The sequence below is a fragment of the Panicum virgatum genome, chromosome 5K (genome assembly GCF_016808335.1).
Source record: "Panicum virgatum strain AP13 chromosome 5K, P.virgatum_v5, whole genome shotgun sequence".
In the NCBI taxonomy this organism is placed as follows: domain Eukaryota; kingdom Viridiplantae; phylum Streptophyta; class Magnoliopsida; order Poales; family Poaceae; genus Panicum; species Panicum virgatum.
In genome coordinates, this window is record NC_053140.1 from 47,960,113 (window position 1) to 48,028,323 (window position 68,211).

Consider the following 68,211-nt stretch of genomic DNA (forward strand, 5'->3'; position numbering starts at 1 on the left):
GTAGAACTTTCTGTCTTTAAGTGCACATCTAGCGCCATAGATAAACCTCTGGAGAGGAGTTTTGGTTCCCTATATAAGTGGCTGCAGCGTGGGTTCCGTGTTGATCCGGAGACACATGTGATGACCGTCCAGTCTCTTGTTAATTGGGAAGCAGAAAGTGATTTATGAGAATTGATAATGATACACAGCACTGATGACTGACAGAAGTACATGCAACCAGCTCTAGAGCGTGGGTGGCCTCTGGCCATTCTTGTTCAAACCCGGGAGAAGACACAAAATGAAATCCAACATGGTGCAGATCAAGCAACTCCGAGTATTCGAAGAGAGACCAACTATATTGAGCAAGATGAGTCAGAAGAGATAGAGAACCAAAACATCGGACCAGAGGGCCTTGCTGATGAGGGAGAGAGAGGATACATAGCATTGTGGACGAGATGGAGGCAGAAGACCAAACCGCAATGGAGATGGAAGAATATGAGGGCTCATCTGACGACGAGCAGTACTCATTGCCAAAAGAATGGAAGGAGTATGGTTTTCGCAATCATGTCGCAGAAGACGTACGAAATCAGGAGTGAGAGTACAGAGGGAATGAGGTAGTGCAAGGTGCAACATATCCAAACATTGAAGCCGTAAAAGATGCTGTGAGACTATGGGCAATATCATTGAAACGAGAATTTAGAGTCGTAAAGTCTGGCAGTAAAGAATATGAGGTGAAGTGTGTGAATGATGGATGTCCATGGCGAGTACATGCATTCAAGGGAAAATGGGAGTCGAACTGGAAATGTTCCATTATGACAGAGCACACTTGTTTGCTGTCAGAAGTTCTTCTCTCGCATCGCAATATATCATGCGACTTTGTTGCAAAGCAAATATATGGGTTGATTATGGACAACCTAAATTATGAGCCAAAAATGATTGTTCGACACATTGAACAGACTTACCAGTACACCATTAGTTATTTGAATGCATGGCGGGCTAAACAAAGGGTGTTCGAGATGCGGTTCGGCACATACGAGGCATCATATGATAACCTACCTCGTATGTTATCCCAAGTTGCTGCTAGAAATCCTGGAAGCTTTTATGACACATACCTCGTACCAGCCGTGACTAAAGGGCAAAGCATTCTGCAACGAGCCTTCTTTTGCCTAGGTGCCTGTGTTAGGGCATTTCAGTGTTGTCATCCGGTGATTTGCATTGATGGCACATTTCTGACTGTAAGGTATAAATGTCAGATACTCACCGCAATCGGGGTTGTCGGTACCCTGCAACTGGGGTACCCACTCCTACTGTGCCAAGACTCGCGTAGTTATCCGTAACTACGCCCTAAGGAGCTGAGCAGCCGGACCCCTGGGGTCCGACTCCATCTCACCGGACCAACGGTCCCGGACCCGCTTCCCGCTCGGGGACGGGTCCGGTGTCACCACGTGTCCTAGAGGTGGAAATACTCAGTACCTGTGGCCGCGGACCCGGACCCCCGCAGGTGGGTCCGGGACCTCCACGTGCCATCCGGACCCCCGCAGGTGGGTCCGGGACCTCCACGTGCCATCCGGACTCCCGTAGATGGGTCCTGGACCTTCACGTGCCTATCCGGACCCCCGTGAGCTCTCGGCTCAGCTAGCTGCTCGGGAGGGGTCCGGAGCCACCACGTGTCACGCGGGCGCGGCCGCAAGCCTTCCGCTGGAAGCTCCCTCACCCACCCGCATTAAGTGCGAGTGGTTGAGGTGGGCTCTGCTGCCTCTGGGCACGGGGCAGCTTTTGTCAGTCCACACTATGGATCGCCAATTACCGACGCGGCTCGTCATTTACCAAGACAAGCATTAAAGACTCAGCGCCGTGCGCATGCGCACGGCGAGTCATGATGAACAGCTACTGACTGGAGCAATAGTGCACACTGCTACAGTGGACTGAGTCAGTAGTTCGGCGCTTCATCATGACCTCGACGCGCGGCTGCAGAGGCTAGACTCTACTCTGACAGGACAGCTCAAGACCATCCCTGGTCAGAAGCTACGCACGGAAGCCGACGACAAGATCTCCGGATCTGAGGCATTGAAGGCCAAAGTGTAGTTTATAATACATCGCCGGGTCCACATGTCGGGGCCCCGCTCAGTGTACGTGCTCCCCTTGAACATATAAAAGGGAGAGCACACCCACAGATCTAGACAGATCCGGACAGACTCAAGCTCTCGCACCTTCTCACTCTCGTGGGAAGGCAATACAACACACAGTGGACGTAGGGTATTACACTCCGGCGGCCCGAACCACTCTAAATCCTGTTGTGTTCCTCGTGTTCTTGAGTGAGATCGATCTAAGACTAGCTACCCCCTGAGTACACACCCTCTGGGCTAGGGCGGGTGCCTTCCGCCACCCGGCCGTGGTTTGCAGCACCACGACAGGGGTAGATTGCAACAACCAAATAGTTCCGCTCGCATTTGCATTTGTTGAGAATGAGAACTTAGACAGTTGGTATTGGTTCCTTGAACGAGTGAAAGTTCATGTTGTTGCTGCACGTCCAGATGTGTGACTTATAAGTGATAGGCATGCAGGTCTGCTACAATCAATACCAAAACAGGTGGTGCATTAGGCATATGGGTGCAAACTTCTATGACCACTTCAAGAACAAGGATCTTAAGAACATGTTTAAAAGGTTGTGCACCCAAAATCAACAGAGAAAATTCAATGCATTATGACAGATGCTTGATCAGTTGACTGCAGAGCTATTGAAGGTAAGGGCATCAGGAACTAGCACGAGTCAGGCTGCAGAGGCTAGGGATTCAATTGAGAAGCCATTTTCACACTGGATTCGAGGTGCACATAAGGAGAAATGGTCATTCCTTTATGATACCAACGGAAAACGGTATGATATTCAGACAACGAACCATGCATAGTATTTCAATATGGTTATGCGCTCTTGTCGTGCCTTTCCTCTTGTGGGAATTGTTGAGTTCGTCATGTATGAGTGCATGAAGTATTTCAGAGAGCGTTACATGGCTGCAAGCATAAACATCAGCAACCCCCAAATTTAGTTTTGCACAAAAGTGACACAATATATGCAACAGAAGATTGAAAAGGTCAAACTGCACCGCGTCATATCGACAGGTACAATGGAGCATAGATTTGAGGTTCTATGCAAGGATAGAACTGGTCGTGATATCCGTAGAAATAGGGTGGTACATGAGAGTTTGATTACAGTAGATGGCAAAGCCTTCTGCTCCTGCATGAAGCCTACGTTATTGCATTTGCCATGCTCGTATCTCATTGCGGCATGTGCAGAGTCTGGGTTGCAGCTAAGAGTATTTGTTTCACCTTACTTCAGGAAGGAAGCAGCTGTATCCACCTGGGGACATGAGGTATATATGATTGGAATAGTGAGACCTTTCATTCAGGATAAGATGTTTATTCCTGATCCAGCCACTAAGAAAGGCAAAGGCCGTCGTCAGACACGTCGTATTCGGAATGGTATGGACGAGTCCGAAGTAAGAAAGGCACAAAAGCATTGCAGCCAATGTGGAGCATTTGGTCACAACTACAAGAAGTGGGAGGGGCTGTCGCCCGTGCGCGGGGTGGGGGGCGACAGCGCCCCACCCGGCCAGGGACCTCTTTGCAAATTTAAAAAAATTACATTGAGGTCCTGTCGCCCCTGGGCCGGGCGACCGGGGGTCAGTTTCGAAATTTTTCAAAACAGACATATATTTTTATTTTTATTTTAAATATAAAAAAGAAAAAGTCGCCTGAACTCACGGATGACGAGCGGCCCGGAAACCGGCCGAGCACGCCGCGGAGACGGCTCGACTAAACCGGATCGCCACAAAGCCGGACCGCACAAGCGCGGCACTGCCCGAACTGCCCCAAGAAACTGCGAGATCGGACGGCCAAGCGCAACGGACCGGCCGTGAATTCCCCGAAATGGCCCCGCTTTTCCCTCTGCCAACCTCAGCGCCGCCGGTTTGGCGCAGAGTATTGGCCTGCGGGATATTTCTTGCCCAGTGCGCCAACTCCGCCGCTATAAATATCCTCACTGGGCGGCGGCTAGGGTTTTTAGTCATCTCTCCCGGCGGCGCCTCCACATCTCGTCTCTCGGATCGGGAGGCGAAACCAAGGTACCTCAACCCCCTTTTCGGCTCCATCCCACTCTGGTTGCTCGAGCTAGTTCATCCATGCGCCGTGCTTCTACCTGATTAGTATTTCTAGTGGAGAGTTCGAGTCGTTTTGGTTCCATTAAGCAGTGTCGTGTGTTGATTGGATTGAATCGTAGGCCTCGAAGTGGTGTGTTCTGATCGAATCTGATGTTTTGTCGGGGTAATCTCGATGTATTTTATGTTAATTCGTTGAGGTTACCTGTAGGTTCTCTCTGTGACTCATCTCTACGATCTGTAGAAATGCGGTGCCATCCTGGTTCACTAAAAACGTTTTAAATTATTCGGTTCTTCTTTCAATCCTGTCGATTAGTTAGTTTTTTCACGTTAGTGTCTATGAAGTGGATATGGTGGGATCCTTTGGTGGAACTGATTTGTTGACTCAGATATGCTGTTTCGACATGAATAATTGTGGCCGCCACACTATGATCTTATTCAACGATTTGTGGTCTGCTGGTAGTTCTTAGGTTCAGCGTAGTTATGTATATGATTTCGTTTTGTCTGTGCGATTGCTGATTTCTAGTCCATTTTTGTGATGTTCCGTACATTCGAACACTATTGATGTGCTTCTCCATACTTCAGTGCTTGAATTGTTTTGTAAGCTATGCATTCCTTTTGGCCTGTTAGATTTCTGAAGGTTAGAATCTTCAGCTACTTTAAATGTTTGTGTAAATTAATCTTCTGGCGCTTCCATGTAATCCACTCCTGATAATCTTTCTGTATAAGAGTTTTTTGTTTGAGGTGGCAACCCTGGAGATGTGCATGTCTAATATTGTATCTACTTGTTTGTTGTGCTTCTGTATTAAGTTGGATTAGGTTTGCTCACTGCAGTTTCCATTACGTGTAGTATGCTTTGTAATCTCGTTGAGCCAGAGGCAATGCAAAAAAAAATCCTACTATGTGATCATTGTCTGCATGCACCCAGTGCTCAATTAAATATTAGTTTAATGAGGATGCACCCTATGTGTTTAATTAAGATAATCTTCTGTTTATTTTTTCATAACTGTTATGTGCATCCAATACCATTAGTTGTTGCAAATGTTAGAATAGTTTATCCATTTTTAATAACTTTCTGTATCGGATCTCAATTATTTTTCACATATCACATATCAGATTTTTTTTGCGTCTCCTATTATCCTGACAATTACAGTGCGTATTACTTTAGTCATTCTTTTATTCTCAAAGATTCTGGTTTAGTTATTTGCTCATGATTTGGTTAGATTCTTACTATTTTCTTACACCTTTGAACAGCAGTAACATATATATTAGTAGTGTGATCTTCAAAAGAAGTCAAGATGGTGAAGTTCACAGCGGAAGAGCTCCGTGCCATCATGGACAAAAAGAACAACATCCGTAATATGTCTGTTATTGCTCATGTGGACCACGGTATGTTAAGAATTGTGTTTTATTAGATGCCGTACCTATGAGTTGTTTAGCATTTTCAGGCCTTTTGATTTTAGCACTTGTTTTGTTTTCGATATTTATGCTCTGTATTGTGCTTCGGGATTTGCAGTTTATTTTATTCCTGCTGTATTATCTATTTCAGGCCTTATGTGTTAAGATAGTCATCCACGTATGAAATAGGCTTATTGATTATTTTAATTGTTGCGGTCTATGTCTGTTAACTATGTGTTTTATATTATACTGTACCATCTTTGTTATATTATGTGTTAAGATAGTCATCCCATGTAGGAGATAGGCATACTGATTCTTGTAATTATTTTGGTCGATACAATATCTGTTAGTGATGTGTTTTCTATGTTATTGTATTGTTGTGTTTGTTATCTTGTGATAGGTTAATCTGTCCCTAACGCTGTACTATTCTATGATGCCTGCCGAGTTTGATGTTAAGTTCCACAGTGTTCTTACATGTCATTAATTCGATGCAGGCAAGTCTACCCTTACAGACTCCCTTGTGGCAGCTGCTGGGATTATTGCCCAGGAAGTTGCTGGTGATGTCCGCATGACTGATACTCGCGCTGATGAAGCAGAGCGTGGTATTACAATCAAATCCACTGGTATCTCTCTCTACTATGAGATGACTCCTGAGTCACTGAAGAATTACAAGGGTGAGAGAGATGGCAACCAGTATTTGATCAACCTTATCGACTCACCTGGGCACGTCGATTTTTCTTCGGAAGTGACAGCTGCCCTTCGTATCACCGATGGTGCTCTGGTGGTGGTTGACTGTATTGAAGGTGTCTGCGTGCAAACTGAGACTGTGCTCCGTCAGGCTCTTGGTGAGAGGATTAGGCCAGTCCTTACTGTGAACAAGATGGACAGGTGCTTCCTTGAGCTTCAGGTTGAGGGTGAGGAAGCCTACCAGACTTTCTCCCGTGTGATTGAGAATGCCAACGTCATTATGGCAACATATGAAGATAAGCTCCTTGGTGATGTCCAAGTCTACCCGGAGAAGGGAACTGTTGCTTTCTCTGCTGGTCTGCACGGCTGGGCCTTCACCCTCACCAACTTTGCCAAGATGTATGCATCTAAGTTTGGAGTTGATGAAACTAAGATGATGGAGAGGCTCTGGGGTGAGAACTTCTTTGACCCAGCCACGAAGAAGTGGACCACCAAGAACACAGGCTCAGCTACCTGCAAGAGAGGATTTGTTCAGTTCTGCTATGAGCCCATCAAGCAGATCATCAACACCTGCATGAACGACCAGAAGGATAAGTTGTGGCCAATGCTTCAAAAGCTCAATGTTACCATGAAGGCTGATGAGAAGGAATTGGTTGGCAAGGCTTTGATGAAGCGTGTTATGCAAACCTGGCTGCCAGCTAGTACTGCACTGCTTGAGATGATGATATTCCACCTTCCTTCCCCAGCAAAGGCACAGAAGTATCGTGTGGAGAACCTGTACGAGGGACCCCTTGATGATATCTATGCTACTGCCATCAGGAACTGTGATCCGGAGGGTCCTCTCATGCTGTATGTTTCAAAGATGATTCCAGCTTCTGACAAAGGGCGGTTCTTTGCCTTCGGTCGTGTCTTCTCCGGGAAGGTTGCTACCGGTATGAAGGTTCGGATCATGGGCCCCAACTATGTGCCTGGACAGAAGAAGGATCTGTACGTGAAGAGTGTCCAGCGTACTGTTATCTGGATGGGAAAGAAACAAGAGTCTGTTGAGGATGTTCCCTGTGGTAACACCGTTGCTATGGTGGGTCTGGATCAGTTCATCACGAAGAATGCCACACTCACCAATGAGAAGGAAGTCGATGCATGCCCAATCAGAGCAATGAAGTTCTCAGTGTCTCCTGTTGTGCGTGTTGCTGTTCAGTGCAAGGTTGCCTCTGACCTACCGAAGCTAGTTGAAGGTTTGAAACGTCTGGCCAAGTCTGATCCTATGGTCCTCTGTACCATGGAAGAATCTGGTGAGCATATTATTGCTGGAGCTGGTGAGCTTCACCTTGAGATCTGCCTGAAGGATCTGCAGGAAGACTTCATGGGTGGTGCTGAAATTATTGTTTCCCCTCCTGTTGTCTCTTTCCGTGAAACTGTTCTTGAGAAGTCCTGCAGAACAGTCATGAGCAAGTCTCCCAACAAGCACAACCGTCTTTACATGGAAGCCCGGCCGTTGGAAGAGGGTCTTCCTGAGGCTATTGATGAGGGACGCATTGGCCCACGTGATGATCCCAAGGTGCGCTCCAAGATCCTCTCGGAGGAGTTTGGGTGGGACAAGGATCTGGCCAAGAAGATTTGGTGCTTTGGACCTGAGACCACAGGCCCAAACATGGTCGTCGATATGTGTAAGGGAGTACAGTATCTCAATGAAATCAAGGATTCGGTTGTGGCTGGTTTCCAGTGGGCCTCAAAGGAGGGAGCACTTGCTGAGGAGAACATGCGTGGCATTTGCTTTGAGGTCTGTGATGTTGTTCTTCATGCTGATGCCATTCACAGGGGTGGTGGCCAGGTCATTCCAACTGCCAGGAGGGTCATCTATGCTTCTCAGCTCACTGCCAAGCCAAGGCTGCTGGAGCCAGTGTACCTTGTGGAGATCCAGGCTCCTGAGAATGCTCTTGGTGGTATCTACGGTGTTCTGAACCAGAAGAGAGGGCACGTGTTTGAGGAGATGCAGAGGCCGGGTACCCCGCTCTACAACATCAAGGCTTACCTCCCTGTCATCGAGTCCTTTGGGTTCTCCAGCCAACTGAGGGCCGCAACCTCTGGTCAGGCGTTCCCTCAGTGTGTGTTTGACCACTGGGACATGATGGGCTCTGATCCTTTGGAGGCTGGCTCCCAGGCTGCTCAGCTGGTGTTGGACATCCGCAAGAGGAAGGGTCTCAAGGAACAGATGACCCCGCTTTCTGAGTTCGAGGACAAGCTCTAAATTTTTTGGCCTTCTGTGGTACTGATACCCCCTGCTGGTTTAATGGTCCATCTGTCTACTGTAATGGGAACTACTTTCGAATTTCATTTTGTTTAGTGGTCATATGCTTCTGTTTCCAAACATGATTAGTCAAATGGTAGTGTCGTGCCAAAGACTATTTTGGTATCCGTCTTGATGGAACAGATGAAACAGTTGGTATCTGTGTTTTAAGTGGTGATATTTGCGGTACGACGCTTATTTCTACTGTCCTGTGAATGCTTTCCTTGCAATCAGGTAGAATTTCACTGTGTTTGTCTGCATGCCATCTGTTTGAGGTCTAGTTGGCTTCCGCCCCAGATTGGTCGAAGTTTACTCTTATCATTGTTCATACCGTTGCAGCATGACTATCCGTGTGCATGTAGCCGAGCTAACAATGCAAGGAAATCCTGTATGAGTGAATTCATTTGTTGTAGACCTACAACTCTATAATTTTCTACTGGTGTAGCAACGAAGTAGCTCTGTATTTGCACGGGAGCACTTCACCCTTTGTCGAGATTGAAACCTGCTGAATCGAACTTGGCTAGGCCACACAAGAAACTGGAAGTAAAAGGTGTGGCTTCATTCAGACATCCGCTTCCATCTCCCCGCCGTCCCTAACGCTTGTTCCAAGTGCTATATTAAAGTCATTGGCGCCACACTAGCTAAATCCCGCAGCCCACGTTGGAGTGGTGCCACGACCTGGCCGACGGGGTCCATTTATGCACTTGATCCATAATTCCATATAGCCATCTATTTTTGTAATTTGTTTCTCTCTCAAAAAACTCATATTGTTTGAAGAAACATCAACATTTCCAAAACCTAAAGTCGAAACACTTCTATATCCAATCTCAAAATTTCGTTGTGATGCCATTCTAATTCGGAACTTCAAATATATAGTTGAATCCATAGTCCAAACTTTTGCTTGAGCGTTCAACTATGCAAGTAACGTAATCCAAGTTAACTTTAATCTTGTTTAGCATGTCTACTATTTTCCTCCATCCCGAAATATAAGATGTGCACGTGTTTCAAGATTCAAACATTCAAATCTTTTTTACCTACAATTAATCTTATGCGATGAAACCTTGATCTTATAAAAATAATATCACTGGAGTTGTGTTTAAAAGTACTTTACATGACTATAGCTTCGTTGATACAAACATTATGATATGGAAGGTACATAGAGTCCAAACGTTAATGCTGGAGACCTTGCAATTTGACCACGGCTTGTCGCCTCCGTGTTTGACGGGATCACTGTTCTCCAATGCGTTCAGTCTCCGGCGGTGACCGTTCAGAAGGGAGATTTGGAAAGTGACGGTGAGACCCGACCCCGAATTTCGTTGTTAGGCTCGTGCAGTCAAGAACAGAACCTGCAGTTGAAAATAACCTCTCTGTAAATGCTGCTCGCAGTTTGAACATCAACCATCAAGACCTGTAAAGCCAAGACCCTGAGGTCGGTCTCTCCCGTCCGAATCCCGCCTAATCCAACGAAAAAACCCGCCCTAATCCTGGCCTTCGGAAGCTTCGCAGCATGCAAACCGGCCACCCCAAACTCACGCAGCAAATGGAAAGCCTGCTCGTGCTAATCACGGTCGTGTAGCGTACAAAGAAAAATAAACATGCTAGTCGCCTAGTCCCGTTCCGTGACCATTTCATTTGATCACCCGAGCAGATCGCACCCCCTGCTTCAGAACCAACACCTCGCCACGAAGACCAACCGGGCGAGGCATGGAGGCGCCGCGCCGCCGCGCGCTCCTCGGCCTCCTCCTGCTCGCGCTGCTCCCCTGCCGCCGCCTCCCGCCCCGCGCGGCCGCGCAGGCCCAGCCTGCGGCGGACGAGGCGCGGCTGCTGCTCCGGATCAAGCGCGCGTGGGGCGACCCGCCCGTGCTCGCGGGGTGGGAGTGGGACGCCTCGTCCTCGGGCGCGCACCACTGCGCGTGGCCGCACGTGGGGTGCGACGCGGCCGGGCGCGTCGCGAGCCTCACCCTCGCGAGCGCCAACGTCGCGGGGCCCTTCCCGGACGCCGTCGGCGGCCTCGCCGGGCTCACGCACCTCGACGTCTCCAACAACAGCCTCACCGGCGCGTTCCCGGCCGCGCTCTACCGCTGCTCCGCCCTTCAGCACCTCGACCTGTCCCAGAACTACCTCGGCGGCGAGCTCCCCGCGGACATCGGCTTCCGGCTGGGGGCGAACCTGACGGCGCTGGTCCTCAGCGGCAATGAATTCAACGGCACCATCCCGGCGTCGCTCTCCGGCCTCGGGAATCTCCAGCATCTCAAGCTGAATAACAACAGACTCGCCGGCGTCATCCCAACGGAGATCGGCAGGATGACGAGGCTGCAGACGCTGTGGTTGGCGTACAACCGGTTCGACGCGGGCGAGCTGCCGGCCTCGTTTAAGAACCTGACCAACCTGACCAGCCTCTGGGCAACGAAGTGTAACCTCGTCGGCGACTTTCCAAGGTATGTGGTGGACATGCCGGAGTTGGAGATGCTGGACCTGTCCATCAACAAGCTGACCGGAAGCATACCTCCGGGGGTTTGGAACCTGAAGAAATTGCAAGCACTGACAGCATTCAGGAACAACCTCACCGGCGACTTGGTGGTTGATGATGACTTCGCCGCGATGGGCTTGACAGTGATCGACTTGTCGGAGAACAACCTTACCGGAGTCATCCCGGAAGTCTTCGGGCACCTGGAGAACCTCACGTATTTGTACCTCTTCGGCAACAACTTCTCCGGCGAGATACCGGCGAGCATCGGCCGGTTGCCGTCGCTGTCAATATTGAGGCTCTACGGCAACAGGTTCACCGGTGCGCTGCCGCCGGAACTCGGGAAGCACTCGGCCTTGGTTTACGTCGAGGCTGACGACAACGAGCTCACCGGCACGATCCCGGAAGGGCTATGCGCCGGAGGCCAGTTCTGGACGCTCACTGCTACGGGCAACCGTCTCAGCGGGTCCATCCCGGAAGGCCTGGCCAACTGCGCCACCCTGCGCAGCCTGCACCTGGAAAGCAACCAGCTCTCCGGCGAGGTGCCCCAGGCTCTGTGGACGGCGACTCAGATCAGCATCGTGCTGCTACGGAACAACAGGCTCTCCGGAAGACTCCCCGCCACGATGTACAGCAACCTTACGACACTAAACATTGAGAGCAACCAGTTCTTCGGCAGCATCCCGGCGACGGCTGCCGCGCTCCAGGTGTTCACCGCCGGGAACAACCGTTTCTCCGGCGAGATACCGGCGGGTCTCGGCGACGGCATGCCGCTGCTGCAGAGGCTGAACCTGTCCGGCAACCAGCTCTCCGGCGGAATCCCAGCGAGCGTTGCTAAGCTAACGCAGCTCACCCAGATGGACATGAGCAGGAACCAGCTCGCGGGGGCGATACCGGCGGAAATGGGCGCCATGCCGGTGCTCAACGCCCTCGACCTCTCGTCGAACAAGCTCTCCGGTTCCATCCCGCCGGCGCTCGTGAAGCTGAAGCTCAACTCACTCAACCTGTCGTCCAACCAGCTCGGCGGCCAGGTCCCGGCCGGGCTCGCCACCGCGGCCTACGACAGCAGCTTCCTCGACAACCCCGGCCTCTGCACCGCCTCTCTGGGACTCGCCGGCGTGCGCTCCTGCGCCGGGGAGGCACAAGACGGCGGCGCCTCCGGAGGCGTCTCGCATGATCTCCGAACCGGCCTCCTCGTTGCCGGATCCGCTTTCCTCCTCCTCGCCGCGGCCGCCTCCGTCTTCGCCGTCCGCGAGCTGAGGAAACGGCGCCGCGTCGCGGAGCAAGACGAAGGGAAGATGACGCCTTTCGTCAAAGATCTCGGCTTCGGTGCGGCGTCCATACTCCGGGGCCTGGTGGATGAGAACCTCATCGGCCGCGGCGGGTCGGGCCTCGTGTACCGCGTCGCCTACACCAACCGGCTCGACGGCAGCGCGGGTGCGGTGGCCGTGAAGCGCGTAGGGGTCTCCGGAGAGCTGGACGAGGAGCTGGAACGCGAGTTCGAGTCGGAGGCGAGCATCCTCGGCAGCCTCCGGCACAACAACATCGTCAGGCTGCTGTGCTGCTTCTCCGGCGCCGAGGCGAGGCTCCTCGTCTACGACTACATGGACAACGGCAGCCTGGATGAGTGGCTCCACGGCGGCGACGGCCTCGGCGGGCGCCTCACGGCGAGGGTCCGGCGCCCGGCGCTGGACTGGGCGACGAGGCTCAGGGTGGCCGTCGGCGCCGCGCAGGGGCTGTGCTACATGCACCACGAGTGCTCGCCGCCCATCGTCCACCGCGACGTCAAGTCGAGCAACATCCTGCTGGACTCGGAGTTCCGGGCCAAGGTCGCCGACTTCGGCCTGGCCAGGATGCTGGCGCGGACAGGGGCGCCCGAGACGATGTCCGCCGTGGCCGGGTCGTTCGGCTGCATGGCTCCCGGTAAGGATCTCTGCTTGCTGTTTCCAGTGGGTGTTGATCACGTACTCCCTCGGTCCAAAAAGAAAATGCAACTCTCGAAAAGTCAAATAATTTCAAAATTAATCAAATTTATTATTAACATATATATCTTCAAATACATTTAGCATGGAAATATATTATATGATTAATTTAATGATACTTATTTTTTATTTTAAATATTAATACTATTTTCTATAAATTTGGTTAAACTTGAATTTGTTTGACTTCTTGGGAAGCGAGGGTAGTATATATTTTTTTATTTGGATGGAGGGAGTTCATGTTGCCGGATTCTGTACAGTAGCCGTCGTCGCCGCTGCAGTGTCTCATGTTCCCGTGTTCCTGGATTCGTGCTTCTTCGCAGAGTGTGCCTACACCAAGAAAGTGAGCGAGAAGGTAGACGTCTACAGCTTCGGCGTGGTGCTCCTGGAGCTCACCACCGGCAAGGAGGCCGGCGACGGCGGCGAGCACGGCAGCCTGGCGGAGTGGGCGCGGCACCACTACCGATCGGGAGGGAGCATCCCCGATGCCACGGACAGGAGCATCAGGCACTCAGGGTACTCTGACGAGGTCGAGGAGGTCTTCAGGCTAGGCGTGCTGTGCACCGGAGACTTGCCGTCGTCGCGGCCAGCCATGAAGGACGTGCTGAAGATCTTGCTCAACTGCAGCGAGCAGACGCACCAGAAGAGCAAAACGGGGCGTGGACTGGAGTACGAAGAGGCTCCACTGCTGCTGCCGCAGCGAGGCAGCCGCCGGAAACAGCTCTCGAACGGCACAAGAATTGGTATCGAAGAGAGGAGTGATTTCGGCAGCGTTGTCTGAAGATGCCTAAATTAGTAGGAGCTCCGTGGGTACATTTTAGCACAGTATGCCAAAATTCACAACTTGTCGCCATGACTCTACTAGTACCAGGTACCATTTTAGGGTCTCACACTGTAAATTCTTAACAAACCACACACATGTTGTATAGAAATAAAACAGAAGAACAAGCACAAACTGTTGTAGCTTTCTGAAATAAAGGCAGGACCTCTGCGCATTCATTCAAAAATGAGTACGATTGAATAATTTTATACCCCTCTTTATTTTGAAATACAAGATTACACAGATAAGCACTAGTCAGTTTGCGATATCTCGCATCATAATACAAAGTTAAAGGTGTAGGGAAAAAAGAATTGCAGGAAAGGAACCGCTTCACTCAGACGTCCGCTTCCACTTCCCTGCAGTTGCTAATGCTTGTTCGAAGTGATATACTGCAAACTCATTGGCGACATACTAGCTATATCCCGCTGCAGAGGCAAAAAGAGATGCGAATCGCAGAGGGGAGCTTTGACAGAAGGGGCAAAATGCGGAAAACAAAAATGTTACACTAGGAGCCGAGCTCCTAGGACTATGCAGCATACTGGGAGTGTGAGGCTGCAAGAAGCGCAGCGCCAATTCCTGAGCCGTCGTTGGCCAACTTGACAACAACCGATGAGGCAGCCTCCTCACCGAGAAGATCTGAAAGTGTTGCTTCTAGGCAGGAACTGAACTTCTTGTAATGCTCATATAACCCACCATCCATAGCAACCACAGTCCTTTGTTGGCTGAAGTCATTTAGCAATTTGTCCTTGCCCAGCTTCTTCAGAATGCCATATGTATCTTGCCCAGTCATTTAGCAGCAGCCAAGCGTGCACCCCTCTCCGCGACAAGGTCACATACATGAAGAGTAATGTATCTTGCTTCGAGGGAAGTATCTGGAACCTGAAATAAGTAGAAGCATAACACATAAGGACTCAATTGTTCTTGAAGACTATATCTAACAATATACTTTTTGAACATGTGCACCATCATACCCCCAGAATATCCTTCAGCTTAGCTCCCAGGTGTTTGAGATCATGTGAGGTGTCATGATGCATGGCTGACATATCCGGTGTTCTGCAATATCACAATTACAATTTTCAATGGGAAAAGCTTATATTTGCTACACAAGAATTACAGTTCTGCTTCACAAGTTTCTTGGATAAACTTTGCAGTACCCTACTACATATGGTTAAGAGTCCAAAACGTGGAAAATGTGCTCCTACAACACGATTAGCAATCATGGTTCCCCTATCTTCTATAAGCTTATCTACAATTAGATATTACAAACAAAAACACAATCAAAATTTTCCCTTCTTCAGTTTCTTCTAAAGATTAGCCTATGGGTACGATTTTAGTGGTGGAGATGGGCATTGGAAGGAGAATTCGGATTCATTTTTTCATTACTCTGGTAGTGGTCAGTGTAGAATTTTACAGGTTGGGGCTACAAGGCTCAGTAATACCAAATCAGTTTAATCATCCTAACATCATCCCAAATAGGTGGATTTGCAAAGTTGTTGATAAGATTCTAGGTTGGAGACCTATGTCCTTACATGGGTGCCTTCATTATATCACTTGTAAATAATTGTTTCAAACAAAGTGAGAAAAGATTTATGATTTTCATCAGAAGTTCAAACAATATCAAAGCCCAAAGTCTTACCACTTCACTTCAGTTTCTGATCTAGAACTCTTTTGGGGGGTGCAGTTTTTAATTTTGAGCATGAAATGTACAGTAGAATTTATAGTAAAAACTGACGAAGGATATCCAGAATCTATCAAAATATTTGGACTTTACACTGTGCAAATATGTGTGCAACATTATCTAAGTTGATTTGGATCTTTTTTGTGTCTCTGTTGTGCATGGAACAAGAAAGTGCACCTCAGTATAAATAATTGTTCCAATTTTGGTGGAACAACATCCCCAAACAAAGAGGCGTCATGTGCCAGTTTCAACAGGATCCTCCGAACAATTTCTCCAAGATACATTCCAGAAATCATCTTTTCATATATCTGAGAAAAAGAGTACAAAAGTTATGTTCAAGTTCAACACCCAAATAGTCAGAACAGTAGATTAATGGTCTCACATTCATGAGTCGCCTTTCCCCCCTTGAATATGAGTTAACCTTTTGTGGCAATTGGATCTGACTGGAGTTGATCCAGTGTTTTAAAACATGTGACTTATGGTTAGGAAAAAATCTGACGTATTAATAAACAGCCGCATAGATTAAGTCCACATACCTGCTCGCCAGGGTTCAAACTTTCAAAGTCCAAGGCTTTATCATACTCCGATCTTGGAAGCTTATCTGACCTGAAGTTTCCCCATTCCATGTTGATCACCTGTAGCATTCCAATAGAACCAAATGTTATGCTAATTGTTTATTTGTTTTTAATTTTTTTTAAAAATGTTATGCCATTAACTGGTTTGAATATCATAAAACACAGAACGCCAGAAGACCATTTAAAATAAAAACTCAACCAGCATAGGAGGAACTAGGTGGCATTTTAAAAGAAGAAGAAGAAATAGGCACCCAATGACCCAAATTCAAGTCCAAGAGGAATTGAAACTGACTGGTGAGTGTGTACAACCACACCTCTGACCAACTGAGCTGGGCTCAGTTCCATTAACTACCATTAAAATTGCAAGGAGGGCGTTGGACACTAACCATATTCCCTGATCTAGGCAGTCGCCCGTTCCATTTAGGAATCACATTTGCATGTTCCACATAAGCTGCATTTGTGCCGGTGCCCAATATTACAGCAGCAACAACATCATTATCCACATATCTCCCGCCAGCCAATGTGCCTACAGTATCATTAACCTGTACAAAAATGTTAGCAATCACTTTACATGACGTTGTATTTACCTGTAAGTGTCCAAGTGACCTTTGCTAGACATAAATATAAAGCATCTCAAGAAAGCCAACCCAGCATTAGAGAATGTGTACAGAAATGGCAAATTCTATTGTATACGCATAAAACAAAGGGCATGTGGATACTTGAGATGATAAATAATCTACAAATTAATTTACTTACCAGGGCTGTAACTTTCATATCAAGACCCTGCCTCTCCATGGCCCTAGTCAATTCACCCACAACATCTTCTCCAACCTTCTCAGAATCAATAAAATCAATACTGTGTTTAATGTAGGATACATCACAGTTGACCTGAACATCATGAATCTTGAGAAAATGCAGATCATTTTTATCAATTAAGGAATAGGGTTTCTAAGCATGCTCAGAACAGGGCAAAACAGCAGGTGGCCAGTTATTTGGACAGGAATTTCCACAAGTGAAAGAAAAAATAGCTTGAATAACTGAAAGCGATTCCATTGTCCATTTAATAAGTTGTTTTCTGTGAAAATGAAATAGACAAGCTACACTGCCACATTTGATGGTCAGAAAAAACGCACAGCAATTAGAGATAAATCTATATCTTGGTATCCTACTCAGATTCTGGTCAAGGGCTCAAGGCACTGGTTGAATAAATAAATAGTCAACAAACTATGAACAAAGGTCTTGCTTTTACCGTGCCATTGATGGAAAAGCCCTTGGTCCACTTAATTAGAGTACCGGATGATATTGATGTTTGGTGCACTGGGAAAGAAAAGGTGAAACCGAGGTCTCTCTGCCTTCCATCTGGTAGGTGGAAATCCTCTCCTTCAATCCCCACAAATTTTTCCAACTCAGCAGCAATGAAATCAAACAGCTCCTGTACTCGTATTTTGAGAAATATCAGTAAAGCATGCAACAAATTTGTGTTGATGCGGGAAACTTGAAAAGAGTCACTGGAAGCACTCACCGTGGAAGTCCCAACCATGAGATGAGGCGGAATGGAGACCTCCTCGTATTGTTGCTTCACGACACGCTTCTCCCTTCCTCCAAGTTGAACCCGAATGACCCGAAAGTTGGTCCCGCCAAGATCCAGTGCATAAAACAGTCCATGCTCATCCCTGAAGGATGACATACATCATTAAACAAGATAATAAAGGCAGTGAAGAAGACTTGACGACACACACGATTTACACCGAATTATAAATTTAACTGACTGCAATTGTTTATAGCAACATATATATCCCTTAAAAGAAATGTATCATCATCACTAATTATATTTTTCAAAAGATCCAACACTACAGTTTTTTTTAAAAAAGATTTAAGAACTAAATAGAAAAATACCATGTAGAAAAATACAATGGATCCACGGTTACAAAGGTGGACTATATGTACATCTTTCAATAGTGCCGAACATTGGATGAGAGAGGCTGTACCGAAAAGGTGTGGTAATATTAAATGTTTCTTTGGACATTAGCCATGACGACGTAGAAAGGACGATACAAGCATGTAGGTATCCCAGGTACACTAAAGTTTCATTTATTAAAAGCAGACACTGTAATTTGGAATGATCTGTGAAGCTGCGACAAACATCACAACTGAACCGTTCATTGCCTATGTTCTGTCCGACTCGGTTTACCTCGTCAACCCAACATGTAAAAGGAATTTACATTCAACCGAAAATTGAAGACCGAACAAACGCAAAGTGGAGTAAACCAGAAAGAAAATAAAAATCACACACCATCATCCCAACAACGATGTGTGATGTTCAAGACAACAAGAACTGCCAAGGTACCCATGAACAGAACTCCACAGATGAGAAACAATGTCTCGTCCTCCTACCGGAATCAACAAAATCCGTAACAGGATCAAACGCACTCTAGCGTCCTACCTGATTCCCCTGGGAACCACGTCAGAACACGGTATCCAATCTGGAACAACCCCACATTTCCACCGAATCAAAACCTGGCTAACCCAACGGAAGACCCCCGAATTGCCAGCCAATTCATTCGCCCAAGACGCGCACACGAATCGAGAACAGGCAATTCTCTGGCCACATCCATGCGGGGGGGGGGGGGGGGGAGCCCTTACCCGGTGGGGAGGTTGTCGACGTAGCTGATGAGCATCTTGAGCGGGGCGTGCGGGTCGGCTCGCAGGCAGCGCTCCATCTCCACCACCATGGCGTCCGCGATGCCGCGCAGCAGCGCGGTGGGCGTGGAGAACGCCTGCTCCACCTCCTCGATCACCGCCGCCGCCTTCCTCTTCCTCTCGTCCTCCGCCTCCCGCCGGCGCCGCCGCCTCCGCGACACGACCACCGCCACCCCAACCGCGGTGGCGGCCGCGGCGCACACCACCACCGCCGTCCCGACGACCGCGCCCTTCGCCATCGCGCCCCGCGCGCCGGGCGAACCCTAAGCCTCCCCGATAGAGCCGCGCGACCGATCCCAAGGCCGGAACAGCTCGGCGTCCGGATCGCGAGCTAGGCCGCTGCAGAGCCCACCGCTTCTCTCTCCTCTCTCGCCCCCTCCCTCCCTCACTTGTCTGCCTCCAGCTCTCTCTCTCTCTCTTTCTCCGCTTGCGGAAGCGAGGGAGTGGGACGAGAGCCACGAGTGGGGCGTTTTCCCCGCGAATAAATCTCCCTCGCCCTCGGGGTTATTTACGGACGTACCCTCGTGTGTGAACGGCCGCGATCCGGTTGTCCCCGAACGGACGGTCGCGGTCCCCTTCCCGGGTTAAGGGATGGTGCGGGTCGTGAAAACAGTTGTTGCCGAGGTTCTATGTGTCAAAAGTCGGAAGAGGTTAACGGTCGAGCGCACGAGAGGCGAGTGAGAGATTCCAGCCAGGGGTGTGTCCGTAAAAGTTACCAGCTAGTACGCGCTAAAAATAATCAGCTGCAACTGATTACCCTGTCAGGACCGAGGCCCACAGGTCAGCGTAACGTAGCGATTGGTTCCCGAAAGCGACAGAAGAACGGGGGGGGCGTCTATGCGTCGCGTTCTGCAATTTGAAAATGAGCCATCGCAGAAGCAGCCTGCCGCGCGCCAGGCTGGCGGGCGCAGGCGCGACGCGCGCGCGCCGGCTCAGCGAATGAACCGGAGGCCGGCCCATTAAGCTTATGCGCAAACATTTCAGGGAACGACGGGCTGGAACGTTTCATTTTTTTTCTTTTGACTTATTCTTGTTCAAAATTGTTGTGGAACATTTTTTCCATTTCGTTCATGCGCTTCTCTCCCAGACTTTCGTTTCATGGGATTTAATTTTCTAAACGTTAATTCGTTCCGGAACATTTGTTCAGAGACAATTTCAAAAAAATTGTTCTCGAACATTTCAAAAGTGTTCTAGAACAATTCAAAATAGTATTCCGGAACATTTCAAAAGTGTTTTGTAATAATAAAAAAAGTGTTCAGGAACAATTTAAAAAAGTGTTCTCTAACATTTCAAAAGTGTTTCGGAACATTTCAAAAATTTTCCGGGAACATCTCAAAAGTGTTCTGGAACGTTTTTCAAAAGTGTCCGAAACATTTTCAAAAGTGTTCTGGAACAATTCGAAAAAGTGTTTCGAAACATTTCAAAAGTGCTTTGGAAAATTCAAAAAGTGTTCTGGAACATGTCAAAAGTATTCCGAAACATTTCCAAAAAGTATTCCGAAGCATTTTAAAAGTGTTCAGGAACATTTTCAAAAGTGTTATGGAACAATTCAAAAAAGTGTTCCGGAACATTTCAAAAATGTACTGGAATAATCAAAAAGTGTTCATTAACAATTTTAAAAAGTGTTCCCTAACATTTCAAAAGTGTTTCAGAATATTTTCAAAAGTGTTCCGAAACATTTCAAAAGTTTTCCGGGAACATCTCAAAAGTGTTATGGAACATTTTTCAAAAGTGTTACAGAACATTTTCAAAAGTGTTCTAGAACAATTCAAAAAAGTGTTCCGGAACATTTCAATTCAAAAAAGTGTTCCGGAACATTTCAAAAATGTACTGGAACAACTTAAAAAAGTGTTCAGGAACAACTTAAAAAAGTGTTCCCTAACATTTCAGAAGTGTTTCGGAATATTTTCAAAAGTGTTACGGAACATTTCAAAAAGTTTTCCGGGAACATCTCATAAGTGTTCGGGGACATTTTTCAAAATTGTTCCGGAACATTTTAAAAAGTGTTTTGGAACAGTTCAAAAAAGTGTCCACGAACAATTTAAAAAAGTGTTCTCGAGAATTTGAAAAGTGTTTTGGTATATTTTCAAGTGTTATGGAACATTTATATAGTGTTCTAGAACATTGTTAAGACGGTTCTCAAAAGTTTCCAGAACATTTTATAAATATTTTGGAATGTTTTTGAAAAGTGTTCTAGAATATTTCAAAAAGTGTTCCGGAACATTAAGATGTTGTCATAAAAGTGTTGTAGAACTTTTAGTTCCGGAATGTTCATCAAGGACATTTCAGAACATTTCAGAATGTTTCAGAATGTTGGAACATTTCAGAATGTTCCGAAAAGTGTTGGAACATTTTGTTCTATCAAAAAGCATTTCAAAACGCCATACAATTCAGAGTGTTCTCAACCAACTGTAGAATGAAACAAGTAAATTCAACTTGTACAAACTAAAGGTAGAAAAATTTACAAATAAAAAATGTCTGAAAATCTAAAAAGATAGATTCCATGTTGATAATAAGCTACACTATATTTGTACTGGCTAGAAAGTTTGAAACATAACAGCTGCATTGATGGAACAGTTGTTCAGTCTTCCACAAAATGGCCTCTTACTAATACTCTCCTACATTCTGCAGAAACAAATTTCACAATTGGTTAATGAATAAGAAAAATCCACAAAAAAAGATAACTTTGAATTGAAGAAAGAATTAACTTACATATTGTTTCTTGAAGTTTGAAACTACTTGAGCCCTTGCTTTGTTTTCCTTACTGAATATTAACTGAAATAGTTTCTTCTCTCGTATGGCTTGGATGTCAGACTGGTACATTGTCAACAAAAAAAAATGAGGGTGCCTTGAATAAAGAGTAAGAAGAAATGTCTGTTTGAAAAAGAATTCTATTTACCTTTGTGAACCAGGTGATGTTCGTTCCATCAAAAGATTCCATGAAACAAGTAACAAATATGCCAGAGTCCGATCTATATTAGAGCTGAAGAAAATTATTACTGAAGTTTTTATGCTCCTTAGGAAAAAGGAAGATGTAGAGAATGAAATTGAATAACTTACATGGATTGTTGTTTTGGAACGTAAATATAGCATACAGTGAAGTCACGGATGTTGAAAATTTGGAAAGATGGAAAGCCCAATATAAAGAAAAGTCTAAAGTTGTATACCACAGAATTAATCACTTTCATTGTTTTATCTGCACCATATTCTGGAGATAATATATCAAACCTTCTTTTGTTAAAGTTGACAACAATTATGACCCATTGTTTGTCAATAAAACAAGGAATATGAACCTGGAAATAAAATATAGAACAAACCATTAGTGAAAAAGTATTTCTGAACTAATATGATTTGTTCAAACAGTTACTTTAAAAAGTTTTAGAAACAATCTATTTTGTTGAAAAAGATAATTCAGTCCATTTAGGAAATATTTCCAGGTTGTATTTGAACTTGAAGCATTTTAAAACTTACCAGACAATCTTTTTCAGGTTGCACGCCAATAATTGAGGTTAATAAAATTCTAAGTGGAAGGGCAAATAACAGTAGAAAGAGCAACAAACATGAACATCCTCATAAAAGATTCCTCATCATGGTCAGCAAGAAGTCTATCAATAGCTTCAGGAATTGGAAGTTTAGAACCATGCATAAAGAGAGAATTATGCTGAGTAGCTTGGTCACAGATCTTGGGGACTGGATTATGAAGATCAATTGGAATATCTCCGGATGGAATTCCAAGAATTTGCTGAACCATGTATCTGGAGAGCTTGAAAGACTTGGTTCTATGCTTAAACTCACAAAGATCTACAACAACCTGACCCATCACCCATTCCAGTAAAGGGATAGGTACACTGAACTTCTGAACACCCAAAAGATTCTGAAAGCCATGCTTAACAACAAAGCCTTTTTGATCTTCAGAGAGAGAATCAGCTACTTTTTTAAAACACTTGCTGGAAAAGCGAACCTTCAAACGATCCATGTTCGTAACCATAGCTAACAAAAGTAAAAAACAAAATCAGAAAAAGGATACATAAAACTTGTTAAAAAAATAGTACCTAATTAATTCAGTACAAAACACTTTAAGTAAAATAGGTCTTTATGTAATACAAAAGTTTGGTAACAGACTAGATCCATCAACAAATTTGATGAGCAAAAAAAACTGCCTAATCATTCAGTACAAAATGAATCTGAGAACTAAACTACAACACAAGATACAAGATTGTAGCAGAAATCACACTCCGGAGCATATTAGTAAATATGTGTTAACAAACAAAACCATCTAATAGTAGTAAACAAGATTAGTATGAATAATCAAAAAGATGGGAAGCCTAGGAGAAAGTTGACTGTTCCAGACGAACAAACAAAAAGAAGACATGGAGGGAATGATAATATCGACAACGTGATCCAGATGAATATGATCATGAACTAAATTGTGTTACCAAATTATAGCGAGAGATTGATGAGAAGAACAGAACCTACTCATGAGCTCTCTAGGTTACGAATGTGCAAAATTAGTTCACAGATTAGAAGAAAACAGAGGAGCATAAAAGAGAGATCAGAAAGGAAATGCACCTTGGACTGCGCAGAAATGGAATCGCCTAACAGCATCAAGTACGCCAGCGAATCGAAAGCGCAGCCGCCGCCGAAGCGAATCGAAACCCTAAGCAGCTGATCGGGAAATGAAGCAGAAGAAAAGACGCTGGTTTATATGGGCCGAAATAACTTAATGGGCCTGGTGAAACGCAGAAAGAAGAAACGAGGGCGGTCAACGGAACGTGCGCGCGCGACGGAACCCCTTCTACGATAGGTCGGACTGCACTCGCGCGCGCGAGGAATAGCCTCCGCGGAAGAACGGGGGCACCTGCGGCGCAAATCCAAAACAACAATCGCGTGTCGTATCGCTTCGTGGCGCGCGATGCTATAGCTGGCGACGCGGCTGACCGGCTGGCCGTGCCTTGACGTGACTGCTCAGGTATTAATCTGATTTCGCTTGGGCAGCAGCTAGCATTTATCATTCTTTCTTTTTAGTTTGAATTTTCCTTTCTACAGTGTGTGTTTCTCTAGAGAAATTCTGTTGATAAAAATTTTAAAAATATTGTACTAAAATATTGTATCAAGTATTGTGCTTAGAAGTTGTATGATGAACTTATACGTAAAAGTTTGTCCGAGAAGTCTTTCTGGTTACATATTCATAGGATTTGTGTTGAAAATTTATCTCGACAAGTTGTATTTTTACAATTTGTATTTTTACTAGCTGTTGACAAACTTATGCATCAAAGTTGTGTGCGAAAATTTTGTGAAATTTATATTCAAATTCTGATTTAGTAAGCAGATTGGAAAAAAGTTATGCATAAAATTTGTACGTATTAAAAAATTATCTATAATTGGTTGGAAAAGTTTATGCGTAAAAATTACCGTAAAACCTATGGTTATTTTGAAAAATAGTACCCGATGAAAAAAAGGTATCCATACATATGTTGTAAGAAACTTTCTAAAAGTAGAAAATTTTGGAGAGATAAATTTTCCTTAAAAAGAAAAAACACACGCTGTCCGAGATCGAGCATAGCACGCGCTAACTAGCTTTGCCCGCGGCCGTGCCGGTGGCAATGGCCCCCGCCCGGAGATGCGTGCTGGGCCAGGAGGAGGAGCCCATCTCGCGTGGCGTGGGGTCGACGGCGGCCGGGAACGGCGCCACCAACCGCCACAGGACTGAGGACAGAGCAGCGCCTCGGCAGTCGCTCCCGACGCCGCCGACAGGTGCTGGGAGGATTCTGTGCAGTAGCCCTCTGCAGTTGAGTTCCTAACACGTGGGTCCAGCCTCACATATCAGTGAGGGAGCAGTAGTATTACAGAGGAGTTGCTTTCGACAGGTGGGTCCCCTCCTAAGTCCTTTGTCTTGTTCGGCTGGCTGGCTGGCTGATTTCGTGTGAGAGGAAAATACTGTTGGCTGGCTGGTTAGCTGGTGGCTGGGCTGATTTTGTGTGAGAGAAAAATATTGTTGTGGCTGGCTGAATCCGGCTGAATCCGCCAGCCGAACAAGGCGCTTCTTCCCCGCCGGGTGGGTGGGCGCTGCGGCATGGACGGATGCGTGACGCGCCCCCGCCCGTAAGCCAAGAGCTGAGAAATGTTGACGGCATCCTCAAAGCTCTGGGGACGAGGGTTGGTTGGGTATGGCTCCGTGCTTCCATGATTGGCAGTTTGGCGCCATGTCAAGCAGCTTTTGGACGCAGCGTGCAGCGTGCAGCGTGATACAGGGGTGTTTAGAAACAGGGACTTCAAAAAAGTCCCAGGGACTTTTTAGTATTTAGAAGTATTAAATAAATATTAATTATAAAACTAACTGCAGAACCCTGGGGCTAAACTGCGAGACGAATCTAATGATATATCTTAATCTATGATTAGCGAATGGTTACTGTAGCATCACTGTAGCCAATCATCGATTAATTAGGCTCATTAGATTCGTCTCGCGAAAAAGCACTCAGCTGTCAAAAAACATTTATAAACAAATTTTATTTAATAATATAAAATAGTAAGATTCCTTTTAATGTGATAGGGACTTTTGGAAAAAGTACTGGAGCCAAACAGGCCCACAGTCAGAGACGTGAGGAAGATGCTCTAACCAACTGTGCCCTTTACTCCTCTGAAGGACGAAGCTCCTGTTCCTACAAACAATGGACATTGCACTTGTGTAAAAGCAAGCGATTTGAGTGATATAAACAATACCGTTTTCCCCCATCTACAGTGAAGAGGGCGGAACGGGCGACTTCGAGGAGCCTGCCGATTCCGGCGGCGATTCCGGCAGCCTTCTTCCTCTCCGATGGCCGCTTCGGCGTCGGAGAGGGGGATGGGCCACGGAATCGCCGTGCGGATGTATATAGCTTAGGTTGTTCTTCTCCTAGGGCTAGGTTTTGCTCGTCGCCGGTAGTTGGCGGCGGAGATAGAGTTTGCTCGCCGGCTATCGACGGCGGAGCCAGGTTGGCCGGGAGTGGCGGAGCCATTCGTCGGCGAAAAAGGGTCCTCTCTGGAGGCACCGATGGCTGCTGGATCTTTTCCGGCAGCGTCGCCATGAGGTATGTGCGCCTCTCTTTTGCTGCGAAAGGGAATCGAATATTTCTTTTCCCTGCGATGCTTTCTTCTCCCGGGTTGCTGGTGCGGCTAGCGACAGCGGGCTCCTTTTCCGACCGGTGGTCTGATGGTCGCCGGGGCGGATTCCTTTCCTCTTCCGTCCGTGCTGCGAGGATGGCTATATGCGTTCACCGGATTCAAGGCGCCGGGGATGGTCCTAGGTGTTGGCTCCTGCAGCTATTACCAAGCTCTTGGGGTCCTGCAGCATGGCGGAAGGAGGACCTTGCCGGACTTCCGTCTGAGGGAGTTGCCGAAGATGACGATGGAGACATTACCGGGTGTGTGCGTCAATACTCTTTGTACCGGGGTGTTTCCTACAAAAAAGCAGGGATGTATTGTATGCTTGTTTAATACAGTTTCCCTTTCGCAAAAAAAAAACAATACAGAGACTGTACTTGCAGAGCGAGTGGCTTAAAAGTCGAGACAGGAAAAATGTAACGGCAATTGGTAGCTGACTGGCAGATCATGGAGCATAGACTAGGCGCGTTGCAAGAGTTACACCAGCCGGGGCAGCCAGCGCTGGCTTGAGGAACTGTTATGTAGCTACAGTACTTATGTGTCATAACGTTCACCAGCCCCAGCCGAACCAGCGAGCAAACCGCACCGGACGAGATTTGAGTTCCAGACAATCTGTTGCGTTGCAGAAGCTTTGGAAAAAGAGGTACCGGTGATCAGAGGGTACAAGATGCAATACTAGAATAAACATGAAAGGGTATGAGAATAAAATGATTAAGATCCATATGTGCATTCCTTAAGGGGGGGCGTGTGGAGTGATACCAGGGACCGAAAAAATTCCCACTAGAAAAAAGGAAAAGTAACACACTAACAGATGCTTGCCACGACGCGGAGCTTTTTCACCACTAGACCTGTATTGCATGCTGCAGGCAAATGGTTTCCTTTTTGCCGCTGTCGAGATCTTACAAGTTGGGAATATGGACAAACAGCACCTCCAGCTGGGTGCCTGGGTATTACTGAAGTATGGGCTGACAATAACTTGTTATCTTTAGATGAACTGTCAGCACCTAAGTATGCGGTATCTGGTCACACTCTGAAAGGAAGTTGCAAAAATTAGCAGTACCGCCCCATTCAGTATTCACAACCTCACGAATTGCCATTCTTGTTCATTTCGTCCCAATCTGATCAAATGTGTCGTTGCTTCGGATAACAGGAACAAGGTAATTCCCAAAGATGGAATCAAAACTTCTATAGCTTCCAAGGCATCCCTCATGTTGTGCTTGAAGGATAGCACGTCTCTTTGCCTCTCTAACTTTGTTGAGATCAACTCTCACTGGCAGCACACCCGAAACCTGCAAAAATGGAGTTCACATCAAGAAAGGATGTTAGCGAATATCAAGAAACAGCCAAACAGGAAATGAGGCATCCAAAGCCACTTCACATCTCAGGGCATACAGATGAGTTGGAAGATGACGCCGACTTGTCCTTATCTAGGGTAACCTGAGAAGTCTTGGTCCTGTGTTTCAGAGAACAAGATAAATTATGCAGTAGACATCGCAAGTTAAAATAGTTCGACAGTAAAATTGCAACTCGCAAGTTTGTTGCTGTTAAATGTTAGGTCACAAAATGGAACAGCAGGCAAAACTCAAAATCCGAGGTTTTACTAGATTTTGCTGCGTTTATCACAGGATGCAATTATCAACTAAATGATTGGTGCCTTTCACAATTCAGGCAAGTTGGGATGCTGTGCCCTTCCAGCCCACTCGAGTTGCTAATGTCATGAACCGTAACGGCCCGTGGGACATTTTTTTTTGTTTTTTTGAACTTACATGGGGCATTTGAGTGGACTTGCCATTTTGGCCCAACAAATTCAAGTGAATGCTCGTGGGGCATTTCCAACTTCAGAGATAATCTTGATCAGGGAATGCGTCGGAAATTTTATTTTATTTTCCAAAATCATGTACTCATCGTGCCATTACGCCCGAAGCAAGGAATTACGAGCGTCCCGTGTGGACGACGTTTCATCAGTGTCGGTGCCCTGCAGCTGGGTACGCATTTTTACTGTGCCAAGACTCGCGTAGTTATCCGTAACTACGTCTTAAGGAGCTGAGCAGCCGGACCCCTGGGGTCCGACTCCATCTCACCGGACTAACAGTCCCGGACCCGCTTCCCGCTCGGAGACGGGTCCGGTGTCACCACGTGCCCTAGAGGTGGAAATGCTCAGTACCTGTGACCGCGGACCGGGACCCCCACGTGCCGTCCGGACTCCCGCAGATGGGTCTGGGCCCTCCACATGCCTATCCGGACCCCCGTGAGCTCTCGGCTCAGCTAGCTGCTCGGGAGGGGTCCGGAGCCGCCACGTGTCACGCAGACGCGGGCGCAGGCGCAAGCCTTCCGCTGGAATCTCCCTCACCCACCCGCATTAAGTGCGAGTGGTTGAGGCAGGCTCTACTGCCTCTGGGCATGGGGCAGCTTTTGTCAGTCCACACTGTGGATCGCCAGTTACCGAGGCGGCTCGTCAGTTACCAAGACAAGCATTAAAGACTCAGCGCCGCGCGCATGGGCGACGAGTCATGATGACCAGCTACTGACTGAATCAACGGTGCACGCTGCTACAGTGACTGAGCCAGTAGTTCGGCGCTTCATCATGACCTAAACGCGCGGCTGCAGAGGCTAGACTCTACTCTGACAGGACAGCTCAAAACCATCCATGGTCAGAAGCTACGCACGGAAGCCGACGACAAGATCTCCGGATCTGAGGCATTGAAGGCCAAAGTGTAGTTTATAATACATCGCCGGGTCCACATGTTGGGGCCCCGCTCAGTGTATGTGCTCCCCTTGGATATATAAAAGGGAGAGCACGCCCGCGAGAACACAGATTCTCAGACTCACGCTGGGCTCGAGCACACACACACAGACCAAGCTCTCTCCGAGCTCACCCAGACTCAAGCAATACACCACACAGTGGACGTAGGGTATTACGCTCCGGCGGCCTGAACCACTCTAAACTGACTGTGTTCATCGTGTTCTTCCAGGAGATCGAACTAGTCCTAGCTAACCCCCGAGTAATCATCCTCTGGACTTAGGCGGGTGCATTCCGCTACCCGACTGTGGTTTGCCACACCACGACAATCAGCATCTCTAGTTTTAGGGGCGGTCGTTCTCTACGCATCGTGCGCAGCTGCTCTCGACGACGTCCATGCCTTTGCCGTCAGGTGTCCGCGTTACACCTCGTCGTTTCGAAATCAGATGACCCGTCGCCTTTCAGGACACTGATAACTGCCCCCCCCCCCCCCCCCCTCGACTTGTCATAGTAATGGTTCGCACTTAAGCCGCCGCTGATGGGTTCGCTTCAACCAGCCTCGGTCGATGCTCCAATCAGAAGAGCGCCGGATGCCATTACTAAGAACTAGCGACGTCGCGCCAGCGGCCGCGTAATGCAACGTCTCGTCCGCTTCCAGCCTCCGATTCGATGTCCGCCTGATCGCGTGCTTTCTGAATTCTGACGACGACGCGTCCTGCGCATACCCAATGCAACCCTTTTTTGACCGCAAGCCCGCCCGTCGTTTCAGATTTCAGAAAGAAGCGCCACTCCAGCTGCCATGGCTACCGGCCTGCGCGCGCGGCCGCGGCGGCGCCAAGCGGCGCCGGGCAGGGCGTGGCCGCCGCGAGCACGTCGCCTGCTGGACGACTACCCGCTGCCTCTCCTGCTCGCATGCAGTGCAGCAGGCAGCTAGCGAGCAGCCTAGCTCCGGTCCGGGGCGGCCCGGCCCCGATTGATTGCGGCTTTCCAGTCAAGGTACTGTGGCCGCTTCCGTTCCTGTCTCCTCCTGTCCTTCCTCTGCTCGTGCAGGCGTGCTGCGTGCAGCCTCGCCAGGATGAGCAGCGTGGAGGGAGTGGCGCCCGGTGGACTCTGGACTGGATCAGAGTTCAGATATCTCCGCCGTGGCGCGCATCGTACTGGTAAGGGTTCTCCGCACTCGTCACTCTCTAAATTCATTTTTTAAAAAGAATATTTCTGTTTGGTCATCGAAATTCTCCTCTCTATATTCAGTTTTACTGCATCCGTTCACTCTCTATATCTCCACTCTATACCAACTACCAGCAGACGGGCCCACAGGTCAGATATTTTTTTACCCCGTCGGCGTCCACTCTCTCTCTCTCCCCGCTCTCTCTCTCTCGTTCTCCTCCCCTGCTCCTCCCGCTGGCACGCCGCGCCCTCTCTTGCGCCCTCCCGCCGGCGCGCAGCCCCCTCCTGCTCCCTTCTCTTCCCTCCCTCCCTCCCACTCGACTCCGCGCCCCTCTCCGCGCGGCAAGAGCCTGTGCCGGCCAGATCCCACGGCGGGGCGGGGTGAAGGCCTCCGGCCTCCCCTGCGCGGCGGCGTCCCACGTGCTGCGGCGTCCCCGCGCGCCACGGTGTCCATGGTGAGCTCGAGCAGGGGCGGCGGCGGGGCGGCCTACGCGCGGCCCGGCGTGGCCCCACCCCCGGCGACACGGACCGAGCGCGGGGGGCAGGCACACGCCACGACGGGTGGCCGGTGCATGCCACGGCTCCGCGGCGCGCGGCCCCGGCTCCGCGGCGGGGCGGCCGCGGTTGGGCCCCTGCTCGAGCTCCGCGCCCCCGCAGTGGGGGAGCATGCGCGGTGGGGCTCTTCCTCTGCTCCCCTCCACGCAGCTCGTCGCGGCGTCGGCGCGGACTCAGTGACGGCGAGGCGCGCGAGCGGCGGCCTCGCCTCCCTCGCTGGCCGCGGCCGTCCTCCCCGGCCTCCTTTCCTGCTAGGCGCCGCCCCTCCCCTGTCCTCCTCCCCTCCTCCTCTGAGCGCGCGGAGGCCAGGCACCTGGAGCTCGCCGCGCGGCACCACCTCCCGGGGATCCATGGCGGGCCAAGGAGTGGATCTGGGTGGGGCGGAGGCCGCGACAGCGTGAGTCCATGGCGCCGCCCCCCGGGGTCTCTCTCTGCCGGCGTGGAGGGTGGGGAGGCAGCGCGTGGCCGGCGCCCATGGAGCTCGCGACGCGCGGCGAGGCGGGCCGCGTGGCCGGCGAGCCGTCCTCCTCCCTCGGTGGCGCGCGGCGGCAGTGTTCGGCAAGCCGTCCTCCCTCCCTCGGCAGCGCGGGCGGACGCGGCGCTGCAGGGAGCTACGGTGGGATGCGCGCGGGGTGGTTGGCTGCGGCCGACGTGGAGCATAGCGCACGTCCACAAGCTTCTCTGGGAATTGCGGACGAAAGGCGCTACGGTACAATAGTGCAACGCTTACATAGCCGCGCTGCGGGTTTTTGTTTCCTATAAGCGGCTCTGTAAGCTCCGTTGCGTTTCTTTTACAGGGCCGCTGCGGACAGCCTGAAGCGGCCAGCGGGCGTGTTCAATGCCGGCCGAGAGGGCCCACGCCAACAGTGTGGGGGACGAGGAATCTTCTGCCGAGCTCAACAGGGCGCGCCACGGCGATCCATGAATTTCAACGGCGCTGATCGTGGCAGGCGCAAGCAGCTCCGTCCAGGCGTCCAGCGTCGTGCGACCATGGTGCAGCTCACCGTGGAGCACGTACTATACCATACTATTGCACTGAACACGGTCGCGTCGCCCAGCTAGCTACTGGCGATGCGTGCCCGGTCAGGCACGGGGACTTTTGCCGGCGCTGCACGGCATGTCGAGGTCACATCTCCGCTTGCGGAATCGGCTGGAGCTGCCTCTAGCCGCAACGGTACGATGCGACTGATTGGCTTCAGCGTCTGTCCATCTACCTTTTTCTCCTCCTTGACAGGCCCATGGCGCGGGGCCAGCAGGCAGTATCATTAGCAGTTCCTGTTCGCGATGACAGTAGATGCACCATGCACGGTTCCTGTTCCCGTGTGGTGTGGAGTGTGGACTGGACCTGGGACGGGTCAATTCCTGCTCCGTCGGAGCCGGACTCGCACGGTTGCCGCCTACTTCCGGCTCCCCTCCCGGCTGGCTGGATTTCCCTCGGGTCTCGGCCACAGGAAACACGTACAGAATCTCCAACACCGCGGATTATTTGTACTGGAGTTCCAGCCCTGCAGCGGCCACAGAAATTGGAACGAAGAGCGGTCGGCGGTGGACCGGCGGGCGCTGGCATCCACGAAAACGTCGCCCGCAAGGTTCCCGCCATGCTCGGACCGTGCCGATTCCAAGCCTTCGCCGTTCTAGTTCTAGTATGGATACACTCTTGTGGACCAGCTGTATACGTCGTCGTGGCTGGTGGTGGGGGTGCTTATCCGAAGCCCATACGGCACGAGCGACGACGGGCCGGCAGCTGATGATTTTCTTAATCCAGAGAGCAGCGACAAGAAGCTCAACGTGACAGCGCGCCCGTTTCTCACTTTCTCCTAGCCCGTTTTTCCTAGTTAGCGAAAGGGAGAGAGAACCGAAAACGAGGGGTGACAGCAAGTCAACACGGACCACCGCGGCGGGTCCGTGCTCTTGGTGGTTGCTGGTAACGTCTCTCACCAGCAGGCAGGCGGCCGGGGGGCCGACCCGGGCGAAAATTCCTGCTGGAGACCACACATAAAAGACGCATGCGGTTTTAGGTAGCGGGCTGATGGAGTCACGAGCCTTTGTCCGATCAACGGCCGGCCTACGCCTGCTAGCAAGGACCAAGGAATCCACGCACAGCCGATGAGCCGACGCCCGACGGAGTGGCTGTGTCGCGGCAGCTCGCCGTCGTTTTCCGGGCGGACAACAGGCGAAATGCGTGCATGTTGCGTTGGCACATGCGCTGTTGCACCTAAAGCCAAAACCAGGCAGGGGAAACTGATACCAGGTCGTTATCTTATCCTGGCCACACGAGTCCGTGGAGTACTACACATGGAGCCATGAAAATCCATCCATCCACATGGTGCGGTCGTGTTGTGGTGGCGTAGAAAACGGAGCCACATTTGATTTGACCATGCACAGCAGCGCGCGGTGCAGGGCAAAAGGCTCCTTCGGCGGTCGCGGAACTGGGGAGCGTCCACCGATCCAAGAAACGGTTCTGTGGACTGGCGTCGTGCTCGTGCACTGACGGCGCTGACACGAACTGTAGTTCCGTCGCCTCTAGTAGGTGCCCATGCCCATGCGTGCATATGCATATGGACCTGCCGCGCGCAGCGAAACAGAGCAGCCGCACGAGAGGTACACCCCCATCATGAACACCGGCGCACGGAGGACCAACGGTCAACGGATTACTGTGCCCTAGTGCAAGCGATCCTCTTCCAGCGCGCATGCCGCATGGCACCTGGCAGCGCCCCTACCTGTCTACATGCCAGTAAGCCAGCAGTACCTTTCGAGGGTTGACCATTCAGGCTCGGAGCGGATGAGCTAGCCGGCCGGGACGGCTGACTAGCCCGTGAGCAGCTGCCCGCCTCGTGGCGCAACCGCGCGAAGGAAGCCAAATTTATTGGGCCGGCCGGATCGGACCGGACCAGACGTACTGCCTCGCAGCAGCATGACCGAACCTGCAAACTTTTTCCTTTTTTACTTGTTCAGGCGGGCAGAGATGCAGGGGACGCGCCGGCCACCGCGCACGGTATAGATAGAAGGGGGGCTCTGGCCCCTGGCCGGCGCGGCCAGCAGCCACGTCCACGACCACGGGCAGGCGGCGAGCGCGTCCGGAGCCCGGAACAAGTGGGCGGCGTGCCAGGCCCAGGAGAGCGGATCCGCTCGCCGTTGCGCGTGTACTTCCAAGGGACGACACGTTCCCAGTGGTGGGGCGCGGCTGGCGCCCGCGAAGCCAGGACCGGCGGATCTTGGCGCCATCGAACCGCCCAGCCGATCTGATCTCCCGGTCCCGGCCCGCCCGCCTGGCCGTTCTAGGTGCGTGTCACTGTTACCCATACCCATGGCGCCTTCGCTTCGCTCTGTTACCGGGCTGCTCGGCCCCCTCGTTCCCCGGCGCCGTTTTTACTCGTGCACGCAGAGCCGGGGGGACGGACGGGTCGCGGGCACGTGTGCCTTGGCAGCACGGGCGAGGACTTGCAACGCGACGGCGCGCGCCGCCTGAGCTGGTCGTCTGGAGCTTGGCTTGCACCGTTGTTGGCTTGCGCTCGGAGCCTTGGGCCGGGAGCAAGCGAGGCGGCGGGGAAGCTCTCGTGAGCTTGGAGTGCCTGCCCAAGATTTTAAATAGCCGGTTATAGCTTCCGCTATAAACGGCTATAGTTTCTAAGAAGGCCAAACGCTATGACATTTAGTCCGCTAAAGCCGGCTATAGCTCGCTAAATACCGGCTATAGCCCGCTAAACGCCGTAGCGGCAGCTCTGCTGCTAAACATCTTAGCCGGCGATTTAAAACCTTGTGCCTGTCCGGCCGCGGCTGCTGACCGTGCGGTGCCGAGTCGTGGAGGCCCACGCGTCAGTTCCGGCGCCCCGTCCCCTGCTACTAATCCGCTCGCCCGCTGCCGCTGCCCGCTGGGATCCCTGCTGTTTTTTTACGGTTCCAGGCTGATCCGCGCGCGTGGTTTTCAGCGAAAGCTCAGCCGCTTTCCTCTTCGGGGGCTGCACGACGCCTGCGCGTAAACCTCGCCGGCTTTCTCTCTACGGGGCCCGGTAATTCCCTGCTTGATTCCCCGGCTGCCTCTTTTGCCGCTGCTTGCCCTGCAACTTCGAAGCTTCTTCCTTTCATCTCGCGAGCATCTCTACCAGTTGTGCTTGGTTTTTGCTATCCCACCGTACAATTCGCCTTGTTCTGGCCTTGCGGCTTTCGCCTACGGAACGAAAAGGTTGTGAGGTGTTTCTTGCTCCAGGCCTCTCCTTTGGCTGTTCCAAAGGCTCCTTTTCTCTCAAGCTGGAGGCACAGATCGTTTGCCGCTTCCTTCGCCTTCTGAGATTTCTCATCTGAGTGTATTTTATCTTTCCCCCCAAAAAAAAGTGCATTTGCAACGGTTGGTTTCTTCTCTGATTGGGCTCCTCAGACTGAGGAGCTCGTCGCCTGTTTGCCTCCCTTTGCTGTAACACTTGCCCCCATTCCTTTCATTTACCGAGTTATTCTGTTCCTCGCATTCTTGCGCGCAGAGAATTGCAGCAGCATGAAGCGCGTCGTGAGATGGCTCAAGCATCTACTGGCGGGCAGGAAGGAGGACCACGTAGGACTCCAGGTGAACCATGCTGCTACCGATTGGAGCGGCGGGTCGGGGAGGGAGAAGAAGAGGTGGAGCTTCGCGAAGCAGAGGAGGAGCGGAGCTGACGGCGGCGCGCGGTCGTGGGGTCAGCCCGCCGCCGCCACTGCCGCGGCAGAGTCGCCGCAGGCGAGGCCAAAGGAGGATGCGAGGGCTCGAGAGGAGAAGGCCGCCGTCGTGATCCAGAAAACCTTCAGAGGCTACCTGGTATGATCGTTCTCAGTATCCATTTGTTCTTCCCATTCTGATCTCTTCCCATTTTTTTTGTTCACTCACGCAGTAATCCCAGTAGAGTAGTAGAGCTTTTATATTTTTTAAAGAATATAATTAAAAACATGCAGTATGGAAGTTTCTTTCTTTGCAACGATGCAGAATCTTCTCGCAGTGTAGAGTATTTTTGCTATATTCTTCAGCCTCTTTGTTTGTTACTGCTTGGCTAGGTGGACTAGATTGTTGTTGCATCTGATGTCACTTCTGCTCATGCATCCTTTTTCTTTTCGACGATGCACAGTCGTTTGTTAGCACTTGTACTGTTGGTACTATACAAAATCTGCATGTTGTTCAGTCGTGCAATTCTTTGCCCTGTTGCTCTGCGCCGGCGATGACTTCTGCGTCCTATCAAGTTTCTGTTTGACGGCAGAGTAGTTGATTATTACGTAGCCTGACATAAGCCCCGCTACCTAATCCGGAGTTGTTCAACCATAACATTTTTTTTTCCTGGAGGGAAGTCTGACATTGGGTTTCTGAATCCATCGTGTCAGGCTAGGAGAGCGCTTCGAGCTCTCAGGTCGCTCGTCAAGATCCAGGCCCTGGTGCGGGGCTACCTGGTGAGGAGGCAGGCGGCCATGACGCTGCACCGACTGCAGACGCTCATGCGGCTGCAGTCCGACTCCATCGCCGTCAAGAATGCTTCGCACCGGAAATCCATGGAACAAGAAGTAATCCAGACGTTTTGCTTTGTTTTTGCGCAAATCTCATATAATTAACGATGTTCGTGTCGATGAAGTTGCATTGCATGGCTTGGAACCTGGATTTTTTTAATGACTTTATGTGGTCCGTTTCCGCATGCAGGAGAGGATCTACGGTCAGGAAGTCCGGATGAAGACGCCGGCGACGCCGGCGCACCGGCGGAGGCTGTCCGACAGCACGGACTCCAACTACGAGCGCAGCCCGCGGATCGTGGAGATGGACACGTGCCACCTCCGCTCCCGGTCGTCCCGTATGAGCAGCCGCTACAACCCGGACCACTCGTCGGAGTACCACCGCGTCGCGGCGCCGACGCCGTCGTGCTCGCCGCTGCCCGGCGGCAAGCAGCATCAGCCCCCGCGGCTCTCGTTCCGGCGGAGCACCCCCGAGCGCGACCCCCGGGGCTCCAAGACCGCGCACACCACGACCCGGTTCGCGCCGTCCCACGACTCCTCGCCTGCCAAGAGCGTCGAGCACAGCCTGGCAAGCAGCACGCCGCGGCGCGCCGCGCCGCGGGACCGGGACGCGCTCGTCAGCCCGCGGTACATGGCCGGCACCGCGTCCTCCGCCGCCAGGACGCGGTGCCACAGCGCGCCGAGGCAGCGGCTGACGGCGCCGCCGGCCGAGGCGGCGCCGCGGTCGAGCGTCACGTCGCGGGCGGGGGCGTCGAGGCGGTCGTGCTCGCACGCGCGCGGCGGCGGGTTCTGCGTCCAGTGCTCGGACACGGCCCGGACGGCCGGCTGCTCCGGGATCGGCGCCAGCGACGAGGTGGCCAGAGACTACTACCTGAACAGCTTCTGGTGACCACACGCGCGAAGTGATGCAAAAGCTGCTGTTTGTGCTCAGATTGTAGACTAGATTTGTCCATAGTTGTAGATGCTAAAACATAGTAACATCAGGTCACGGCATGGGTGAAAGGTAAAACGGAGCAGTAAACAGGTATGCAAATTCTACTTGCGCAATTTTTTTTTCGAGTCTCCTGAAGCAGATTAGAACGCGAGACATGAACTGTATAGTGGGCTAGTGGCTAATACTAGTTGCCAGCTGTTGTCGGTCAAAACCCACCGGCGAGTAGCGACAAGTAACACGAAGAGCCGGGAGGTCGCCGGGGCGCTGGCAGGCACTGCTCCCTCGTCAACGGCCCGCAATTCCAGCACACGCCGCGGCTTATGAAGACGCAGGGCGTGCCACCTGACCAATACCCGATCAGGAAGGTGCGAACGTGCTTGCAACGATTTGCATGCATACACAAACACGTGGAAACGTAAGTCCGAGCCGTGGTCGGATCCCCGGGACAACTCTTGCATCGGCTTTAAAGAGTCGATCGAGTCCCGGTGTCAGATTGGATCTGCATGTATCCGGATATTGATAAATAAACAAATAACTGTAAAGCTGCTTCAATTAAATCTAGCTAATCTAATCCATGACGGTAAAAGCTTCACTGTTAGATCGGAACATCCTACACGTGATTGGGCCTAATGAACGTAATAAATAACTAAACCTTAACCAGAATAGAGGCCTAAGAACAAGCTAAAGCCGATTCCCGGATCAATTCCCTGTTAAGACTAAGACAAAGCATCTAATACGCCACCGGATCATCCAATCCGTTTGCAAGGCCTAACCTAGCAGATATTACGCCAACTCTTATGTATAAGAGCAAACCATAACAGACTAGATCTACTAAATATAAAAGAAGCAGAGTGTTGTCTCCGTACAACTAATTCTATGCAACAAGAATTAGTATAGGATTGAAACGTGACTGCACAGAAACAACATGATATTCGTAGATGATAGGCAATAAAAGCACGATGAATCTACTAAAAACCATGCTACGAACATCAGGATAACTAGCACTACTCGCCATCAAAAACACTTCAGTACGAGTAATACCAAGGTAAAAGCAAGAACAACGCTGCCCTGATCGCAAAAAGCGATCAGGGCAGCATGGCGCTTACTTGGATGAAACCCTAAGATTAGGGGTGGCGATGCGGCGAGAGTTGTTGATTGCAAACGTGATGACGTCCTCCTTTACAAATACCATAGGGTACATATTTATAGTCCGGAGACTTGGGAAACAATCTAAGCTAATGTGTCCATATCGGACTCTATCTCTAACTCAATCTGAACTAAATCTAATGATACACGGCCCATAGGACCCAAATGCTCACACAGGAGCCGATTTACAAGCCTTCTTAAACCTTTGCTTTAAGCCCAACTCGCTTACGGCCCATTAAAACCCTGTTAATTTATGGCGATAACACATGCCCCCTGGTTTTGGCAATGATAATTCCAAAACCACTCCGTCGCTTCATCTTCCCGTTAATGCTCATTAAAAACCGCTACAACCACCAAGGAAGACGCAACGTCTCTGCAACTGGCTCCTCGTAGAATGTGAAAATGCCGATCCGTCTTCCATCTTTTACTATTTAATCTCACCCCGAATCGGCTCTCTTCACGACAAACTCATCTTCCTCCCAAAGCCAAGTAGCACAGAAAAAACCCCAACCTTCATCAGCCAGTAGCCATGGCGATCTCCTCATCCTCTGGCTCCAACTCCATCGGCCACTCTTCTTCTCCCCCTCCTTCTTCCCCTTCTTCTTCAGACCTTTCTGCCTCCTCCCTCGACTCCATTCCAGAGAGTCGGGAGCCGACGCCGGAGTACAACCCAGCGGCGGCATATGAGGCGCTCGCTCCTCTGCATTAGGATGCAGAGGAGTTCGACTTCGGGATCGCCTCCGAAGACGACGAGCCCCAGACCGAAGGCGAAGACCTCCAACTCCTGTTCCAGGAGGAGTTGGAGAGCAGCAGCGAAGAAGACTCCACTTCGGATGGAGCCGATTCCTCCCCAGAAGAGGAGATCGGCTCCCCCTCCAGCGACGACGAGCCGATGGGCGGAAAGTCCTTCCGGTTCCTCGGGTCTTTCGAGGAGGACAGCGAGGAAGAGAGCGGCGACGACGGCGGCTGGAGCGACAACGTCGAGACGGACGGTGGCAGCAGCGCCTTCGACAGCGCCAGCGATGACGACGACGGCGACGACAGCGCCGGCCCGAAGCCCCAAGCGCCGTAGGTACTATGTACCTACGAGCAGTAGGTGTAGGTGGTAGAGTAGAAGTAGGGTTATAAAGCCGAAGGAATTATCCTTTGTCAAATCGGCTTCTCGCTTGTAAAAATCCAATCTTTAATGAAGTCCTTTTCTTCATCTCGTTTGTTCGGATCTCACCCAAAAAGCCGATGGCATCGCATCAGGCTTTACTAATGCCCAAGAGCTGACGGAATTCAAAATTGGAAGCAATCCGCATAAGAACAGAACACCACCTCCACTCTGAATCCGACTCGTAATAGACACTTCAAGTCCGAGCGTAATTCGAGAACCCCGCTCCATAAATTCGAGCAAAGACTTGCAAGCATCCAGAATTCGAACCAGAACCCGCAGAATTAACCAAACCCTAAGTCAGCAGATCTGAACCATGGCAGACTCTGCAGCTCAGACAACAAATTCTGCAACCAATGATGCGGCAATCTGCGGCCTGAAGGTAATATTGAGCCTACCCTTTTGACCCTTTTTTTAGCTTGTTGAGCCTCCAACAAATTAAACTCTGAAATATAACACCACATGTAAATTTCTGAATCTCTGAACTTCAGGTGTCCGACATTCTTCTGCCGCATCCTTCCAACCCCAAATCATTTTGTCTTGGCACACGAGCTTATGAAAATCCCATAGATGTAATCCCTTGTGAAGCAAATAGGATCCCTTTCGTGAGTCAAAACATTGATTTAAACCTTTGGGCCGACTGCTTAAGAGCCTGACCTAACCCTCCTGAGAGCTGGACTATATGGTATAGCAGAGTAGCAAAAACTTATATGTCCTTGTGGCAAGAATTGAACATAGCCGATGCACTTAGCTTATCATTATCACCCCTTGACAAAGATGAGAATCTTCTGAAAACCATCGGCTATTTTTGGTCTGATGCCCTGACCTGTTTCCTCTTTGGCCACAGTCCCATGACCCCTACTCTACTAGATGTCACCATGATCACTGGCCTAAACATTGGATCCCCTAATCCTGCTGCCCACAAAATGGCAGAAGTTCCCTTTAAACTTTCATCCAAGGCAAACTGCACAAACTGGGGCACTTACATGAACCAGCACATGAAAACAAAAGGTCCAGTGACTGAAAAGGAACACACAACCTTTTTAAATCTTTGGTTAGAACATTTCATCTTCTGTGGTCCTTCTTTAGCTCCAACTAAGAATTACCTTCATTTGGCCTACCACCTGGCCCATGGCAACCGCACTGGCCTAGGCAAACTTTTCCTTGGAGAAACATACAGATGTCTCCACCTGATGACGATCAACTTGCTTAATCAAAAGAAACTCAAAACTGGAGGCCCTTGGTGGTTTATTCAGTTATGGGCACAACTTTACTTTCAGCATCAGATCTCAAACTTTCAAAGCCTAACCAAGAACTCATTTCCCAACGAAAACGGCAAGCTAATCAGATGCACTAGCTATGGCCAAGCCTTATTCAGCCTCCCTGACAGCAAACTGAATCCAACAGATGCAGCAAATTGGTTCAGAGTTTTGTACAAAGGACTAGACAATCCACTCTATTTTCCATTCACTGAATCTGAATCCTTTGAGAACCCAACTACCTTTAGACTGGATAGTTTTGCCGATGACGACAGCACTCGGCATCTATATTCTCTAATGATTCGACCTGGTTTCCTCCCTGTTGGCATGAGTACTTCCAATAGAATTATCAAACCAGGCTACGAAACCTATCAACCAGTCATATCAGCTCGGCAATTTGGCTTAGGACAAGTCCCTCCCCACTTCCATATTCACCACTTGGTGGAGAGTAGAGCCGATCTGCCTGATGGCCTCACCAGCTCAAGATGCGATAGCATGTTTGACAATCTCCACATTCCAATACCAGCCGATCTGTCCTTCACTTCCTCATCAATCGGCTTTAACACTTGGTGGGAAATGTGGAAAACTCACGTTTTCAGAAGAGCTTTAGACCCTCTACTGCAGCAAATTGATCTTGAATACATAATCCCCGAAGAAGAGGTACTGAATCTGTGCACTTACTCTTTCTAAATCATCTATCCCTTTCTCTTGGCTAATCCTTACTCACTTTGCTTACAGCAACAAGATAGTCCAGAACCTGTAGCCAATAACGGGGAACCATCCCACTTTCTTCCAACTGCTCCTGATGTCCTTTTTTGCAAGGGATCTCCATCAATGAAGAAAATAATAATGGCTGCTCAGCCAGACTTACTCCAGTCGGCTTCTAAACGAAGACAAACCTCTGCAAGTGCTGCCCCCCGAGTCCCAACTAAGAAAAGGAAGATGATCACAAGACGAGTCATCAAGAAATCAGCACAAGCTTCCTTGAGTCCATCAGATTCCAACACCAACCAGGTAATTTATTTTCCCAAAACCTCTTTCTTATGGCATACATATGTATTCTGGTTGACTGTAATTCTATTTCCAGGACGCAGCTGAAGACAACCTTAATACTAGTAGCTCAGTATAACACGAAGTCATCATTCATGAAGCTGACACTGGAACAACTGAAACTTCCAATGCTCTGACAGACATGCATGATGAACAGGATGATATAGTCGAAGCCCCTGTTGTCACCTCCAATCCAACTGGATCGGCCGCACTCGAACCGATCATCACTTCTTATTCAGAAACAGGTAACTTTTATGAGCCGATTTAAATCAGCTGACTACTCCATTAATGCACTTCGCTCCCAACTAATCTTTATCATATTGGCAGGGCTTCGATATTTCAGACTTGCTCTCCTTTGACCCAGCATCAATGGGTCTGAATGCACCAAACGCAGAAATGCAATCACCACAGCAGTCGATTACAATTACAAATCAGCTTCAGAATATCAAACGTCTGCTCTCTGCTCCAATTACTGCTCTAGTTAGTGATTCCAGCGAAATAAAGAACATCTTCGAGCAAATAGAATCCCAACTCCCGGAGTCACTGCAAATCAAGCTTTGGCCAGCCAGCAATCTTCCATTCTTCCGGGTAGAAGTGAATAGAGCACGACAAAGAATAGAAGCACGTCGTTCTCAAGTTTCTCTGAAAGCTGACATTGCTCAAAAGTGCAAGGCCCTCAACCAGAAAAAGGCAACTCTAGATATCAAATCTGACGTGTCTGCCAACATGAACCGACTCGACCTCCTGAAGAAAGAATTGGTAGAGCTCGAAGAAAAGGTTCGCACCACCAAGAAACTCATCCAGGCCGAGGAAGCTTCTATTGCAAACTCCAAGCAAGAAACCCAGGAAATAGCCGAGCAGATACAAGCAGAGTTTGCAGAGATAAGCATCTTGAGTCGGTAGATAGTAACAGGCGATGACAAGGATGACGAAGCAATCATAGCACGAGCAGACACCGTCCGCACAGAAGCCATCCATGCCATAGAAGAATTCCTGAACTAATAGATAGGCTCAAGAAACTTTTAGTATTGCCTGTTAACCAGAAACTTGTAACAGTTTAAAACATCTTAAGTCGATGGTCACACATCGGCTGTCTCGCTTCTCGTATATTATCTCTTTCTTTTTTTTACTGGCCAACTCAACGTGTTGGCCTCTCATGATTTATTTTTTTCTTTTCTTTTTTTTTACTGGCCAACTCAACGTGTTGCCCTCTCATGACTTTTTTTTGCTGGCCAACTCAACGTGTTGGCCTATTACAATGCAGCCAGATGGATCTCATCAGCTCTTTTTAGTCGCCTTCCCACATGCTCGGAAAATATTTCTTGAGGTGTTGGCCATTAATCGCCACAAGAAACTTGACACCATCCAACTCCTCAAGCATGTAAGCATTTCCAGGCAAAACCTGATCAATCTTGTACGGCCCGTGCCAAGTTGGAGACCACTTGCCATATTTTCTATCTTTGGTTCCCAATGGTAACACTGCCTCCCAAACTAAATCTCCAACCTGGAATTCTTTCGGCCTGACCTTTTTGTTATATGCACGAGCAACTTTAGCCTTATTTTCCTTAATCTTCTCCAGCGACCAAAGTCATAGCTCTGTAAGATCCTCCACATTATCGCTCATCAAGGCTGCATACTGTTCAGCCGATAAATCATTCTGAAACTCAACGCATCTCGATCCGGCCGTAATCTCCCATGTTAACACAGCATCTTGGCCGTAGACCAAATGGTATGGTGACGTCTTGATGGATCCGTGACACGAAATACGATATGCCCACAAAGCCTCTGACAACACCTCATGCCAGCGCCTAGGATATTCATCGATCTTTCTTTTGATCAGCTTGATCAGGCTCTGGTTGGATGCTTCAGCTTGTCCATTAGCCTGGGCATAATATGGAGATGATCTAATCAGCTTGAACCCCGTGTCATCGGCAAACTTTCTGAATTCCTCCGATATAAAGACCGATCCTCCATCGGTCGTGATGGTCTGAGGGATCCCAAACCTATGAATGACGTGCTCTGTAACGAAATTGATCACATCTTTTGATGCCACTGACCTCATGGGTACTGCCTCCACCCATTTTGTGAAATAATCCGTGACAGCTAGCACCCATTGGTGACCTTTGCTAGATGGTGGGTTAATCTGGCCAATCATATCCATGGCCCAACCCCTGAACGGCCATGGCTTAATGATAGGATTCATTACTGATGCCGGTACCATCTGAATTTTGCCGAATCTCTGACATGCCTGACATCCCTTGTAATATTTAAAACAATCATCAAGCATGGTAGGCCAGTAATATCCCGATTACCTAATCAGCCATTTCATCTTATGAGCCGATTGATGAGTACCGCAGGCTCCTTCATGAACCTCATGCAAGAGCCGATTCGACTCCGAAGGCCCCAAACATTTAAGCAGCAGTCCTTCCAAAGTCCTGTAGAACATGTCGTCCCCTATCAGAACATGCTTCATAGCTTTGAGTCTTATCCTTCTGGGTGCCCCCCGAGCCGAATCCTTCAAATAATTGAAGATATCGGCTCTCCAATCTCCAGGTTCTAGAAACTGAACCTCAACATCGACTCCAGCGGCTGTTTCCTTGTATCCAGAAGCCATCTGTGCCAAATCATTAGCTTCACCGTTCAAAGTTCTCCGTATCCAGTGGAAATTAATGTACCTAAATTGTGACATCAACTCACGACATTGCATCCATACCGGGAAAAGAGCCTCGCTCTCACATTTATATTCTTCCGTGAGCTGAGAAATCACAAGCTTCGAATCCCCAAATATTTCCACTGCTTCTGCACCAACTTCCAAGAGTAATTCCATTCCCTTGCGAACGGCCTCATACTCTACTAAATTATTGGTGCATGGAGTAGCCATTCTGATGGAAAAAGAATATGTCGCCCCACGACGCGATACCAACAGAATTCCCACGCCGCACCCATCATCACAAGCCGATCCGTCAAAGAACATGGCCCAGACACGTACAAAAAGTGCGGACACGTCAGTGTTGACCCTGTCTGCAATGAGATCCGCCAGTGCCTGCCCCTTGACTGCCTTTGCAGTTTGATATCGGATATCAAATTCTGACAATGCAAACATCCACTTTCCCAGTCGGCCTTTCAGAATAGGAGCCGACAACATATGCTTGATGACATCCGATTTACATATGACGATTATTTCCGCCGAGAGCAAAATATGTCGAAGCTTTGTGCATGTAAAGAATAAACAAAGACAAAGCTTTTCGATCTCGGGATACCTGGTCTCGGCGTCCAACATGCGCCTGCTGAGGTAGAAGACAACCCTCTCCTGGTCGTCATGCTTCTGTATCAGAACCGAGGCGATGGAAGTGTCACCCACGGACAAGTACACGTAGAAAGGCCTGTCTTGCCGTGGAGGAACCAAAACTGGAGGCTTCAACAAATATTCCTTGATTTCGTCGAAAGCTTGCTGCTGCTCTACCCCCCAGTGAAATTCATCATCGGTCTTGATCTTCACCAGACCCATGAATGGCTCGATACGCCCAGACAGATTGGATATGAATCGTCTGACAAAGTTGATTTTGCCGATGAGTTTCTGTAGTTCCTTCTTCGTAGTAGGCGGTATCATTGTTTTTACCGCTTCCTGACTCTTCAAGCCGACCTCGATTCCCCGCTCATGCACCAGGAATCCTAAGAACTGACCGGCTGACACGCCAAAGGCACATTTCTTTGGGTTCATTTTGAGCCCAAACTTCCGAGTTCGCTCCAAAACCTTACGCAGATCTTCCAGATGCCCCCCAGCTGACATGGACTTGACCACGACATCATCAATGTAGATTTCTACCAGCTTGCCGATGAGATCATGAAAGATGTAATTCATGGCGCGTTGATACGTTGCACCAGTATTTTTCAATCCAAAGGTCATAACCAAGTACTCGAACAAGCCGACGGCACCTGGTACTCTGAACGCAGTCTTGCTTATGTCTTCTAGGGCCATGAAGATTTGGTTATAGCAAGCATTACCATCCATAAAGCTCAGCATTTTGTGACCGGCAGCGGCGTTGATCAATGTTTCTGCCACGGGCATCGGGTATTCGTCCTTTGGCGTCGCTCTGTTAAGGTCTCTAAAGTCAACGCAAACTCTCCATCGGCCATCCTTCTTCTGTACAGGGACCACACTAGAGATCCATTCTGCTTACCTGCATGGCCTGATGAACCCTGCGTCCAACATCTTTTGCACTTCTTTCTTGACCTCCTCCAGGACTTCAGCCTTCATCTGCCTTGCTCGTTGTTGAAACGGCCGAAATCCTTTCTTAAGTGGGAGCCGATGTTCAACGATGCTTCTATCCAGACCAGGCATTTCAGTATAATCCCAGGCGAAACAATCCCGGTATTCCCTCAAGAGTGCAATCATCGGCTCTCGCAGGCTTGGGTCTAACTTCTTGCTGATAAATGTTGGTCGCGGCTTATCCCCGGGACCAATATCGATTTCCTCCAAATCGTCAGCTGATGTAAACCCGTACCCCAACTTGCCGTCGCCTGTTAAATCGACTGTGGCCGTAGGCGACTCGTCATCATCTGCCATGTCGACGGCAAACACGGGGAGATGACAAAAGAAAATTTTCGGCCGACCGCACAGATCAGCTGTTTCTATATTACTCCTTGATACTGAATGCACATTAACTGGCCAGCTAACGGAGCAGGCCACTGTTTGTACATAATGTAACAACTTTAACTCCAAACATATATTACTCATTTTTTGGGGCCGGTCGCTGGGACCGGCCTCTCTAACCTTGCTGGATTCCGTAGCTTGCCAGAATGTGTCTACTCTGTGAGGCCAGTGGATAAGACTAGCCTCAGCCTATTTTTTGTCGCTTCGATCTGATCACAGTCTTCCAGCGCGATCCCTGAGATCGGCTCTTGCCCTTCCGCATCCCAGGCATTCATGTCTGCAAGCGAAACCTCGCTGGAATCATCTGCACGGACCACCTCCACTTCATCGCCATCCCACTGGACCAAACACTGGTGCATCGTGGAAGGAACACAACAATTTGCGTGAATCCAATCCCTCCAAAGCAGCACTGTGTATGTACTCTTACTGTTGACGATGAAGAATGATGTTGGAACGGTCTTGCGGCCAACTGTCAACTCCACATTGAGGACACCTTGTGCCTCTGACGGCTGACCGTTGAAATCATTGAGCATCACATTGGTCTTGATAAGATCAGCAGTGGAACGACCTAACCAGCGCAACACCGAGTACGACATCAGGTTGACTGCGGCGCCAGTGTCGACCAACATCCTGTTCACAGGTTTGCCATCGATGAGGCCCTTTAGATACAATCCCTTCAGGTGCTTGTAGCTTTTCTCCTTGGGCTTCTCGAAGATGATCGGCTGTGGGCCGAGATCCAGCTACGCAATGGCCAATTCCTCCGATTGAGGTGCCCGAAACTCCGATGGGAGTACGAACACCATGTTCACATCAGCCGATGGCTTCTCATCGGCTCTTGGTTTCTTGGGGCGCCACTCCCTCCGTGGAGGGCGCCTTCCCACCCTTTGCGGGCGCCTGACCTGATCTGCGAGATCCGGACGTGCTTTCCTCAGCATGTCAAGGTATTTTGCTTCCGACTCTTCGAGATTGCGTAGGCACTGTACTCTGCGCTTCTGTGATTAGCTGAGCCCGTCAGGACACCACCTTGGACGATGATACTTGTCTTCTTCTTCGGGCTCAAGATCATCCCTGGGCGGCCGCCTCGCGTGGTCATCATGATGTGTTCTGGGCCCCAAGCTCTGGAACACCGATGTCTCGCCTTGCTGGCGTCCCCGAGGCCTGCACTCCAAGCAATCATCTATAGTAGGTAATCGGCTCATGCCGGAATTCCAACAATACCTGAAGAATGGGCAATGCCAGTTGTCTCGTATAGCCTGGCGTCTCCCCAGTGTCCTCCCTGTGCGGTGCTCGTACTCATCCTCTTCCGATTCGTATCGGCGGCATAACTTGTACTAATACTGGTATTTTTCCAGAAGCCGACTGGAAGCTGGGAGTTGGTTGCGGATGTGACGCACTTGTTCTTCAGTAACATGTTGTTGCTCCGGCTCATCTTCATCCTGGGGCCGTTTGCCAGAAGCGGCCTCTTTCTTCTGCTCGTCACAGCGGCGCACGGGTCCCGCCATGTTGATCTGGAATGCTAAGTTCTGGCCCTTGGGTCCGGAATCTGACAGTTCCACCACATTAGCTTGTGGGAACGGTTGACTGTCCACCTTCATCGTGTGTTGGGCCAGAATTAATCGGCCTTGATCGATAGCCGATTGGATCTGCCGACGTAGCTCCTTGCAGTCATTCGTGGCATGGGTGAACGAGTGGTGCCACTTGCAGTACAGCCTCCCCTGCAGCTCTTGTGCCGTCGGCAGCTTGTGACTCTCTGGGAGCTTCAACTGTTTCTCCTTGAGCAGTAGGTCGAATATCGGCTCTGCCTTGGCCACGTCAAAGTCAAAGCCCTTCTGCTTGACCCACTTGCACGGGACGGGGTTTGCCCCCCGGGTCCACTCTGCCACAGCCACTTCTCGTTCCCCGCCAGAATCATCGGAATCATCTGCTTGGGCCATGTTTACATGGCGCTTGAATCTTTCCTGGTACAGATCCGGATGATAGTGTTCATACGCCGTGAGCTTCTGCACCATGTGTGCCAGCGAGAAAAATTCCAGCTGAAAAGCCAGATCCTTGATCGGCTTAGCGAGTCCCAGAACAGCCAAATCAACTGCCTCCTTCTCTGTGATGCGTGATGAGTAGCATCGGTTCTTGACTTCTCTGAAGCGCTGTACATACTCTGAGATAGTCTCCCCTCGCTTCTGCTTGACTTGGGCGAGGTCAGCAATCCCGGCTTCAGCAGCCTCTGAATGATACTGAGTGTGAAACTGATCCTCCAACTGCCTCCAAGTCCGGATCGAATCTGGGGGCAGTGATGTATACCATCCAAAAGCTGAACTTGTAAGAGACTGGGAGAAGAAACGAACCCTCAGATGATCCGATACTGAGATCATCCCAAGCTGCGTCAGGTATCGGCTCACATGTTCAATGGAGCTGGCTCCTTCTGATCCGCTGAATTTGGTGAACTCCGAGAGTCGATACTTGGGTGGCAATGAGATCAAATCGTAGTCACTTGGATACGGTTTGGAATAGCCGATCGCCTTTCTCTTGGGCAGGATGCCAAACTGGTCCCTTAGTATTGCGCTGACCTGCTCCACACTAAGAACTCCTGGGGCCGAGGGCTCAGCACTCGGCCCGGTAGCGTACTTTGCCAGCCATGCCTGTTTCTCTGCGTCTGCTCCTGAGGCTCCTGTACCCACCAGCTGCCCCGTGCGTGTTGGGTTGATATTGTCAGGTATGTACACGCACGTGTAGCCGTGCGGGATTTCTTTGGGCGGCTCGCTCAGGAACTGTCCTTCTCCAGGGTCACCGCCGATCTTGTAGACGACATAGATCGGCGAGCTTTGCTGTCCTGCTGCTGCGAGTGAATATGGCAATGGCGGCCTAGACTGGAGCGAGGCCTCTCCCCTGTGACTCCCCAAGATTGGTCCTAACGGGGAGTACTGGTTCTTGATCACCTCCTGGACAACGCGATGTGCCATACGCTCGAGCTCGTTCACCAGGCTCTCTGAGTGCCGATGAAGCGCGTGATCCACCATATAGTTCATCTCCTGACGCAGGGCTCTGGTGCGCTCCTCTGATGGCACGGACAGATCAACGTTGTCAAGAGCGCCCTCTGGTGAGAACCCCTTCCACCTGATGCCATGGTTGCGGGTCCTCTCGAAAGAGACGATGAGATCGGCTTCGAACTAAGCTTTGACCTCATCGTACTTTTGCTTGTGTTCTGGGGTCAGCTCTTCATACGTGACAGGCTTGGTGACCGGCGGAACCGGTGCTTGGTCCTGAGCTCCTGTCATCTCTGCGGCGGGCGTTGTTGTTGATGAAGGTCCCACCAGGCGTGCCAGAATGTGTTGTCGGTTAAAACCCACCGGCGAGTAGCGACAGGCAACACGAAGAGCCGAGAGGTCGCCGGGGCGCTGGCAGGCACTGCTCCCTCGTCAACGGCCCGCAATTCTAGCACACGCCGCGGCTTATGAAGACGCAGGGCGTGCCACCTGACCTATACCCGATCAGGAAGGTGCGAACGTGCTTGCAACGATTTGCCTGCATACACAAACACGTGGAAACGTAAGTCCGAGCCGTGGTCGGCTCCCCGGGACGACTCTTGCATCGGCTTTAAAGAGCCGATCGAGTCCCGGTGTCAGATTGGATCTGCATGTATCCGGATATTGATAAATAAGCAAATAACTATAAAGCTGCTTCAATTAAATCTAGCTAATCTAATCCATGACGGTAAAAGCTTCACTGCTACATCGGAACATCCTACACGTGATTGGGCCTAATGAACGTAATAAATAACTAAACCTTAACCAGAATAGAGGCCTAAGAACAAGCTAAAGCCGATTTCCGGATCAATTACCTGTTAAGACTAAGGCAAAGCATCTAATACACCACCCGATCATCCAATCCGTTTGTAAGGCCTAACCTAGCAGATATTACGCCAACTCTTATGTATAAGAGCAAACCATAACGGACTAGATCTACTAAATATAAAAGAAGCAGGGTGTTGTCTCCGTGCAACTAATTCTATGCAACAAGAATTAGTATAAGATTGAAACGTGACTGCACAGAAACAACATGATATTCGTAGATGATAGGCAATAAAAGCACGATGAATCTACTAAAAACCATGCTACGAACATCAGGATAACTAGCACTACTCGCCATAAAAAACACTTCAGTACGAGTAATACCAAGGTAAAAGCAAGAACAACGCTGCCCTGATCGCAAGAAGCGATCAGGGCAGCATGCCGCTTACTTGGATGAAACCCTAAGATTAGGGGTGGCGATGCGCCGAGAGTTGTTGATTGCAAACGTGATGACGTCCTCCTTTATAAATATCATATGGTACATATTTATAGTCCGGAGACTTGGGAAATAATATAAGCTAATGTGTCCATATCGGACTCTATCTCTAACTCAATCTGAATTAAATCTAATGATACATGGCCCATAGGACCCAAATGCTCACGCAGGAGCCGATTTACAAGCCTTCTTAAACCTTTGCTTTAAACCCAACTCGCTTACGGCTCATTAATTAACCCTGTTAATTTATGGCGATAACACCAGCGCTCTGAGTTTTTTAAAAGGAAAGTCACCGTGACTAATTACGCGTCCTTTTAGTTATGTTTACTATTTGCTTTTGGGTGTTGAAGTGTTCCCATGTGAAGGCCGAAGATAACGGTCATTGTCAGACAGCGGTACGGGCAATCTAGTTATTAGCGGTGCAGTGCATCTGCTTACATTGACCTGGCCGTACGGAGGCGGGAGAGGCTAGTCTACGGGCGCCCGGAAGTTAGCGTCCGTACGGTTGATTTTCTTTTTTGGTAATTTTTTTTATCATTTTCTGATATTTTTTAGAAAAAAATTTCAGAGAGGAAAAAAAATTTTGATGAGAAAAAATTTGAAAGAGAAGTTTTGAGAAAAAAGTTTTGAACAATCTTTTTTCATCCAAAACAAAAAACTCAAGTGAAAAAAAATTGCATCCAATAACCAAAAAAACTCGGGTAAAAACTTTTTGTAAAAAAAAAGCACAAAAAAAGAAAAAAAAGTTTACCTGCTCGCCGCCTCCCCCACCGGCTCGCCGCGCGCTCGCGCCGCCCCTCCCTGCGTCGGCCTCGCAGCGCCGCGCAGCTCCGTCCCGCCGCCGGCCCCGCAGCGCCGCCCGCCTCGCCGGCGCTCCACACCGCCGCTGCCGCCAACTACGTTGTGCAGCCCCTCCCCTCCATCGGCTCGCCGCGGCGCGCAACTCCTCCCCGCCGCCGGCCCTGCAGCGCTGCTCGCATCGCCGCCGCTCCACGCTGCCGCCGCCGCCACCAGCCCGCGGCCTCCCCGCCGCCAAACTATGCCGCGCTGCGCCTCCAATGAAGCGGATGGGGTGGGGGTGCGGGTGGGGGGGCCTCCCATGGAGCAGCGGGGTATGGGGGCGTTGGGGGTGGAGGACGAAGAAGGGGAAGAAAAGGGAAAGAGACAGGAGGAAGGAGGCCAGCGTGGAGGGGTGGGCGTGAGCTGTCGTCGCCCGTGAGTTGGCTTCCGCACGGGCGATTGTAAAATTAGTATTGGGTAGGGGGGCCGTGACAGGGGTGCCCGTGCTTCGGTTTCAAATGCTTGGACACTTGAAATATGGACGTAGCCCTGTGCTAGTACTTGAGTGTGGAGGTGTGGAGCAGTACTTCGAAGTTGGAAGACTGAAACTGAAACATATCATACTGTAAGCCTGAAAGGCTGAAAGTTAAAGCTCAGTAGGTCATCCAAGCTGAGACTAGTTCACTTTCACTGGTGTGAGGCTATGCCTGTATTGTCTCCAGAACTCACTGCCAAGTCTTCGGGTAGCATCACCACATCTTCAACAAGGTGGAAATTTTCGTATTTCGTATGTACATAGTTCCACTAATTACTCTGCTCTGCATTTGCCTGGTTTTGTTTTGTAAAATTGCAGTAGCATTCGAGTATTAAACCTGGATGGATGCTTGTATAATCTAGTCATCTACCATTGGTCATTCCCACATTCTCAGTAACTTCACTGGAATCGGGAGCAGAGATCAGATACCTACTATAAGAGCGATGAAGTCAGTGCAACTATGCAGCATGCTCCGATTTCCGAAGCTTGAAGCCGGTGTTCAATGCGGTGGAACTGTGGAAGTAGGAGCAAGGCTTTGTTCCAGTTCGAACAGCGTACGGCAAGGGCCCAATTGCCCAAAGCTTGAACCAGAGTGTATGCGTTTCCCCAACTGTGGAGCTTCGAATAGTTCTCTGAATGCGATACACTCTACTTGAGCTTCTGGTGCTAAGAATTAGTTGCATCCGACGCCCGTGAATTCTGACAGCTCCGGACGATTGGGTCCTTCAAATGAGCTAGCTTTTAAGTTTTTGTTTGTGTTCGGCCAGGGATCCAATCGAGATCTAACATTTTAAGTAGGAACAGCTAAATGCCTAAATTGCATTCACGGGATGAGTGGTCACGGGTCCATTAGCGCACAAGAAACGTGGAAGAAAACCGTGTCCACCCAGCTGCTCTATCCTTCACTGCCCCTCCCCCTTCGTTCTCTGTCGCTGTAAAAATGTTTCGCCAGATCTTGGAGTCTTGGAGAAAAGGGATCAGCTTTGGTGTTTATCACTAGAGAAATGGCCCCCCTTTTTTGTTACTTGCCAGGATGGGACGAAAGCACGAACAATACCATGGGATAACACTGGGCTGTCGTCCCGAGGCCATCATAAGTGGCCCAGGTTATGTGCTCGTGATCCAGTCGTGATCATGATGTTTGTATGAGCTGGGCCTTATTTTTGTTGGTCAACGAGTATTCGGCCGCGGCCCTCTTATTTGAGTCTAGCTGACCAAATTGTAAATTTGACCCCGAACAATTAATTTTTTTTACGTATTGAGTTGACTAGATTGGCATCAAGATATAGAGTTGACGAATGGCAACTAAATTTGTATACTTCCTCCCTCTGTTTTTTTTACATGGGTGTCGCGTGCCGTGAGCTACAGCGAAGCTAGGATTACAGCCTGACCCACTCGGTGCCGTCGATGAAGCTGAGCGAGATGAACGGCTTGGCCTCGTCGTCAGTGAGCTCGTGCGACCACGCCACCCGGCCGGCGTAGCTCGCGCCCGGGCCCGTGCACTTGTACTGCCCGTAGAACACCGTCCTGCACCAACAGCAACAACACCGAGCACGGAGACGTTAGTTCCAAACTTCTACGCCCGAGCCGAGCTTTTCACAGATCGGCCAAGAAAATTTTTGATCCGAGAACGCCATTGCCGTTTGGCTCTCGCGATCCTGATAGGCGACACGACTCTGCTTTTGCCCGTGTGGCTGTGGCTCCGGCGGGGCCGTGGGAATCGAATCTAGAAAGCCGCTACGATCGCGGCGAGATCGGGAGCCACCCGTGCGATCGGATGATTCGCCCAGAATGGGAGCAGGTGAGTGCTCCCTTTGTCTGCGCACAGCTTTATCGATCACGATCCTACAGGCTACAGCACGGGTCAGTCTACTACATACGTGCAAAATAGCTGAGCTCTTAGCTCGCTTTCCATGCCGCAAAGCAGTAAAAGCCATAGCCCCCGCGAGATGAGAGTGGCAAAAAGGCTTCGAGACATGGCGGCGTGGCCGTCGAGCACTACTAGTACCCGGCGAGGGCGAGCGGCGAGCACGCCCGGCGTCCGGTAGCCCCAGATGGCAATAGCAATCGGTGGGAGGAGGAGGAGGACGGATCGGAGGAGGAGGGCGTACGCACATCTCGCGGTTGGGGTCGCCCCAGTTGTACCAGCCGCGCGGGATGATGATGTTGTCCATGTAGGTGTAGGCGAAGACGACGCGGGAGAAGCTGCCCCAGGCGCGGCCGAGGTAGAGCGCGCCGGAGCCCGTCACCCGGCAGTTGACGAACGAGAACCCCGTGTCCTCCAGCGTGCTCTGCCGGTTCTGCGCCGTCAGCGCCCCGTAGTCCCGCGCGATCGCGTGCACGTGGCAGTCCTGCAACCAAACAGCACCCGTTATTCTCTCGTTGAACAGACTTGCAGTTCGCCGCTGGCAGGTTCAGCAGCAGGGCTCGTGGGTTTCTCCGCGCCGCGATGCAGGCCCCAGAGCCCGTAGCACGTCGCCGTCGCGGCACGCCGCGCGCCCGCCGGCCCGCCCGTGGGTGTGGGGACGCCGGCCGGTCGCCAGGTCGGGGGCGCAAGCGGACACCAGCAAGAGGCCGTCGCGGGACAGACTGACGACGGCGACCGTCATCTGCCGCCAGGGGACAAAAGATTATACTCGTGCACGGTTTGGACCCCGAACAATGACCGTCTCGGTGGGGAACGTGGTGCATTGACCGCTGCGCGAACGAGACTACGAGTGTGTGTGAGCCCAGAACTAGTACGCTCTTATCTGGTCAGCGCACACCGAACTCTGGGTATTCTTTCTCGTCCCGTGCGAATGATTGCGTCAACGTACCATAACCCCCGAGTGTCAAGGCGCACGAAAAGACTCTAATTAACCTGGCCCGTACTAGTACTTGCTTTCCAGCCTTGAGTGCCCGTACTAGCAATACAACTCTAAAAAAATACAGACTAGCAATTTGCATGCTCTGTTTTGGAGCCTCTGTTCTGTCCTGAGCTGGCGCGATCCTACAAACCTTTCTGGCTGGCGAGATAGGCCGTGGGTCTAGTAGCATCTGGAATCCTGACCTGCACCCCGGTAGCAGCAGAGAAAAGGACTGGACCGCGTAGGGTGGTAGCATGTTCTGCAGAGAGATCGTTGTTGTGGATATGGAGGAGGAACGGCGGCGTACCTCGTACAGCGAGAGTGCGTTGCCGAAGATGAAGTCGACGGAGCCTTCGATGTAGCACTCCTTGTAGTAGTGCCGGCCCGAGTGGTCGTAGAGCGTGTCCTGCGCGCCCAGGAACTTGCACCCCACGAACGCCGCGTTGTCCGCCGACACCCGCAGCGCCACCGCCTGCTTCCCCGTCGCGCCAGGTTGGGGCACCGGCGCCGTGTTCTGCGCGCCGTTCGGTGTCACGGCAATGCCAAGTTGCGGCAGGGGCAGAAAAAACACAGCAGGAACAAGCGCGCAGATTGCATAGGACAGAGCAGGCGCAGCAACGAACGGTAGCGGTTACCTTGAAAGTGATGTTCCTGGCGAGGAAGTACTGCGCGTTCACGGCGAACGTCGCCGAGTTGAACGTGCCGAGGGGCCGCCCCTTGGGCCCTGTCGGCGAGTCCGCGGTGTCGCCCCACTGCACGATCGTGCTGTCCGCGCCGGCGCCCTCCAGGGTGATGAACGCGCGCATCGGCGAGACGGTCACCTTCTCCCTGCGATCAGCGTAAGCTTACGGGGGTCATCAGCGCAATGCGGCGGAACCGGTGGGTGGGGCGCACGTACGTGTAGGTGCCGGGGTTGACCCTGATGACGACGCGGACGAGGTTGATGGCCGGGAGCGAGTCGATGGCGGCCTGGATGGTCGTGAAGTCGCCGAACGCCGGGTTCTTGTCGACGACGAGCGAGTAGGACGGGAAGGCGCGGGCGAGCGCGTGCTGGAACGTGCTGTGCCGGAGGCCGCCCATGTACCGCACCCACTCCACGAACTGCCGCTCGATCATCTCCGCCCGCGTCGCGTTCACCGGGAACGGCGCCGCCGCGCCGCCGCGCCCCGGCCGCAGCCCGCGCGAGTGCCCCGCCACCCCGCACGGCGGCGCGAGGAGCGCCACGGCAATGCAGGCCAAGAATCGTGCGCGCGGCGTGGCCATTGCGGTGCCGCCGCCGTTGCCACGGCCGGCCCCGGGCTTCGCGGCGAGCGGGGGAAGCTGGAGGGGCGGCGTGACAGGTTCGGTGTGAGGTCTGAGGTGGGGAGGCCGAAAGCCTTGGGGGGAGAATTTAAGGGAGGGAGGAGATACGATCGATCACGGGCAGGAAGAGAACAGAAAAGGGAATGGAGGAGTGGCGCAAGTCGAGCAAAGTCACCACGGGGGTTCACGAGCTCGGAGCTGCGAAGTGCGGTTGGTAAGCTGGTGTGCCCTGTGGCGCGTGGCGCCGCGCACCGCCCAAGCGCAGGGCGGTAGGCGCCATGCATGTGTTCGGTGCAGTTCCTCGTGGCGTTGGCGTCCAGAGCCGAGCCCGGCCTTCCAGGGTGATGGCGACTTCTGGGCAGAGCGAGGGCACGAGAAATGTTAGGCCGTGTTTAGTTTCGTTGCAAAAATTTTTGTAAAGAAATTTTACTAATTTGAAGTACTAAATGAAGTCTATTTATAAATTTTTTTACACAGATAAATTGTAAATCGTGAGACGAATCTAATGATGCTAATTAATCCATGATTAATTAATAATTAATGGATGGTTACTGTAGCATCACTGTTGCAAATCATGGCTTAAGTAGACTCATTAGATTCGTCTCGCGATTTACAGCCCATCCATACAAAAAATTTTGTAAATAGACTTCATTTAGTACTCCATACATGTGTCGAAACATTCGATGTGATGTTTTTTTTCGTTTACGGGGTTTACGGGATCCGATAACAGAGCCTTAGCTAGCCCCTCTGACTGGAATTTTCTTGGAGAGAGCAGAGCAGATAAGATCCTCTTTGGATTTGGTGCATGTTCGTTTCGGTCTGATTTGTTTGTCATTATCGGGGGCATCTGTGTGTTTGTGTTTTGGTTGGAACGGCACACTTCTAAATTTTCTTGTTTTATTATGACGTTTTTAGTACTGCATGCGTGAGATATGCAGAAGGCAAATTGCATCAGCTCCACATTTTTTTTTTCTTGCATCAGCTCCACATTTGGTTTGCTACAGACAAATGCAAGGTCATTTGTCATACTTAAAGAAATATCAAGAAGCACCAAAAAATGTAACTTGAATCTCATCCAGAGGTCAATTATACCCCTAAAATTATAACCAGTGAAATGTTTTCAAGGATAGTATAGGAAAAAAAACTGAACAAATCAGCATGAAACGGATGCAGTTTGTCCCCAGAAATCTTGCTTGTCACAGGAGACAATTCAGTTTGCCATGAAACATTTATAGGCAGAATATTCTGTGAACTGTGATGTAAACCATTTCACTAGTATAACTTAATTGTGTCTCTGAGCAAGTTATTCCATGATTCACTACTATTATTTGTCGCGAAGCTACGAGAAGTTTATATGTCGGCCTATCAAAGTATTTGCTGGGTCATATTCCTTCTGAAATGGGTCTTACGTTTCCTCCTCAATAAACATTAGTCACATTTTTTTGGGAAAAGTCTGTTTTTCAACCCTAACTATCACGATAGTCCGATTTTGGCCCTTGAACTACGAAACCGGACATCCTACACCTCCAACTAACGAAACCGTTTGAAAAGCAACCCTGACTCAGCCAAAGGCGGTTTTGCTACAGTAAATTTTCGAATTTCTGAAATTTCACACCTCTCTCAATTAAATAATAAAGAAAGCATAGTTAATATTGTCTAAAAATCATGATATTTTTTTGGGAGGTAGATCAAAAGACAAGGAATCTATTTTGGCTAGATGTGCTACAATAGACATAAAGGAATTTGAATTATAAAATTTTAAATATAGGTAGAATTCAAAATTCCTTGAATTTTTAGGTTAGCTAAACCTATGATAAAAATGCATTAAAAATATGATAATTCATAATTTTTTATTTAGTTTAGTTAGGTACTTTTTATTGGCCCAAGTTCTATAGAAAATTCATAAATTAAAATTTGAGGAATCAAATTTGATTCAAATTTGAGCATTGCGAAGGAATTCAAAAACTTTTCATAAAAACTTGGGCCAATAAAAAATACCTTATTAAACTAAATAAAAAATTATGAATTATCATATTTTTATTTCATTTTTATCAAAGGTTTAGCTAACCCAAAAATTCAAGAAATTTTAAATTCTACCCATTTTTAAAATTTTATAATTCAAATTTCATTAGGTTTAATGTATCACATCTAGCCAAAATAAATTCCTTGTCTTTTTATCTACCTCCCAAAAAAATATCATGATTTTTAGACAATATTAACTATGCTTTATTTCTTATTTAATTGAGAGGTGTGAAATTCCAAAAATTCGAAAATGTTACTGTAGCAAAACCGCCCTCAAAACAGCTTGCTACAGTACTCGAGGGGGTGATTCGGACGGTTTTATCAGTTCGAGGGCCTATGTTACCCGGTTTCGTAGTATGAGGTTGAAAAACAGACTTCTTGACTAGTTTGAGGTTGTAAAATAGACTTATCCCCATTTTTTTTGTCCATTGCATCTACAAAAACTCTAACAAAGTATCAAACTATCAAAGTGACCAAAATTGACGATCAAATACGAAAATAGACATTTCACGTTCACATGTACTATTCACTCATGATAATTTGATACTTAATTTGGTAAATATTATTTGCACTATCAACATCTAAAGCTAAGCCTTTCAAAAAAAAATAGCTAATTGGTTGGATGCCAATTTGTGCTGAGCCAAAATCATGACATGCCAAAGTGTTGGCAAGAAAATTAGATATTCATTTGGTTGGTGTCAAAACAAGGCAACTAATATTTTTTCCCTTTTCAAGGTTTAATAAGTGTCTAGTAACTCCCTATTGTTTTGGTCACAAATATTAAAGTGCCAATTTTTACATATTAATCAATTGGTAGCTAAATTTTATTAGCATACTCTAATTTTATCTAGATAAAAATTAGCATCCAGCCTATCAGGCTTAAAAAGCTAGGAGCATCCCCAGCGTGCACCGTTCCTGAACTCTACGTGTTCTAGTTCTACCAAGCCGTCCGTTAACATTTCCACCTTTCCCATGGTGCACATACGTCCATACCTACAGTGTGTAGCACCTCACCTCATGAAATCCTAGATTCCTAGGTGGACACACACACACACGCAGAATTGCACTGGCCTGTAGCGCCCCCTGGCCCCTGTAAAATTGTAACGCGTCCACCGCGCCGATGCCCTGTTCGGGTGTTCCTTCTGCTGCCGCCACCCGCCACCCGTGGCCGCGACTCTTTTCTTCTTTCGAAAGGATCCGTGACCGCGACTCCGTGAGTCCTCCGGGCTAAGCACCGAAATGTCGCGGTCTCCGGGGAAGCGCCGCCGCCGGCCAGCCCCGCTGCTGGCAGCGATGCCGCGGCGGCTGCTTCTGCGATCGCGGCCGCGGTATCGGCCAAGCGCCGCCTGCCTTTACAGGTTGTGTGGCCGGAAGCCGAAGGCCTGGGGGGCTGGGGGACAACGGACAGCGGCGACGCGTCCACGCCCACACGCCGCGTGTGTTTTATTTTCTAGCCGAAAAAAAAAAAAGCTAGGCACAGACGCACGGTGCTCGGTTATGCATCCGCGATCGAGTTCCCTGCAGTGGACAGACGACACTGCAGTCGTGGCAAGCATGCACGATCAAGATAACTTCGCGCACATTGATGGCATGGCAGTCCGGGCTGTGTGCTACAGCTCGAACTCGAGCTCCCCCCTTGCTTGGATTCTTACCCACCGAACGTACCCGATTGTTCAGTAAACGCGGGGTTAATGTGGCGTTTCATTTGCCGCCACCAACATTTCTTCGTGCTCCGTACTAAAATTTTCTTTTGAGTTGGCCAGTGATTTGGGTATATGAATGGAGAACTTTTAAAAGAAAAATCATACTACGCACTTGCTACTGATCTGTCTCATCTTCTTGCCTTATGTGTGTACTTGCATTACTTTGCAAACGACCAGTACAGTCTCCGTCCACTCGTGACGCAGACGCAGTTTTGTGGTGGTGGTGGTGATGGCGATGGCTGCTCGTACAGCATCAGGACCGCAGGATCGGCGCGGTCCACCAGAGCAATGCGATGCTAGATAGATCGCCGGCTAGGCAGCTTGCACGCAATCACCATCACTCCCAGAAGCGACCGATCCGTGGTGGATTCGGTGGGGGTGCGTTGCCGATCGGTTGCGTGCTTCCTCGCGTCATCGACCAGCCAGGTCGAGACGATCATTAGCGTAATCAAACCCGCCGCCCGGGCTTCCGTCACCTACCAACCTCTTGTCAGTTTGCGCCGCCGCCGCTCGGTTACATGCATTGGGTGGTGGTGTGCACGGCAGCATCATGGTGATGAGAGGTGCAAGCAAGCAATTCAGTGTAACGTCGGCCGGTTGCCTTTCTGAATGCTAGCGTTTGCGTGTCAGGGGAAAGTGCTGAAACCGATGGCTCCCAGGAGGCTCCAGCGGAGGAAGTCGAACGTAAATGGGCGATCAATGAATGATGAACGGCGTTTCATAATCTTTCGTCCCCTTTCGTTTCCAGTAGTTTGCGTTTGCCTTGCCAGACACTCAGGCAGAGAGGCCGCATGATTCTTCAAAAAAGAAAAAAAAAACAGAGAGGCCGCATGAAATGAACTGATGGGTGAACAAAAACCATGCTCTTTTGAGCAGTTGTTTCTTCTTAAGTTTAATTAGGTCTCTGGAATCCCTTGGCGTCGGCTAGGCATGTGGCCAATATGGTGGAAAGCTTGGTGTGCTTGAGTGCAAAGAGTGACCGGAGTTTTGCTCGGCCGAAGGAGAAATGGCGCCCTCCTATCGATGGCCGGGTGAAGGTCAACACAGGTGGAGCTTTTGTTGAAGGAGCTAGGCACGGCTCAGGTGCTTCAGTCATCCGTGATCATCGTGGGTTTGTACGAGCAGCACAAGCACGCTGGCTAGGAACGGTGGGAGATGGTGGAAGCTATTGCGACTCGGGATGGGTTAGTGCTCGCTCAAGAGATGGAGTACCTACATGTCATCCTGGAGTCAGATTGCTCGGTGTTGGTGGCCGCCTTGAAGACAACAACGATTGATAGGTCGAGCATTGCTGGTCTTTGGCATGAGAGTCAGATTTCTCATGAATGAAGCCATCGGTGACCAGGGAAGTGGAAGCGGGTGTCTGAATGAAGCCATAACCATTCCTTTAATTAATCCAAGTTTCATTTCCCCCTATCCCTCCAAGTTTGTGTTACTTTCTTTTCTCACGAAGGAGAGCCGCACATCTTTGTAAAGAAGTTTGTGTTATGATGCGATATTGCAAATCAATCAGTGTTTATCTGTGTAATCTTCTATCTTTCACAGTAAACATGGGGACAAAATCATCGTCATCTCCTACAGTCCAGAGGATCAGAACTGCATTATACCACAAACTAGCAGTGAACTTCCAGAACAAGAATACAGAGCAGACCATCATTCAACAAGCATAACTGGACATACTCGCCACTGGAATCTACTAAAGAACGTAAGAGCTAAATTCAAAGACAAAGCAGGCATCAACAGAAAAGTAAGCAACAATACCAGATCATTGCAAATGGGCTCAGTAACTTGATGCAGAAAGCCAGAAACAAATAATTCTCATGACAAGTTACTGGACCAACGATGCCCACACCACTACTTCGAACAGCTAGCAAGACATACTAACATACTAGTTTCTGCGACCAACGAAGTCTCAAGTTTTCGTCACCGTAGAACACCTCCAAAGATCATTTACATTTGTTTTCCCAAAAGACGATAAGAACCACTTCAGTGAGTCTCAGCTGTTGCCGGCTTCGCCACCTCCGGAGTCTTATTCTTGACCACATGCTTGACCTTCTGCTTGCCGAACACCTGCGTGTCAACAGCAGCAAGAGATTAGCACCAAAGCACATCATTGTCAGAAACAAGCACAAGTCCAATCAATATGTATTAGAGATGCATCATAAACAGAATAAAGCTACAGAGAAACAAGGAAAAAGTCTGAAAGGCCCTAAAACCACATCATATTCTGGAACAAGCACAAATGCAATCTATACCATTAGAGATGCATCATGAACAGGACAAATTAAATGTTGAGAGATTTATGGTAGCATAACATGCATGAAAAAAAATTCTTACAAAGGTGGTTTGGGCTTAGACCCAGTAGTTCTTGCTGCGCGAACCATTAATTCCTATATTGATCAAGTTTACGGCCTTTTCCATTGTTTAGCTTTAGTTTTCAGTGTGCTAACATGCTTAGGCATTACTTAGGCATGCTGCACTTCTGTTAAATTCACAGGAAGTAACAAAGTGGCTACCTTGTTTACACCAGGGGTGACTTACCTATGCCAGTGGAGGGAACTCATACTCAGCATAACCAATCCCTAAGTCAGATCTTTGCTCCATCATCTCATCGAACTCTGACCTCATCTTTGACCACATCTCAGCCTTTAATTCTTTCAAGATGGATTGCCTTGCCTCCAAAATGCGGAGTTTGGCCTCCCAGACGGCCCTTTGGGCACGCCTATCACGAGCAGCGGCTGCATCCCTCTCTTGCTGTAGCATAGGCATTTTGATACTGTGACGGAACCGCCAAATTAAAACTCCAAACTAAGCATAATGGCAGTCATTTGAACACATCGGCGCATTAGCTTAATGATTTAATTTGGCGACCCTTTCTCAACCCACGGCCCGATCGAAACAACACCGGTAGTCCCACGTGAAGGCGGACGCATATGGTACAAGCACAACAATTACTTGAAAATACAACACGTGACATAATAGGATAAAACACACTTTTACAAACCGACTTCGAATACAATAATTTTACAAACCGGGTTTAAATACATACTTGATATACAAGTCTTCCAACTATTAAAACTAGAATTTATGCCGAGGAAAAGACTATACTACACTACCCCTGGAGGTTCAGCCTGACACCACCGATCAGACCGGTGCATCCCACCGGTCAGACCGGTGTGCATGGGTTCCCCACGTAGACACCGGTCAGACCGGTCCAACAAAATCTGAGGGGCTGCAACTCTGCCCTTAAGTGTGCAACCCGACAACTCTCTAACCTAGGGGTCTCGATCCACAACTTCCCACCCCTCTGCATCCCAGCGGATAAATTTGACGCAGCAGGGGCAAAAATCCACGTCTGTGTGCCCTGAAATAAAAGTATGGTGGCAACAAACCCTGAGCAACTAATACTCAGCAAGACTTACCCGACCAATGGGTATAACTTAGCCCACATACCTAGACATGCATGGCTTTTGGCTGGTGGTTATTTTGCAGAAAAACGACTAAAGTAATTCCTTACTTTCAGTATTTTAGCTCCAGATTCTATACAATTTACCTCTAATCTAATATTTGCATGAATCAACTATAGCAAACATGCTGGTGCAATCAAATAATAATTCCATGTGTTCATTGTCATATTTATACATATCCTCCTCATTCTATCATGAGACTACGATGCAGCAAAGAGATCAAGGCCCTCATGACCGCGAGACACGGCGAATCGATTCGATTTAACCTTGCAAGGTGGACCTAACCAACACGGCACGCAAAAGCCCCGTCGGACCCCACGCACCGACCTTTCCCCTCCCCGCCTCAAACTACAGGAACCAGCCCAACGACATATGGTCAGCCGAGCTCAACATGAGACCACCAAAAGTAAATATATGCATCCCCATTTCTCCGCGACTACTCGACTACCCCAGGAGTTGGGTGCGGGTTCCTGTACTTTCGAAGCAAAACAGTACTCGGCTTACCGGTTTCGACTACCTCCTACTCCCGGCATGCGGTTAGTACAACTCAATCCCCGATCAGCACTGCCGACAACGACCGGTCCTTAACCGACTCAGACGGGGCTAAGGCACCCAGGAACCCTGTCCTGCTGCCATACCTATACATCATCATCACTCCCCGTCCGGTCTCACATTCCCATATCACTTTCAATAACTCATGGACTGTAATATAAACACATATAACTTATATCTCGCGAGTAACCGGAAATCACCCGACTTCTAAATATCCTATATCTCGCAAGTGACAAGAAGTCACTCGACTTCTATCGAGAACTTATTAAGCATAGCATTTCTATCGTCCTATACATGCTAGTATAACTCAAGGAACCCAAGGATAATGCAACTAGGGTTCCAATCAATTCCTGAAACGTAATGCACAATTAATAGAAACGTATATAGATGTCATAATTTAAAATAATAGGACATGCACCGAGGCTTGCCTTGAGTCTGCTGCTCGCCACTAAGGTCGGCTGGGCCTGGGGCCGCCTCCTCACGAACCTCCTGCTGCGGGGCTTGCCCCTGCGACTCCTGTGGCTCTGCCACCACCTCGTACACCACCTCCCCGCGGCGGCTGCTACATGTGTGCATATGCATATGCATATGACATGAGAATGCATGTATGATTTATAAAAATTACAAGTAACTTATATCTGAATTAATTTCTAACTAATTGCACCAACAACCACCTATTTAACCCTCTCAGCCACTGCCCTAACGGTCAGACCGGTACCCCATACCGGTCAGACCGGTCCCAGTTAACTTAACCACGACACCGGTCAGACCGGTCCTACCTAGACCAAAAGTTAGAACTCTTGGCGCGGCTAAAATCGCCCACCAAAACCAAAACTCTCCTAGGAACTAGTTCAGGGCTGCATTTGGACGTGTTTGACCAGAGGAAATCGTCTAAAATCATCTAAAATGAGAGATCGACCCACACAAGCCTTAATACCTTGAGTGAGCTCCTTCTTGCACGAAGAACTCGAATCTCCTGCTCCCCAAGGATGGAATCAAGGAGAAGATGATCCCCCACGCTGATTTGATCCTTCCCCGGCCTTGGAATCCAATGGAGAGGAAGGATTTGGGGATTAGGGTTTGAGTGAGGAAATGAGAGGGAGAGAGCTCGAGCTCGGGCTGAGCACGGTGGGGAGGAGTGAGTTGGTAAGGGGGGGGGAGAGAGAGAGAGTGTGTGGTTTAAATGTTGTGGGCCCCTCAAAACAGTTCAACCTAGTTCAACCGGTCAGACCGGTCGCCCCTACCGGTCAGACCGGTCTGGCCCAGGCTGAGAAGCAAAGTTTTTGTTTGATGATTTGTTGCGTGATTTCTGGAACTAATGGCCATGATTAGTTTAATTATAGGTGATTAACACCTGTGGTGTTACAGATACGGGACTCTTCGGTGGTGTGTGTCATGCTCAAAACGAGGCTCAACCGGGAACTGAAAATGAGAAAAACGCAATACTAAGCAAACATACCACAACAGTTTTCCAGACAAACACTAACACAATAGCAAACATATCACAACAGTTTCTAGATAAATGAGTAACCAGTGTCGCAAGATCCGTTCCCCTTTGTTTTCTGCCATGTTTCGAGACAATAAAAAAGAAGACTAAACTTCACTTAATTTTGACATAACTGGAAGAAGCAGAAAAAAATACTAGTATAATTAAAGAAAAACAAAAAAAAGCTACTTGAGTTGCAGATGTTTCGGATTGAAAACCACAAAAGCTATGCTAACATAGCTTCCCATCACTGGAATCAGTGGAATAAAAGCTTGGGGTTTGTGTTTCATCACCAATCTGCCAGCTCAAGAGTTGACAAATAAATAAATGCTACTCTTAATACAGACATCTGGTTATAAGTTGTCTATCTCAATGAAATGCACCCAATATAAGTACTAGCCGACGCAGGAGACTCATTCAGACGATGTGACATGAAATTCATGGCTCATAACTTGGAAACGAGCAAAACAGAGACAAAACAATATCTAAAGAAAGTACCAAGCTACACAACACTTGCATAATTCTTTCTAAACATCTTATAGTAACAGAAACATTTCCAACAGGGGCAATCGAATTTCATAAGATCTACTCAAAACTGGTTTAAAGTGATCTTTATCCCAAAAGAGAAGAGAACAAGAAACACGTACGGGAGGGCACGGATAGATGCAATGTTGCACACCACGATTTCTGTGGTTAAGTGGAGGTCCATTTGGTGGGATTTGCTGGTCATTGTAGCCCACAAGGACCCTCAGTGCTGCGATGCCTGCTTCAATTGGCTGCAGCTCTTGATCAATTCACTCCATGGAAGCTTTTAGCATGCGGTTGAATGACGTCTCTAGTGCCATCTTGGCATGATACTTGCACTCCAACAGCTCTGGATTAACTAATACAAATCCATGCTTTCCTGGTCTGGTCTTCACCTTCATATTTGCTGCATCTTGAAGGGGTGCTTGCTCATCCAATTGAAATCGGCCATTATTAACCTGAGCAATATCAGTGATATGCAGATTTTGCAGCTCAGTGGCAACATCACCAAGGCTGGAGACTACTCTGATGTTGGCCATGGTGGGATATCTTGTAAAAGCAACAACTTTAATACTGAAACAACAACAACAACATAAGCAAGTTGGGGTAGGCTAGAGATGAAACCCACAAGAAACAAGGGTAGGAAAAACACAAAAGCAAAAGATAGCATGTAGAGTTAAGGGTACATGAAAAGAAGAAACAAAGATTATGGTTCAGACACATTGATTGCAAGTCTCCAAGCACTATTCTAACATTTGCAACAACTAATGGTATTAGATGCCCATAACAGTTATGAAAAAAATAAACAGAAGATTATCTTAATTAAACACACAGGGTGCATCCTCATTAAACTGATATTTAACTGAATGCTGGGTGCATGCTACAGTACCAAACATTAATGACGAATTAATTAAGCTCATTAAATTCGTCTCATAGTTTACAGACGAGTTCTGTAATTAATTTTATAATTAGTCTATATTTAATACTTCAAATGTGAAACACATTTAATTTCAAAAACTTTACACCCCGCAAGTAAATGAGACCCCAAACTGACTCGAACGCTCCACTAGAAATACTAATCAGGTAGAAGCACGGCGCGTGGATGAACTAGCTCTAGCAACGAGAGTGGGATGGAGCCGAAAAGGGGGTTGAGCTCTACCTTGGTTTCACCTCCCGATCCGAGAGACGAGATGTGGAGGCGCCGCCGCCGCAGGCCAATATTCTGCGCCCGGTCGACCCAGACCGGCGGCGTTGAGGTTGGCAGAGGGAAAAGCTCAAAAGCAGGGTAATTTCGGGGAATTCGCGGGCGGTGCGTTGCGCTTGGCCGTCCGATCTCGCAATTTCTTGGGGGCAGTTCGGGAAGTGCCGCGCCTGTGCGGTCCGGCCGTGTGGCGATCCGGTTTAGTCGAGCCGTCTCCGCGGCGTGCTGGGCCGGTTTCTGGGCCACTCGTCACCCGTGAGCTCAGTCTTGGGCTACCAGTCGGCCCACGGATAGACCCCTCGCTGTTTTGCACGGACCTGGTCCGTTTCCATGGGTGACATCAGTGACCACCACGCACCTCGAAAAAAAAGAAATAAAAAAAGGCCCAGTCCGAATCTCCACGTCCTCATCCACTCGACTAGGCCCACGCTACCATAAACAACGCGACAGCACCCGAGACGGCGAACGGCGGTGGTCCCACCACCACGAACGACAGCGCAAGCCCGAAAACGCCCGCGCGCCCGCCCCCACGTTGTCAGCGACACATCCGGCTTCTTCTCCCCATGCCGGCCGGCCTGCCCGTCTCGGCGTCTCCTCCGCTTCACTCGTAACTGCAGTGTCCGCCGCACACCACCGCCCGCTCCCCGGCTGCTGATCTCACGCCGCCACCCCGCCTAGCCCGCTTCCCTGAGAGGCGGCCCCATGCCTCCCCTGGACGGGGCCGACGAGCCCTCGGCGCGGGCCCCGCTCCTTCCGTCCCCCGCCGCCCCCCGCCGCGCGGCCGCGAGGCTCCACCCACTCCCGCTCATCGTCGCGGCCGCCTTCGTCGCCTCGTTCCACCTGCTCTTCCTCGCGCCGGGCCCCTCCCATTACCAGTCCCTCTTCCTCTCGCTCGGCTCCAACGACACCGCCGCGGCGCACCTCCGCGCCCTCACCCAGCGCCCGCACGTCGCCGGCACCAGGGCCAACTCCCTCGCCGCCGCCTACGTGCGCGACGCGCTCGCCTCCCACTCCTTCCCTACCCGCCTCACCCCCTACTCCGTCCTCCTCTCCTACCCCGCGCGCCGCTCGCTCTCCCTCTCCGCGCCGGGCCGCGGCACCGTCCACTTCGCTCTGGAGCAGGAAACCTACCCCGGGGACCCCTACGCCGCGGTCTCCGCGGAGGCCGTCCCCACCTTCCTTGCCTACGCGGCCTCCGGCTCGGTCGCCGCCGAGGCCGTCTACGCCAACTACGGCCGCGCGGAGGACTTCGCCTACCTCGCCGCCCGCGGCGTCAACGTCACCGGGAAGGTCGCCGTCGCGCGCTACGGCAAGGTGTTCCGCGGCGACATCGTCCGGAACGCGCGCGACGCCGGCGCGGCCGCGGCGGTGATTTACACCGACGCCAAGGACTACGCGGCGGGGAAGGCCTTCCCGGACGGGCCGTGGATGCCGCCCACCGGCGTGCAGGTGGGTAGCACGTTCAAGGGGGTCGGAGACCCCACGACGCCGATGTGGGCGTCGTCGGAAGGGTGCCAGCGCTTGAGCAT

General features: G+C 49.8%; 6 protein-coding genes, 2 long non-coding RNA genes and 1 other non-coding gene across 16 annotated transcripts in view; 4 read left to right on the forward strand and 5 right to left on the reverse strand.

The window, feature by feature from the left end:
- The first annotated feature begins 3,945 nt into the window (after positions 1 to 3,945).
- LOC120707998 (elongation factor 2-like) lies at positions 3,946 to 8,706 on the forward strand. Of its 2 annotated transcripts, none has more exons than XM_039993068.1 (3): positions 3,946 to 4,097; positions 5,388 to 5,519; positions 6,023 to 8,706. In XM_039993068.1, the coding sequence occupies exons 2-3, from the start codon at positions 5,429 to 5,431 to the stop codon at positions 8,461 to 8,463; spliced, it is 2,532 nt and encodes an 843-aa protein (XP_039849002.1). In that variant the 5' UTR covers positions 3,946 to 4,097; positions 5,388 to 5,428; the 3' UTR covers positions 8,464 to 8,706. The 2 variants fall into 2 exon arrangements, with proteins under 2 accessions (XP_039849002.1, XP_039849000.1); XM_039993066.1 differs by having other exon boundaries at positions 3,949 to 4,097; positions 5,385 to 5,519.
- A 1,332-nt stretch (positions 8,707 to 10,038) lies between these two features.
- On the forward strand, positions 10,039 to 14,079 carry LOC120707999 (receptor-like protein kinase HSL1). The gene is made up of 2 exons (XM_039993069.1): positions 10,039 to 12,892; positions 13,272 to 14,079. Exons 1-2 carry the CDS (start codon positions 10,207 to 10,209, stop codon positions 13,727 to 13,729), a joined length of 3,144 nt encoding a protein of 1,047 aa, XP_039849003.1. The 5' UTR covers positions 10,039 to 10,206; the 3' UTR covers positions 13,730 to 14,079.
- Positions 13,956 to 19,178, reverse strand: LOC120708000 (hexokinase-6-like). 4 transcript variants are annotated; one of them, XM_039993070.1, is made up of 9 exons: positions 18,665 to 19,174; positions 17,544 to 17,694; positions 17,271 to 17,453; positions 16,778 to 16,909; positions 16,408 to 16,563; positions 15,983 to 16,081; positions 15,624 to 15,754; positions 14,740 to 14,821; positions 13,956 to 14,647 (listed from the first exon to the last, which is right to left on the reverse strand). In XM_039993070.1, exons 1-9 carry the CDS (start codon positions 18,958 to 18,960, stop codon positions 14,555 to 14,557), a joined length of 1,323 nt encoding a protein of 440 aa, XP_039849004.1. In that variant the 5' UTR covers positions 18,961 to 19,174; the 3' UTR covers positions 13,956 to 14,554. The 4 variants fall into 4 exon arrangements, 3 of the variants coding, with proteins under 3 accessions (XP_039849004.1, XP_039849005.1, XP_039849006.1); XM_039993071.1 differs by having other exon boundaries at positions 16,778 to 16,852; positions 18,665 to 19,172; XR_005689213.1 differs by having other exon boundaries at positions 14,534 to 14,647; positions 15,829 to 16,081; positions 18,665 to 19,178.
- Positions 19,179 to 21,062: 1,884 nt separating this feature from the next.
- Positions 21,063 to 23,558, reverse strand: LOC120710741. Its single transcript, XR_005690001.1, has 6 exons — positions 23,291 to 23,558; positions 22,193 to 22,711; positions 21,782 to 22,014; positions 21,621 to 21,693; positions 21,434 to 21,535; positions 21,063 to 21,346 (listed from the first exon to the last, which is right to left on the reverse strand). It is a non-coding gene; the product is annotated as an uncharacterized LOC120710741 (long non-coding RNA).
- Positions 23,559 to 34,098: 10,540 nt separating this feature from the next.
- Positions 34,099 to 36,830, forward strand: LOC120708001 (protein IQ-DOMAIN 14-like). Of its 3 annotated transcripts, none has more exons than XM_039993073.1 (4): positions 34,099 to 34,333; positions 34,799 to 35,109; positions 35,664 to 35,840; positions 35,974 to 36,830. In XM_039993073.1, exons 2-4 carry the CDS (start codon positions 34,813 to 34,815, stop codon positions 36,670 to 36,672), a joined length of 1,173 nt encoding a protein of 390 aa, XP_039849007.1. In that variant the 5' UTR covers positions 34,099 to 34,333; positions 34,799 to 34,812; the 3' UTR covers positions 36,673 to 36,830. The 3 variants fall into 3 exon arrangements, with proteins under 3 accessions (XP_039849007.1, XP_039849009.1, XP_039849008.1); XM_039993075.1 differs by lacking the exon at positions 34,099 to 34,333 and adding an exon at positions 34,346 to 34,668; XM_039993074.1 differs by lacking the exon at positions 34,099 to 34,333 and having other exon boundaries at positions 34,346 to 35,109.
- Positions 36,831 to 52,869: 16,039 nt separating this feature from the next.
- LOC120708003 (probable pectinesterase 53) lies at positions 52,870 to 55,799 on the reverse strand. Its single transcript, XM_039993076.1, has 5 exons — positions 55,323 to 55,799; positions 55,060 to 55,252; positions 54,732 to 54,938; positions 53,694 to 53,929; positions 52,870 to 53,105 (listed from the first exon to the last, which is right to left on the reverse strand). The coding sequence occupies exons 1-5, from the start codon at positions 55,685 to 55,687 to the stop codon at positions 52,958 to 52,960; spliced, it is 1,149 nt and encodes a 382-aa protein (XP_039849010.1). The 5' UTR covers positions 55,688 to 55,799; the 3' UTR covers positions 52,870 to 52,957.
- Positions 55,800 to 61,199: 5,400 nt separating this feature from the next.
- LOC120708006 lies at positions 61,200 to 66,876 on the reverse strand. Of its 2 annotated transcripts, none has more exons than XR_005689215.1 (4): positions 66,641 to 66,876; positions 65,604 to 66,054; positions 61,993 to 62,205; positions 61,200 to 61,521 (listed from the first exon to the last, which is right to left on the reverse strand). It is a non-coding gene; the product is annotated as an uncharacterized LOC120708006 (long non-coding RNA). The 2 variants fall into 2 exon arrangements; XR_005689214.1 differs by having other exon boundaries at positions 61,993 to 62,227.
- On the reverse strand, positions 65,155 to 65,258 carry LOC120710887. The gene has a single exon (XR_005690056.1). It is a non-coding gene; the product is annotated as a small nucleolar RNA Z194 (small nucleolar RNA).
- Positions 66,877 to 67,237: 361 nt separating the features above from the next.
- LOC120708004 (probable glutamate carboxypeptidase LAMP1) overlaps positions 67,238 to 68,211 on the forward strand; it is a 5,697-nt gene continuing 4,723 nt past the window's right edge. Inside the window, exon 1 of the mRNA XM_039993077.1 lies at positions 67,238 to 68,211. This exon is cut by the window's right edge and continues 184 nt beyond it. Coding sequence (XP_039849011.1) covers positions 67,385 to 68,211 — 827 coding nt within the window. The 5' untranslated portion in view covers positions 67,238 to 67,384.

What these genes read in the sequence shown, in the direction of transcription:
- LOC120708000 (XM_039993070.1), bottom strand. Translation starts at nt 18,960, where the DNA reads ATGGCGAAGGGCGCGGTCGTCGGGACGGCGGTGGTGGTGTGCGCCGCG. An exon ending in TCATGGTTGGGACTTCCACG is followed by an intron (nt 17,454 to 17,543) that starts GTGAGTGCTTCC and finishes ATACGAGTACAG; the next exon opens with GAGCTGTTTGATTTCATTGC. An exon ending in GTTTGAACCCTGGCGAGCAG is followed by an intron (nt 15,755 to 15,982) that starts GTATGTGGACTT and finishes TCTTTTTCTCAG; the next exon opens with ATATATGAAAAGATGATTTC.
- LOC120707998 (XM_039993068.1), top strand. Translation starts at nt 5,429, where the DNA reads ATGGTGAAGTTCACAGCGGAAGAGCTCCGTGCCATCATGGACAAAAAG. An exon ending in TATTGCTCATGTGGACCACG is followed by an intron (nt 5,520 to 6,022) that starts GTATGTTAAGAA and finishes AATTCGATGCAG; the next exon opens with GCAAGTCTACCCTTACAGAC.
- LOC120708001 (XM_039993073.1), top strand. Translation starts at nt 34,813, where the DNA reads ATGAAGCGCGTCGTGAGATGGCTCAAGCATCTACTGGCGGGCAGGAAG. An exon ending in AAACCTTCAGAGGCTACCTG is followed by an intron (nt 35,110 to 35,663) that starts GTATGATCGTTC and finishes CCATCGTGTCAG; the next exon opens with GCTAGGAGAGCGCTTCGAGC. An exon ending in GGAAATCCATGGAACAAGAA is followed by an intron (nt 35,841 to 35,973) that starts GTAATCCAGACG and finishes TTCCGCATGCAG; the next exon opens with GAGAGGATCTACGGTCAGGA.
- LOC120707999 (XM_039993069.1), top strand. Translation starts at nt 10,207, where the DNA reads ATGGAGGCGCCGCGCCGCCGCGCGCTCCTCGGCCTCCTCCTGCTCGCG. An exon ending in GTTCGGCTGCATGGCTCCCG is followed by an intron (nt 12,893 to 13,271) that starts GTAAGGATCTCT and finishes GCTTCTTCGCAG; the next exon opens with AGTGTGCCTACACCAAGAAA.
- LOC120708003 (XM_039993076.1), bottom strand. Translation starts at nt 55,687, where the DNA reads ATGGCCACGCCGCGCGCACGATTCTTGGCCTGCATTGCCGTGGCGCTC. An exon ending in GTCAACCCCGGCACCTACAC is followed by an intron (nt 55,253 to 55,322) that starts GTACGTGCGCCC and finishes CGCTGATCGCAG; the next exon opens with GGAGAAGGTGACCGTCTCGC. An exon ending in CCAGGAACATCACTTTCAAG is followed by an intron (nt 54,939 to 55,059) that starts GTAACCGCTACC and finishes AACGGCGCGCAG; the next exon opens with AACACGGCGCCGGTGCCCCA.